General features: G+C 39.9%; 5 protein-coding genes across 13 annotated transcripts in view; all 5 read right to left on the minus strand.

Annotated features, from left to right (window-relative positions):
• Positions 1-5097: 5097 nt before the first annotated feature.
• LOC127138951 (fibrous sheath CABYR-binding protein) lies at positions 5098-11163 on the minus strand. The gene is made up of 7 exons (XM_051069765.1): positions 11155-11163; positions 10912-10962; positions 10630-10719; positions 8755-9439; positions 7946-7990; positions 7731-7778; positions 5098-6210 (listed from the first exon to the last, which is right to left on the minus strand). The coding sequence occupies exons 1-7, from the start codon at positions 11161-11163 to the stop codon at positions 6203-6205; spliced, it is 936 nt and encodes a 311-aa protein (XP_050925722.1). The 3' UTR covers positions 5098-6202.
• Positions 11164-13037: 1874 nt separating this feature from the next.
• On the minus strand, positions 13038-14781 carry LOC127142342 (uncharacterized; the record flags this gene model as incomplete). Its single annotated transcript, XM_051069766.1, has 1 exon — positions 13038-14781. A coding segment is annotated over one exon (519 nt), but the record flags the coding sequence as incomplete, so codon positions are not given.
• On the minus strand, positions 14764-33280 carry LOC108885345 (aspartyl/asparaginyl beta-hydroxylase). 5 transcript variants are annotated; one of them, XM_051070189.1, is made up of 5 exons: positions 27062-27359; positions 25172-25330; positions 24252-24296; positions 22733-22801; positions 14764-15339 (listed from the first exon to the last, which is right to left on the minus strand). In XM_051070189.1, the coding sequence occupies exons 1-5, from the start codon at positions 27144-27146 to the stop codon at positions 15302-15304; spliced, it is 396 nt and encodes a 131-aa protein (XP_050926146.1). In that variant the 5' UTR covers positions 27147-27359; the 3' UTR covers positions 14764-15301. The 5 variants fall into 5 exon arrangements, with proteins under 5 accessions (XP_050926146.1, XP_018535170.1, XP_018535173.1 ...); XM_018679654.2 differs by lacking the exons at positions 14764-15339; positions 27062-27359 and adding exons at positions 18624-19732; positions 33086-33280; XM_018679657.2 differs by lacking the exons at positions 14764-15339; positions 27062-27359 and adding exons at positions 18624-19732; positions 29153-29320.
• Positions 33281-46922: 13642 nt separating this feature from the next.
• On the minus strand, positions 46923-56828 carry LOC108885347 (alpha-tocopherol transfer protein). Its single transcript, XM_018679658.2, has 5 exons — positions 56471-56828; positions 53446-53599; positions 50449-50642; positions 50127-50237; positions 46923-50006 (listed from the first exon to the last, which is right to left on the minus strand). The coding sequence occupies exons 1-5, from the start codon at positions 56648-56650 to the stop codon at positions 49758-49760; spliced, it is 888 nt and encodes a 295-aa protein (XP_018535174.1). The 5' UTR covers positions 56651-56828; the 3' UTR covers positions 46923-49757.
• A 6565-nt stretch (positions 56829-63393) lies between these two features.
• LOC108885348 (xenotropic and polytropic retrovirus receptor 1 homolog) overlaps positions 63394-72089 on the minus strand; it is a 102530-nt gene continuing 93834 nt past the window's right edge. For 4 of the 5 annotated variants that reach the window (XM_051070193.1, XM_051070192.1, XM_051070191.1 and 1 more), the window contains exons 11-16: positions 71513-71678; positions 71211-71405; positions 70714-70880; positions 70428-70567; positions 69287-69508; positions 63394-68260 (exon numbers count right to left, since the gene is read on the minus strand). In XM_051070193.1, coding sequence (XP_050926150.1) covers positions 68206-68260; positions 69287-69508; positions 70428-70567; positions 70714-70880; positions 71211-71405; positions 71513-71678 — 945 coding nt within the window. In that variant the 3' untranslated portion in view covers positions 63394-68205. The other variant, XM_051070194.1, reaches the window with a different exon arrangement.

The raw sequence follows: 72089 nt of genomic DNA on the forward strand, positions 1-72089 counted from the left end.
TCTCCTCACCTCCTGTGCTCTTTTCTGCCAATTGTACAGTCCTCCACTGTATGAAATGTCAGTTGGTGAACAGATACATGAGCTCTGCTGCCTCAGTCATAGATGTATGAAGGTAAAAATGTTCTGTCTCTTTCAGACTTGATTCATCTGTACTAGGGTTGGACAAAATATACAATTAGCTGTAACTGTATCAAAAAGTAACACATCTAATTACCTGATATAATCAGTTCATAAAGTCCTTAATACTGATATAAATAAATTAACAAACATGTTACAGTGATTCAGCATATTTCTGACAGGTGTGATAAAAAGAAAACAGTAGACAGTGTATTAGAAATGTTTGACACATTATTGTTCATATTCTTTAACTTTACAGAGTGAAATAAAGCTGTCACTATTTCAAATAATACAAAGAAAAAACAGATAATAAAAGAAGAAAAAATTAAATATTTAAAATGAGGTGAACAGTCAGAGGATCAGGACATGATAAATTCTTGTGCTGCTCCGTTAAAAAGGAAGTGCAGCAAGTTTTCAAACTGGCCACATGCATTTACTTGCCAAATCTAAGAAAACAGTCTTAATATTTTAATCAGTAACAGCACTGTGTACAGACAAGACCATGAAGCGTTCCATTCTTTCTACTGACTTTCTTTTTACTTCTAACTTCTTTTTCTGGATCTACATTATTCATCTTAATCAAAGTACTTCAGAACTAACTAACTAAAAGTTACATAATGAAATGAAATGTAAAACAGAATATAAAATAAGGTCAGTCGTTCAGAGTATTACCACTCTATCAACATTAATGCAACTAGAGATCAAGTTTTGAAGAATCATAGGTGCTGGTATTAACAGAAGCTGTCAAGTCCCTTAAAATGACTGATTGATATATCAAATCAAAAAAAATATTTTGCAACTTTTTTGTCAAATGTCAGAACCTGAAGCTTTACAATGTGCTCAATAAAGTTTATTTTCACTCACAAAGTAACAGATGGTAGCTCTTACATTAACTGTATGATGTCACAGATAACAGGCCTGTAAACTGCAACATGACAGTTGTAGCATTTATGTATTGATTTCAATCACGGTTGCTCCTAAGCTTTCAACATGATGACACACCTGTGTGCGCTGGATATCACTGTATCAATATGTCAAATGATTAAAAACATGCTATGTTGAAAATCAAACAGCTTTAGAGACTTACACTTTTGTAAAATCATCTTTACAGAATAACACTGAGAACAGCAGCAGGTCAGACACGCTGACATCTCTCCAGGTTATCTAAATAAATGAATGTTTCCTTAAACTGATGTAGTTTGGTGGCAGAGTGGCCCTGCTGGCTCCTACATGTGGACACATAGCTGCTGCAGTGATGTGAAACTTTGATCATACTTTGTTGTTATAGCTTAGTTTCTATAGCAACAGAATGGGCCAGACAAGAGACATATAAGATCTACTTGGAAGAGCTAAACTGAAATCGAGCTCCTTAGCAGCTGGATCAGCGGTACTCAAATACAAGTTGTAGTGGTCCACTAACAAAATGTTCACAGCGTCATGAGTCCAGGAAATCTGGATTACATAGATCAATTTCTACAAAAGAAGAACTGTGTACACACAATATATGTTTGTATTACCAGTAGAAGTGACTCCTTTGTTGTGTAACCAGAGGCCTGTACTATGAAGGGAGTTTAACCTCTGGTTTAACTCAGGATTATCAGGGGAAGTCAGGGTTGACAAACCACAGTTCCCTCAACTGGTGTTAAACAGATGGTTGATGGTTGTTAAGATTTCGGTCAGTTTAGTCGGTGTTAACTTAATCAGAGTTCGTGCGTGTGCATACAACAGGCGTGCACCGTATCTCTCAGATGAAGAGCGCATGTTAATTCTGTCGGTTTACGAGGAATTTAAAGAGACTATTACAACACAATGTAAAACCGCGGCTGTCAACAAAGACAGGGAGACTTGTGTCATGGCAAATTTTTTCATCTTTATCTGTAACCACTTGTGACATCTAGACCATTTGCTGGTTTACATTCTCGGTATGTGGATTCTGTGGGATGCCCCAGGTGTGAAAGATCACCCCAGGGGTGGGGTGCCAAGGAACAACAAGATCAAGGATCCTTTGTTCCCCTTGAAGGGTGTTCCTCAGGTATAAAGGTCTAGATGTCCCTATGCTCGGGGTCTTTTGCCATCTCCTGACCGCTTGGGTGGTGACTGACCTTTTTCTTGCAAGGAAAATAAAACTTTGTCGGCTGGCAGAAGTCTCTGTTTCATTCTTCACCATGTAACACTTGTCACATGTTCTCTGGGTTCTTCATCTGTAGTATGAGATGTAAGGTCATGTAACATATGTGATGATAATTCGGATACTTATAGTCAACACGCAACACGTGGGTCACATTTCTGAGAACGACCTGTTTCTCACTGTTAATGATGTTCTGCCTGGAACACTCAGGCTGTATATGTATGAATGTAATGCTGTTGTGTTCAGTATGAACTTCATGTTAACAGTATTTCAGCCTCAGTGGAAACTGAACCTGGCAACAAGTCAGGATGAAATATAAGCATTGTATAAAGTGGTACACATTAATATTTCTCACCATTAATATTGCATATGGTATGTTGTCTACAATGACAACAGCCTGTTGCATTATATTGTGTCTCGCTTCATTGTACAGGCCTCAGGCATTTAAACTTCAAAAGGTGTGATGGCCAGGCAGACATTCCCACGGAGGTGTTACAGTGTTTGCATTATACTTTCTAATACCAACAGTGAAGCTGGAGAGGGTGAAGTATAGGTGAGGCTCCAAAAATGTTCAATTCTACATTTCCCATAATGTAACTTAATAGTATCTTTTAAACCTCGTGTTACAAACTGGAGTTTATGCTGTAACACACACTTACTGTAATAAATCTCTAAGCTCAAGATAAAATACACTGATCATCAGGGTTTTTCTCAGACTTGACTGATTTCCTCCTGAGAGTTTTCACAATACTCATCATGACTATTAAACTGATCTTCATGAGTAAATCATGGACTTCTTCCCAACAATGATCAACAAACTGTAAAAAGGCTGGAGTCACTGTTGTGTTGTCCCAAACCATTTATTGCAGCTCCCATCATTACAGAAAACGTCAACTTCAAATCTCCTTTAAACAATCCATCATCGTCAGCACTTCACAATAATTTAATCACCATCATCAGTGTCTACAGGACAGTATCACATCTGCAGACTGAAGGTTATGATTGACAGACAACACTGTGAGGCAAAGAGATGGGCAGCATTTTAACCAACAGCAATATTACCTCACAGCAACTTGGAGTTTAGTACACAACAGACAGCGTGTTGGTAAGTGCCACCCTCATTGCCTGGAAACAAAGCTGCCCATGTATCACAACCGTTTACAGCACAGACATGACTTCTGATCCAAGTTTATGATGAAAAACATTGAATTCAGTTTCACTGGGTTGCTGCAGTGTGGTCTCTCTGCTGTTTGAGTTTTATTGCTCTTCCTTGTATTCTTCGAGAATAAACATTTGTCCTGAAGTAGCACAGCCCCTTAAAACCTGCCTGTCACAAAGAGCTTATGGCTTTGTAAAAAAGCTTTTAAAGCATTTTCAGAAAATTAGGTTCTTTATTTCTCTCTTCTTTTTAAAAATGTTCCTTTTTAAAAATCTAGAAGCTCTCTCTTGGTAAAGATTGCAATCTTCAATGTTAAAAATGTTTTACAGTTCACATTGACTCAAGGTGTTAGGAAGTAGAAAAGACCAACTAGTGTTACACAGAAAAAAGACATCCTACATAAACAGCTACTGCACACCACTGGGATGTTTCATCCCTAAAAACAATCTGGTAGTTACAGTACGTGAGGACTAGAGACACAAACTGGAACTGTGACACCAAATGAAAGATTTTTTTAAAAAACAAGGAATGTTTTTCTAAAGTTTCTCTCCTCCCACTGTAATGTTGTTTTGTAATTTATTCCTACGGCATCAGACCTACATACACTTTAGTGTCAGTATCTCAACAGAAATGTGGGTGGTGCACCCACTGTTCCAAAACCACCACAGTCACAGTTATATCTTATCCAATAGGAGGTGATGTACAGTTGGAATAAGGAGAGAAAAAGGATGTTCCCCTGCAGATCAGGTCAGGTCATCATCTCCAAAATAAAATACAGACAGTTCTCATTTATCTTTCTTAATTCCACAAGTTCAGCTTTGTGATGGAATAATTCATAAAACGATGTTTTGTGCTCTGATCTTTTGGGCCTACTGGAGCCCTGCTACCAAAGATCAATGATTTAAAAACTCATCAAGACAAATTCTGTTGTTATAAAGGAAAAGGGTGAATAAGTGAATAAGAAACATGACACCAAGTTTCCTTTAAAGAAAAGGATATAAAACACACAACTATGAGTTTTTGAGCAGTGGGAATGAGGCAGTGAGGTTTTGCCACTGATGAGAAAAACAAAGATCTTAGTGTGTTTCACTGGCATCAGTCAGCAAGTGATGGCTGGACGTTCCACAGGAATATGGTGCCTGATCTATTTAACCCTCTATGAGCCAGAAATACAGTTATCTCACTCTGAACCTGGCATTAAAGAAAATGGGATCTGGGTCACACAGGGTTCAGTCTAACTCAGTCTAACGATCCCACCTGAATTAGCCTCCATGTATAGCTGGTGTGTTTGAAGAAAGAATCCTGACACCACAGTGTGACAGCTTTGTACTGTCAACAGTGTCTTAATTTACATCACAGTTCAAACTCAAAGAGCTGAAGTTAAAAGTTACAACTTCAGTTCAAACTTATTTGATAGTCTGGTTAATGATCTTCGTATTCATAGATGGAAATATGAAAAAAAAAAAGCAATACAGACCACAGACCCCACACACACACACACACACACACACACACACACACACACACACACACTCACTCTCACACGCACACACACACACACACACACCACCGCACTCGCACACCACACACACACACACGCACACGCACACACGCACACGCACACACACACGCACACACACACACACACGTACATGTAATTAGAAAACAAATGAGGAGAAAAAGTTAAACACAGTCTCCAAAACTACATCGTGACATTTACTGCTCACAGAAAGAAGTGATTAGCAAGAGATTTGTCAGAGCACAAGAACACATGCATCATAAGGAACACACACACACACACACTTTCTCTCCAAGTTCACATGCTAGCATATGGCTCATCCTGGAGTTGACACATACTGAGTGGTAAATAAACTGGCTGGGTGAGGAGGGGTGAGGAGAGGAGGAGGGTGACAGACTTCACGACAGCTTTGCATAGAATCTTCAACAGTGACCAGACAGAAACACAGCTGAACAGTGCTGCTTTTTCTAAAAGAGGGGCAGAATTTAGCTTTTTTTTATTTCGACAAGAACTTTGAAATGTTTTTGTTTCCTCCATTAAACCAATCAACAGGAGGGAAACATCCTGCAGTGTTCAGAGCAAGATTTCTGGTTTTGCTGCCCCAGCTTTGAATCTGTGAAGACTCTGAACCCACAAAGTCACAGGCTGACCTTGTATATAGAGCAGAGTCTTCTAACTCAGATTGTTTTGAAACACACAATACAGTGGTCTTTAGTTGTGGCCTAATTTTACCTTTGGCCTCATTTTGCTTGGCAACAGAATTTAGCTCCAGGAAGCCAAACCACGTCACTGAGGCTTCAAAATAAAAGTTCAAGACAGGATTACTGTTATAGTTGATACAAGACTCGGGTAGACTTGGTATACAAGTAGAGCACATAGACCTCACATGGCCACACACACACACACACACACACACACACACACACACACACACACACACAGAACTAAACCACCTTAAACAAAAATGGAAATGGGTGCTCTACTGGAGAAGAAAAAAAAATGAAGAGTGAACAAAAACTCAAAAAAACAAGAAGGGTAAGAACAGGAGTACCATATTAGTAAACAGTTTTCATCCATTATCTCAAAAGTTAAAGCAAGGTGTGAAAACAGAGGGAGGGGGAGAGAGATGGGTGGGTGGGTTGGGGGGGGGGGGTTGTCATAACGACTCAATCGTTTCTCTGGAGGTGGAGAGATGCATCATCGTTCTGAGCACGCTCAGATGGTGCTGATGCAACATCAATGGGTTCCTGCTCTGTCACCACGACAACCACAGCAGCCTCTACGTTTCTAAGGGAAGCACAAACAGGATGATGTTAAGCCTCACACCTGAAGGGTCAGAGATTATTAAACACTTACACCTATAAGTGTCACTATTATTATCACCATTATAACAATCAGTCTCACAGTGCTTGAATGCAGCTGTACATACAGCTGTTTCTGATCCTGCTGTTCATCACACCTTCCAGTGTTAGTTCTGTCACTCCTTACAATGACAAGTTGACCAAGTCTGGTGGTCTTCCTACCCCCCTGCTGAGTCTGTGGCCCTTCCTGGCTCCAGCTGAATCACCACTGTCTGTGTCACTGTAAGATCTGTGAATGTAAATACCCATTCCCTCTGTGATCCTACCCTGTACCATTGTTCACCTTGATCACTGTCCTGTACCCCCTGCCCTTCACTCTGGGTCAGTTTGCCGTCCCACACCTGCTCTATGTGTCAGCAGACTCACCGTATTCTGGAATACCAATAAATCACCACCACTACAGCAAACTATGAATTAAGGACTTGAGAGTTTTCTTCAACATATTCCAATATATACTTCCCCCCTTCACTGGTTGTATACATTTGAAGTTTGTACAGATAGGTTGTTACAGTCTGATCATCAATGTCATATCACAGTGGGTTTTGTTTAGTTTTTTTTATAGTACTGTGTGTAATGTTCTTCGTACTTAAAATACACACATTTGTGTGGAGTGGGTCCTTCTATGCTACTGGTGCAACTGTAGTAGAAAGTTTTTCTGTCTCAGTGGATTTCCCTCTCATGGAAAAAAACATATGTGAATTATCTTTTTCCAGGCTTTCTAGTAACACACAGAAAAGATAATGTGCTCCTCTGTAAAAGCAGCCAAAGTGCAGCTGACTATCAGCTCCACGTCGACAGCACACATGAGATAGCAGATATTCTCCTGCACACAGCTGGCCTGGCCTCATGTTATTACTTATATATTACACAATGTTTCAGAAGTTTCCACCGCTAAGCCAAGATAAGAGTAGGAACAGATCTTCCTACGTTAATACAAATTTACGTTCAACCTTAAAGTTCAGCTCAGCTGATTAAAGCTCTCCTTCTGTGCTGCTCCTGTAATCACCCTGTTGAATTCATTAAATTGTTCTTGTGTTTACTTTTTTCTGTTTCTGTTGTCAGACAAGTGTACAAGCAGAAAATAGAGGTTTCATCGTGGCTCATAGGAATCACTGCTTCCCCACATAAGTACACAGCCACTGTGTGATGATTGATAAAGATGTTACAGGTGACAGAGCCGACTTAATATTATTACAGCCACACGGCTCCCAAATGTGTTTTAATATTATATATAAATATTCTGCTTTTCCTCATTGATACTCCAACACAAGGCCAGGGTTTGTAGTTTTATCCGTTCATAAAGTATTTTAAGTGAAATGTCAAGATCCCAAATTAGATTCCTGTTTTAAGACTTTTTAAATGCTACAGCTGTGCAGGTGGTTGCTAAGGTCATATACAGAATAAACATTAATTATGAGCATGGTGTTGGCTGAAAATGATTTTTACCTGTGGGCTCATCCTGAATCTGTTCCTCAGTCTCAACAAACTCTGCTGCTGCAAAGGCAAACATACATGAACGAGTAAGACCCCCAAATCTTTAGAATATGCCAGTGCTGTTCCCTCATAAAGCTTTTCCCCACCAAATCTACAGTACATCCAACAACCTCAAGTTGGTTGTTTTTTTCTAAATCAAATGTGCATGTGTCTGTGTGGGTACCCACCTTCTTCAGCTGTCTCCTCTACCTCTTGTGCTACTTCTTCCATCTCTGTGACCATGGAAAAAAAACACGTCACCATGAAAAACTGTATGCTCCACAGAATAGAAGCAGTGAACACATTATGTCATCATTAGCTCAACACGGACACCGAATATCATCCTTGGACCACCAGCATCAGTACTTCCATACTAACAGCTCGGTAGACACTATGTTAAATAGTACTACATGTCAGCTTATTCTCTTAAAAGCAGGAGTGAAATGCGGTCATTCTTCTCTGAATAATGCTACTTGGTCTACTAGCACACACTAGTGTGTGGTTCAATCAAATGGGTTTATTGTCTCTCATAAAGAGAGTTTCCTGAACTTTAATCTGTCCTGATGGTTCAGTTATTGGTGCTGAGTTACAAAATGATGAAGGTATTTTATCCTGTGGGAGACAAGCTCTGTATCAAGGAGGAATGGAAGCTGCTGAGACACTAGTGGAAATTGATTTATTACCAAGGACCTCACTACTTGCACTTCACTGACACTACGTTCTGCTTTGATACTGATTAAGAGCTGAAGAAACAACAGCTCCGCTGAAGCTGATACAACAGATACGATATGTAAAACTCTGGTGTTCCCCTTTAATGGAGAGAGTGGTATCAATCTTGTCATCTTTCACTTCACCAGAGAGTGAATGAGCAAATTTCACAGAATGTCAAACTATTCCTTTCAGCTCAATGTTGGGATCAAGGTTAAAAATTCATGACAATACCAAATACCACTGGTATACCTGGTCTTTCACCTACAGTATATCCTTTCCTTCTTACCTGGGAGTGTTTGCTCCTCCACTTCTTCTGGAGTAGCCTCTGTGTCTGCTGCCTCTGCCTCTGCAGCCTCCTCGACTGCCTCCTCTGAAGGATCTGCATCCTCTTCAGCAGGCTCCTCAACAGCCTCTTCTGAAGGTGCTGCCTCCTCCTCTTCAGCCTCTTCTGAAGGTGCTGCCTCCTCCTCTACAGCAGCCTCTTCTGAAGGTTCTGCCTCCTCTTCCTCTGCTACCTCCTCAACAGCTTCTTCAGCAGCTGGCTCCTCTCCAGCAGGCTCCTCATCAGGTTCATCTGCAGGAGGTGCCTCCTCTTCTTCTACTGCTTCCTCGACAGCTTCATCTGAAGGTCCTGCCTCCTGTTCACTGAGCTCCTCAGCAAATTCCTCTGCAAGAGAAGCCTCCTCTTCTTGAGCTGGTTCCTCCGCGGCTACTTCTGTAGGAGCACTCTCCTCTTCCACAGTCTCGGCCACCTCCTCTACAGCCTCAGCCTCCTCCTGCTCCTCAGTTTCCTCTAACTCAGCCTCTACCTCTGCTGCAGGTTCCTCCACGGCCTCGTCAGCAGCCTCCTCCTCCACAGTTTCCTCCACCTCCTCCACAGCCTCTTCAGCTGCTGCCTCCTCTGCAGGTTCATCTGCCATCATCTCCTCTGCAACCTCTTCAGCTACTGGCTCCTCCTCAGCTGGAGCAGCCTGCATTAAGCAAAATCATCAGCCGAACGTTAGAAAATATATCATTTAAACAGTTAAAACAGACATGGGCAACATCTCAAGAGAGCATTTTTTAAATCTGAGTGAGATCAGAGGGGAACTTTGGAGCTTTAGAAGAAAAAACACGACGAGAGTCAGAAAGAAACATCCGTGGCTTTAGTTACTCCAAAGATGCAATAGGTTTTATCACGAAAATCCAAAAGTTCAAGATGTAATGAATCGTGGTGTGGTCCCTGTTTTCTACCCTTTGACGCAACAGGCCCTTTATGGTTTAGGCATCTTCTCTGCCAATGAGCTGTTACTCTGATTGGCAGCCAAACTGTCAGACAGTCAAAAGCTGATATCAGACAACTCTAGAGAGACTGGAGCAAAACAATAACAAAAACCAGCATGTTAAAACACAACATCTTTTGTAATTGGCTGACTCGGGGCAAGTGGGAGTATTGAATGTGAGTAATGTGAATTTACTTGTCACTGCCCGTATTTTACACCACTGTTTAAACCTCTAAGAACTAAAATCGACAGAAATACTGGACCTGCAGGTGCTGGCAGCATACTGGTGCCACCTCACACAGGTTAGACATGTTTGCTATCTACCAACAGTACACACAGGGTAGTTACTCCATCTGATCACAGCAAAAATGTACTCTTGCTGGAATTTGTTGAAGTTGTGACATGTTAATGTTGATCTGTGTGTCAGTAGAAGATATATTTCTATTTCACTGTTTGGGGGAAGAAAAACTAATGATGTTCCATCTTTATCAATAATTGACATTTCTTCTGTCATATTCATTCAAAATAAATTATTCATTATTTACCATATTTTATTCATTCATTAAGTTGAGCAGACCAAAACACTGTAAATCAATCAGTGTTTAGGCTTTGTCTTTTAACTTTTATATAAGCTGTATTACAAGTACCATGCAAATCCCCACAAACACAGAACAAACAGAAGCTATTAAAAAAAACTGGTTTAATGCTCATTACCAGCAGGAGGTGCAGGTTTTCCATTTGAGCGACTATTGTTTTCTTGGTAGGAGGTGGTATTGCCTGCTGCAGGTCTACATTCCTGCTGTGATCATTTTCCTTTCTTATGGGAAACACACCAAGAGAGCAAAGCATTTATGAAACCAGTGTGTAATTATGATGCAACAATAACAAAAACCACATACCTCCTCCTCAACAGGATCCTCCTCCACAGGGACATCCTCTTCTACAACAGGGGGCTCCTCCTCCAGCACCTCTGGATCCTCCTCAATCACCTGAAAAGGAATACATCACCCAAATGTCAGCAACAGGTTCACACTTGTATTTGTGTGAGTTTTAAACTGATTATCGTGAGGACTAAAGGATAAAGACAATGTCAACCTTCAGCATGAGCATTTAAACTGAAAGAACATTCAAGTGTCTGCATTTGGACTGATTTTATAAGACATAACCTGGCCTATACAGACCTCAGGAGTCTCCACAGGCTCTGGCTCTGGCTCTGGCTCTGGCTCTGGCCTCTGGCTCTCGGTTCAGCCTCAGCTGCTACTTCAGGTTCAGGCTCTATGGAAGAGAAGCAGAGTGTTGTATAGATTCTCCTTCTCTCTCACACTCTCACACTCTCTCTCTCTCTCTCACACACACACACACACACAATCACACATACCAGCAGTAGACCGGCAGTATTACTATAGTATTACTGTATGCTTTACAGAGACCATTCTACACAAGGCAGCTCATACCAAGCCTAGTGCTGTGGATGTCAGTTTATAACATCCTCGAAGCAAATATGCTCATATAATATGCACCCATCACAACTATACTTTCATCAGTAGGCCTTTAGTCACCTACATATACTGTGGAGTACCTCAACATTTGAATGTGACAAATGTAATTTCTTTGCATCTATGAATTGTCTGCCTGCACTAATGAAGCCTGACAATTCAACAGCGTTGTGACACCAAGTCATTCACACTCAGGTACCTGGTGGTGGAACAGAAGTGTCCTCTGCTACAGCAGCTTCAATCACCTCTTCCACAGGCACAGGGTCTGGCTCAACAACAGCTGAGGTGAAAGGACAATGATGGTGAAGGATGAAATAAATATGAGAACTTTAAAAAGCACTTTAGTTTTTTTCCTGACTCATCAGTTTGTTACTTGGTCCACTGATAAACATATGTTCCACTGGGCACAATGACCTCAGTAAAATGTATAAATCTCACATTTGTTCAACTGCAGTAACTACACATCTCACAGAATGCCTCTTCAATACAACTGCTTTGGGGAAATGCATCAATTTGCACCCTCTGGGAGACAGGTTCATTCTGTTTGTTTAAGGTTGTCAAGGTTTAGCACCTTCTAAACGGTCCTTATCCACACGCAGTGTCTACTTTTCCTGCAAAGGCTCAAGACCTCTGAGCTGCCAGGAACCCAAAATATAATATGACACACCAACCTATAAAAATACATCAATCTCTAATGAAAATCACTCAAAATATTATTACAGAGGCTTAATTTTAATATTAAATTATCATACTTAAAATGAACATATATAGCTTAAGTTTAATAATATTGTGTCACTATTTCTACACACCAACATAGCAGCAAAATGTGGGAAACATAACTGTTATCTATGTGTAAACGGATATTATCATTGAACATTTGCAGTGGTGAGAGTGTTTATCATTACACATAAGCAGTGGGAAATGGGATGTCACCTCTGAATTCGGGTGACATCCCATCCCCCATCCCAACAGAACACATTTCAATAATAATGTTAGCTTGCCCTCTTATTTGCTGGTCAAAAATAAAAACATTGAGGCCAGCTTGTTGTTGAGGTGCAGGCTACAGCTTCAATAGTCAACAGATAAATAGAAGCAGCACATATCTCTTCTTAAATCACATAGTGGTTCTTCTTTTATCAAATTACATGTTCAGTCAGGCTCTTCATGCTGTTATCAAAATAAACAGCATATTTGTCACTTAACAAGTTCTATTCCCCCCCGCAGAGGTTTGTTTACAGTGCACACAGAGCCTCTGACCTGAAGGCACAGTGAAAGAGCTCTGGTATCTTAATAATGCTGCCATATTGTTACTGATAACATACCACCAATCCATGAGGGCGTGTACTGTACTGATCTGTCACCAAACTACAACCGTGCTCCCTCTTCCCTAATTATCCTAAATATCCTAAATATCTACTATCACTCATGTTCCTATGATGACACAAGAGGGAAAGTGTGTGTTTGAGAATGTGTGTATAATGAACATGTGTTACCTTCTGGTGTAGGTTCAGGATTCAGGAATCTCCACTGGGGCAGCAGCTTCTTCACTCCGGGAAGTGACGGCAACAGCTTTCTCTTTCAGTCCTACATGAGACGATGCACATGTTGTTGACAAGAAAGTGGTATAGACACTAGATATGTACTGTGCATGCTGTGTGTGTGCGTGTATGATGTAGACAACTTGTACAGGTCCTAGAAAGTAGAAGTCTGTGTGATATGTTTTGTCTTATATAGAACATTGATCATCATCATTCAAAAACATAGAGGCATGGGTTTTCTTCTGCTGACTCTGAAGTGTTATATTCCCCCAAAAATAAAACTGGCATATTATGGCAACAGAGTTTTATGAGACAAATAATTTTGTTTTTGAGAGTATTATCATGATATCATTTGTGTTTTCCCGAGATGGGTAACTTGTTTAAAGATCAAGAAGATGATATTTTGTTGGAACCTAAGATGGTTTCACGTCACTTTGATTAAAAAGAAAGACACAATAATGGATCAAGAAACTTTATTGATAAAAGAGAAAACATTTATAATAGTGGAACTCAAAACTCGCTAAATTTGGTAAAACTCACATTTTGTCACTAACAGTGGAGACTGATTCCAGTCTAGTCAAAGCTTAACATTATCACAAACATTTAAGTATCTTTCACTTGATATCAATACTACTTTGCAGAGCGTTTTCAGCTATTTTAATCCTATCCTATCCTTCCCTCAACCTCATCAAAAAAAAAAAAAAAAAAAAAAAAAAAAATGGAGGCTGGCCACAACATCGATACCGGTGATTCCTAAGTGTTAAGTTCACAACCCAAAAGTGTAGTAACCTTCCAGCACAGCACTGTTTCTGCACATTGGCTAAGCTGGTGTCCCCTCACTGTGTCCTTGGTTTTGATAGTAGCACAGACCGTTAGCTACCTAGTTACCTCTCATTCTGAAACATGGTGAAAAGTAATACTGACACATAATATATTAAATTAACCAAAAGCTACAAGCCACTCTAGTTGGAGAATTACTTTTTAGCAGAGCATCTGATCTGCGGACCTGTTGTTTTTACTGGGAGACCTATTTATGTTTGAATTTTGTAATGATAATATTCAGCAGGTGACATATTCCCTGATATGTGCACCATGAACTGAAGACCAGACCAGATGGGAACCACTGATCGATTCTTAGGCCAAACAGGGTGAGGGACCAGTGTCAATAAGATACCAGGGTATTGGTAAAGATACCAAAACAAAGATGGTTTTTTTATCATTTCATAAATATAAAACATATTTTCCAGTAAATTCCTGTTTACCTTCATTTGACAAAAGAAGCCAAGCTTCTCAAATGTTGAATGTTGCCTAAACACAAGCAGATGTACAAGAACTTTGTTCATTAAGAAAAGGCTAAAATTGGCAAAATTTTGATTTAGCAGAATGATTAACAAAATTTTAATTCTATTCTAGTCAGTGTCAAAATGATGTTGCTGAAAATGACAAACACTGGCTTCTTATGGATCTATATATTCCTCTAAAACTGCCACCTCTGACTTCATTTCTTGCCTCCTCTATCAGATTTCTCAGCTTTGCTTTTCTTCCTTTTTTCTTTGGCAGACTCTTTCCCTCTCACCTTGTCCTCCTCCTGTGCTTTCTTTCCCTCACCCTCAGCCTTATTCTCCGATTTCTCCTCTTTCTCTCCTCCTTTCTTTGATTTCTTCTCTCCTTCCTTCTCTTCCTTGTGCTCTTCTTCCCTTTTCTCATCCAGTTGTTTTGCCTTTTCCTTACGAAGTTTCTCCAGAGCCTTCTCAGTCTCCTCTTTCTCTATCTTTTCCTCTTCCTCCTTTAGCCTGGCAGCCACTCTTTCCTTCACTCTGGCCGTTATTTCCTTCCTCCCAAGCTCCAGCTCCTTCTCCTCCTCTTCTTTGGCCAGGAGCTGTCTGACTTCAGCTAGAGCCAGCTTAGCAAGCTTCTTGGCTTCCACACGTTCATGGATAATGGCCAGTTGCTGCTTTAGAGCTTCACGAAGCTTCAAGCCCACGTCCTTTGTTGGAGAGGTTTCTGGGATGGATAATCAACAACAATGTTTGGGGTTTCACCACTCACTAAATGAGTTGTTATGGGATGAAAACCATGCCAAGACTCACTCTGTTATTGGACATCTCCACACACCAGGCAGGCATGTGCATGTCTGTGGATGAACTAGGCCCATATTTACCCACAGCAAGACCTCCTCCATGCCATACTGCTTTTACTTCCATGCAGACTTTGTACACCACACTGGTATGTTATACTCCATTTAACCCACTTTAAATCAGCACAGAACCGGATTAACACCAGATTCATAAAAATTAAAGTACTTAAAACATGGCTTTTACTGATAAAGCACAGGCAAAAAAAGGCCATGAATCTCTAAATCTCAGCAAATCAACCCTGTTAAATGGGTTAATCAAAGATCTGGAGGGTTTCACTTTGTCTATCAAATAAACATACTGGTTTGAGACAATGAAGTGTGAGTAGCTGAAACTTCATCCATTAGGCCACACTGCAACACAGCACAACTTCATGCATGTGGCTGCCTGACGGTACCTTTCTTAGCTCCTGCTCCTGGCTGTGTCTCCAGGGGTTTCATCTGATATTACACACGAACAAGACATGAGTTACAACACTGGGCTCTTTTACATGTTATACATGTGTCGTCATTACACACCTCAAAGCAATCAGTCCTTCTACACAAGTGTTCATCATTGCTACCATCTAATATCAGTTGCACAAGCCAGTTACGCAGCTCCATATACTATCAAGTCCACTAGAAATGTTGCATGAACCAAAACTCAGCTGCAGCTGAGGCAAACCAAACAGAAGCAAAATGTTGCCTTACAACTTAACTTGGCTAAGAACTGTGCTATACATCAAGAGGTGAAGCTCAAGTCCAGCTGTGAAGAATCTAACCTCAGCCTGGTAGAACTTTTTCACAGCCAACATTTTGATTTTGTAATAGCAGGAAATGCACAAGTGAAACAAATTTCACTTGATGGCTCAGATAAAGTGTCCCAGTAAGCTCATGACAGTCAACCAGCACACACAGTGCCAGGACCCTGGAACTAGCTTACCTAAATTGAATGGAATCACTTTGTAATGTTATTGGTAACATCTAGCTATGTCTGCTGTGAAAAAGGTCCATAGGACTTAGCACTGATAGCAGATTGAAAACCAGCCACATCTGCAACCCATTTGCAGTACAGCCTGGTGGAGACACTGTAGAGTTGAAGCCTGCAGACAAATGATGAATTGGTTCCATGGTCACAAAACCTACCAAGCAGGAAACCTACCATGCAGAATTATTTTTCAAGATGCAAAAAGGTACACTTAGGGATGTAGTAGAGAAAAACCCATTTCAACAAAAACTATAAAAGTTATCATCAAATGATGACTGAAGTTGCTGCATTGTCTGTTGTTTTTGTGGTGGAACAAAAAGATATATTATTTGTAGAAAATGAAAAATGTTTCTATGGCTTTATAATAATCACCAAACTGAGATCATGCCCTGCATTGAATTCACCACCACATCACATTGGTTCATCTCGACAGGCCAAAGCCTGCAGCCCACCTAGGCCTAGAGATGCTGCTCTCATTCCTGCCAGGAACTTAGTTCCTCTGGTTCCTGCTTTTTTTCTCTCTCTCCTCCTGAACCTAGGCACTGTGAGTTCTGGTTGGACTGGAACAGAGTTATAATACACAAAAGCATTATCCCTGATGCCAACCACTTGGAGTTAAGAAAGAAGTCCAAAAGATGCTTTCACTGAATTCACTGAATCCTCCACAGACTGATTTTCAACTGACTGCAAATAGCCTCAAAGGAGGCAACTTACTCAAGTTAAAGAAGCTATGGAGCTTGGTGTCAGTTTTTGTGCTTTACAGCATCAAGTAGATTCATTCTCTTTACAAGCCAAACTTGGAGTTACTCCACCCCAGAGCAGGACTAGCCTGTTTCCAAGTCAGGTGTAGTCCATGCATTCATAACGACCGTTAAGTTCACTGCAAACCTGTTGACACAGAAACACACACCCTCTGTCACATGCACAGGGAGATACACCTGGCAGTTGCTGTCTAAGCTTGCAGCTATTAGTAGATTCAAGCATGATGAATCAAACAAACCTCTCCTTTGCATCACTTGTCTCAGCCCTCTGTTACAAATTCATCACACCCTTCTACTGCAGCGCACGCCTCTCACTTCTGACCCACAATGCACATGAACCAGAACAACCACCATTCTATGCAGCCATAAACCTAAACCTTGGATTAGACAAAGGTTTTTTGTTTGATGGCTGCCAACAACTGTAGGTGTAAGAACTCAAGAACCTGAAGGATGTGAAGCGCCAACTTGGCTTGATGATTGTTCATGAAATAAAAAGGCTACAAAGTGCCAGTTAAGGTTGATTGAATCAAAACCCTATGTCATAAACACTGGTGCAGTAGCCATTCAAAATGTGCCTGTCAGTCGAGGCTGACTGCTGCCCCTGCCTTAATCCAGCTTGCAACTTTTTTGAGAGTATCATCCAAACAACTTTACAGAGTTCATTGCAAAAGCCTTTCAGGACAAGACAGCAAACAATGCAGCATGGTGGGACAATCCAGTATTTGCCACTTAATGAAGTTGGTCATGCAAATTTATCAGTTACAGAATCACACTGAATGTTGGAGGTGAGAGCCTCCTGCAGCCAGCAGGTGAGAAAAAAAGATCTATGTGTAAATGTGTAGGCCTGGTTGGAAAGCTGTGTCCGTGTGTTCCTAAGCTGTGCTCTCAGATTCATAGTCCATGCCCTCACATTTACAAATTGTGCTCTCATATCCATGCGCTCAAACAACTGGATTGGCAAATTGCAAGGCACAGTAAACACAGCATCAGACATTGAAAGGGACACGACATAATGTAGCATCAAATCTACCCTGAATTCTTGTGCTCAAACGACTTGGTTTGTGTGTGAAAAGCACAGTAAATACAGCATTACACAACAAAAGCATGGATCTTTTTTGTTCTCAGCTTAGCCCAGAGGGACTAAACCCTTGCTATGTGTGTGCTAAACATTGTCCTCAACAATACATGTGCCAAGTTTGAAGTCCATCAGATGAAAGGTTGTCAAGAAAATCAAAATACAGAGTGAGATTCCTCCATTTGTAGTTAGATGCAATCTGAATGCAGATGTGTATTAATATCAGCTGAAGACAGGGCTTTAATTTCATACCTCGTATTGTGATTAATATGTAAATTAGGTAGGCAGACTTGTTCAACATGCTGTGGCTTAGGTCAAAGGAGGCAAAGCAGTATACTCTAAGGACTACAAAGGTGTGCAAGGTGAGGGCCATGTCACATACAGAGACAGCTAAAGGCATCTGTGGGCTACTTTTTATGGTATGGGCAGATAATTAAATTAATGTGACACCAAAGGTATAATTTGCTTTCTGAGCATTATATCTATCTGCATAGCAATGAGGGTCCATTTACCGCAAACTTTGTCACATGCTTGTGTCAGTGAGACTGCACATGCCAGCAAGCAAGTAAACACATCCATGTACAGAGACACCCAACATTCTGTCAAACAAAACCATATGAGTGTCTGCTCTCTATGTTCACAGCCATTTGAGTACTGTTTTGCACAAAAAACAAATATAATGCTTATTAACAAAGCAAACAAGCAAAACGTTAAATTCTCCTTTAAGAGGATAAACAGGGCTGGTGGGGAGGCTTGTGAGCACTAGTGCCTCGCAGCAACCTCTGTCACAATGACAGTTGTTTTGCACATCATAGTAGTCCTAAGAGTTTCTCAAAGACATGCTTCTGTGTGCGTGTTTCTTATCTTTCCTTTGCTGAGGAAGAGGTCTTTAGTATTTTGACATGGAGCACAGACAGCAGGAGGAGGTTGACCAGATTTATTTTTCTTAGGAATGTGACTCAACTGTGTAGATGTACAGATGATCTGACTGAGATTCAAATAGGATTTTAACTGCAATGTGTTTTGGCTGCAGTTATACCTGCAATAACTTGTTTTTCCTCATCCAGATACTTATTGCATGTTAATACCTGGTAAAAATTGGATCCAACACAAAACTAGGGAGCCTTAAACTTGACAGAGGTTTTGAAAAAGTACAAATTCATGCTTATAGTCCAAGAGTTCAGACTGAATCTTTTTAGGATCAGTTTTATGGCATGCAGCAATAGGAAAAGGCTTAATGTCATAAAGGGACAACTGAGCAGCTGTCCAAGTGCAAATCATCTTTGTATTCTGTGTTGTTTTGTATGGCTGGCAGCTGCCAGCCTGTCTGTGCAGAAAATATTTTCTATTGAATGTATCAAGAGATTCTAAAAAAAAACTGTTTAAGGGCGGACTTATAAAAGTGTTCCTGAGTATCATGTCCATATCGCAGCAGAGCAATTGACATCGTAGAAAACCCAAAACCCCAAACAGGATTTCACTTTTTCAAGATTCTGCTGATACACGAATGAAGCTCGTTTGTCAAGTTTGACAATATTTGAGGATTACAGTAGGTGAAACCTGGGACAGGTCGGGCCCAGAGCATGAGGCAAGACTACTGGCTGGGTTAAGTTGCCAACACCTGCAAAAGCAAGGAGAAAAAATACTATAGAACAGTTTTCCCCGAAACTGTAGCTTGGGCTGCTGGATGCTGAGGCCTTTTGCATTAGAGGATAATTGGACTGCTGCAGTTGGCCTGAGGCTACTGATTATGGAGGCCGACTATGACGATCTTCTGCCCCTGATTCCCATCATCTCTTGCTCCTCTTCTTCTGACTCCTCTTTCATCCTCGTCTCCCTCATCCTCCTCCTGCGCTTCCACAACTTCTCCTGAGGCACTGAGCTCTTCCTCCTCCATGGGCTCCAGGGGATTTATCAGCCCATACAGGAAAGTGAAGAAACTGTTTAACCAATCAGAGCCGCCCTCCTCCACTTCTTCTAACCAATCCAGAATCTCGGATTCACCCTGACCATCGCCCTCACTGGTCAAGCCTACGCAAACAAGAACGGGGGGAGGGAATGGGTGGATGATGGGGAGGTTTGGGAGCACAGTGTGTGGGAAATGAAGGACGAGAACGTTGTGAAGAGAGGAGGTTGAAAAAAAAAAAACTAATAAAAAGGAGGGAGGAAACAAAAGTGGAATCAGATGGAGAAAAATATATATAAAGGCAAGAATGACATAGGATTAAAAAGCAGAGGAAAAAAGAGAGGGAGGGAAAGAAACAAGAGGAGAAGGTAAGAGAAGTTTTAAGCGAAGGTTAGGCAGCAAGGGATCTACTCAGGCTGTATCAAAAGCAGTTGGAGTTGGGCTGTCTACTCATGATCAACAAATTGCTTGTGCCAGCTTAAGCCAAAAGGAGACAGTGATGACCCTGAACCGTGTTGCAGAGCTGAATTAAGAGTTCTTGTTCGTAAATCATCAGTGTTGACTTGAACTCTGCACTGATGTGCAGATCATCAGTGCAGAGTTCACTGCTTATCATGTGTAGACAGCCTATAATCACAGAAATAGGAGTTAGACACAGAAAAAAGGATGCTGAGTTTCCATTAAATGTTTATGTTCCATTTTGTGTTTGCCTTGGAAAGTTGAAATGCGCACAAAGATGCTCTTGTTGTGAGTGTCTTCATTGAGCAGGCTTGGCAAGAGTATAGTTACATTTCATTGTGCTACAACTAAAGAGGCATTACACTTGAAGAAATGTTTACACAGATATCAGCAATGTTGTAAGTCTCTTATGTGGCTGATTTGCAATTTATTATTGAACATCTAAATTGGTGTATTGGAACATTACAGAGTTCCTTTTTTTAAAAAAAATCTACTTTGAGCTAAAAGCATGTGTTAAGAACAGATAAAACTATACTACAACAATAGTTTGTTGAAAAGGATTTATGAAAAGACATGGTCATTTCCTGATATATTTAGATTAAAATGTGATTGTGGGATGCCCAAAAGAGAATAGAGAAGGACTGAGGATGGAATGACTGAATATAAAGATAGAAAATGTAAAACATCCTAAGTTGCATGAACATGGAGGTTGGCATGGGACAATACTGAATGTACTTCTTGTTTCAATAGGCAAATGTTATAATTTTACATTACATAATTAAAGAACATGGGAGGGGTCCTTCCTACATATAGGGGACACAACAACAGGTGAAGAATGTAGCAGAAAACTAGCTGAGCTTGTTCAACTGTTGAGAGTATGCTGGTAACAGTGGTAAACTGTTTAGGGTGTGTTGAAATGTTTAAAGGACACATTATTTTGCATTATACAGCACAATTACAGAGCTTGTACTGTGTTTTAATACAAATAGGAGATTTATCTCTGCTTATCTTGCTGAGCTTCTATGGTTCTACACAATCAAAGATACGGAGTTGAAGAGAGGCAGGCTCAAACACACCCAATAAGAGTGAGAAACAGAGGAAGACACACAGGAAAATTCAAAAAGGATCAAATAAAAGACAAGTGGAGCATATGCATGGGAGCATGCACTATGTTAGGAATCAAACGTAAAGTTCAACTAACACCTTTTCCCTAAGCTAATTTGAGTAAATGAATGTTAAGGAAGTGATGTTTACAGAGACATGGATGATGGATTGCTGAGATGGAAAGGTGGAGGGTGGGCTGAACAAAAAATAGAAACACCTCTGAGGAATGATGAACTGTGGTGACAGATGAGGCTGCCTCAAGTTTCATCAAAATAACAGAGTGAAAAACTGTCAGAGTACTTCAGAGCAGAAAACACTGAGTCAAGTTTGCGGTGTAATGACATGTTCTTAGAATAAATGCTGCTATTATGAGTAAAATGATGAATAACACTGGAAGAAGCAGTTTTTCCTGTTGAGTGTGCCAACCAAAGATTCAGACAAGAACAAACAACGTCCTTTTGATCCGAACTGTCCTCAAAGTGTCAATAAAGGCAAACTTTAGCTTGGGACTGGCCTGTGTGATTTTGGGACCACAGAAAGACATTTTAATGATCCCCAAATATGTAATGCTACTAAAACAAATTCAGGGTGTATGGGGTGCCACACAGAGCACATCAGCAGGCCAAGTTCAAATTTTCAACCATTAGCACACAGCTGTCCAGTGTGTTAAAACTAGTGTGCACCATTCAGTATGTTTGGGAGTTACAGAAATTTGATGAGGAGAAAAAAAAACAACTGAAAGCTGGTCCTATATAAAACCATGCAACATGCAGCAGCCCTCACATGGAGAATGACAACTGGAAACTGGAACATTTCTCATTAGGATCCCAACTGGCTTGAATGCTTTGAGTTTTACATAGGAGAGATCCTACAACACAGATCTGGTGTCATACCAGTGTTACAGGGGGAAAAAAAAAGAACATTTCCATAGGAAATAGAGTGGTGCAAGTAAATCTCCACATGCCTTTACCTTAGGTTAAAGGTATATTAAACACCCTGTGATCCAAGTGAACCACATCTATCTATCTGTAATAGCAGATTGTTTCATGAACCTCACTGGTTAGTTATATCCCTAGTACAGAGCACATGCCTTTTAAGTTGGGACCTCGGCTTGAGGGAGTTTTAGGGTTCTTAGACTATTTTAAAAACTTTTAAACTCTTTTCATTTAGAGACATTCAAAGAGACGTATGGTTTATTTAGAATTACAGTTAACAAAGCACATTAAACCTCCTAGAGATACTACAATTGTAAGTTTGGGGAGCTCAGCTTTTTTGTTGTGTTCATTGATGAAACTGTCTCTATGGTAACAATCAGCTACATGATTGCCAGTCATGCAAAAGAAACCCAAATGCCATTTAATGTTATCAACAAACATAACACACATTATCAGTGGTCTGCAGAAATTATCACACTCCTGACTGTGGGAAGCTGTGCATCTTGTTACAATTTATGCAGAGAGAATTTTTCAGATGCTTGTCAGTGGGCACAAATTTCATTTGTTTTTCTTTCTGCAGAATACCAATAGTAACATTAGTTGTAAATGAGAGGTAAATCAACTTGCCTAGCAGGACTTTAGCATCCTCGACATCAAAATCTCCATCGCCATCTGTGTCGTATGCCACCAGTTTACCTACAGCAGTGACAAACATGCAATGGTCTTACTATTTTGTTCTCACAGGAATCATGAAGACATTTTGTTTATAGCTGTATACTGACATGCATCATTCAACACAAGCAGACACTAAAGGATGGGCATCACATTTAATACAATATTCACATGTCCATACGTACATTAAAAACATTTGTTCACTGTAATCATCCCTCCTGTTCATAACTGTCCACCGAGGAATCACTTTCAAATGCAATTCTAATGTAAGTGATGGGTACAAAAAATCCACAGTCCTTGTTCTGTATAAAAAAAAGACATGCATAGTTCTACTGAGGCCAATATGAGGCTTCAGTAGCCTAAATTACACTAATCAACTTACATTGTAATTGTGTCAGTATGAATGGGGGAATGACTACAGAGCCTAAAACCTGTTTCAGTGTACATGCGGGCATGTTTTAAGACAGACTTGAAAAAACTGTGAACCTATCCTTTTAAGAAATACACCAAGCTTGTAGGAGATTGACCACTCATCATCCATCACTCACACAGGGTGCTGCATACTTAACATGAGCCAGCACCTCTGATAGATTTTACTCAATTTAACTTTAAATTACTCTCCGCTAACTTGGTGAATTTCTTTAAATGTAGGGGAACATGGGAAATAATAACAAACAGCAGGAGTCAATAGTACGTAAAGTACAATACAACATAGTAATTTCATCATGCTGATTTTGTTTTAGTGACAATAAAAGTGTTATTGTAATGAAGTCTAATTTGTGTTTTAGGTCTAGAATGGCAGCATCAACCAGAGAGCATTCTTCAAATCAGTGTAGCCGATTATTCAAAACTTCCTTACCAGCTGAACAGGAATGATGATAGCCTAAAGGTCTCCCTCTATCTAATGTAAGGCAATATTCACTTTTCGTGATGACTTATGCATCTGTATTACAACTTAAAATTTGAAATAATAATAGAATAGAATAAAAGGCCATTGTTTAACATGCATTCTATTTCCAAACAAACAGGAATATTTTTAAGGCTGTCTCGCATGTGTGTACATTCTGTTTTTTTTCCTCTCCCTACTTGGGTTTGTTTTGAAATGTTCCTCTGTAGTGAGCCAAAACATCAGCTGATATTCAGGATTACATAAAGGCTAGATTTATGCTTTGTACAAAAGAAAAAATGCCATTCTCTAAGTAGTCCGCAATGTGCATCCAATTACTTGGTCTTTGGAGACAGGCCTGGTTTAAGAATACGCTGACCTTGTGTAGCATATTACTGGCTAATAAACTACTGACAAACTACTTACTGGCAGCCTGTGGAAAATTTATTTCCTTAACTATTTTAGATAGATCAGGGCTCAGAGAGTGTGTAAGGGAGTGGGGGAAACATCTTGACAGCACAACAATAATGACATGACAACATTAATGTGAATACAGGGTATAAGAGAAATATGCCTTGTGATTTTTACCTTGCAAGGCCTCAGACAGGTTAATTTGTAAGCCCTTAGCCTTGTCTGCATGCAAAACACAAAACATACATATTGGAATAACAGCAAGAGTAAGAAATAAAACAAAACAGATCCATAATTCATACATTAATAACAGATACATAATACACAGACAGGAATGTTCAACATTAATCATTAGGGATGCAGATTAGTGACAGACAGTATAATGTGATCAAGGATAACACAGGCATGCAACAGGACATCCCAAAAAAGCAGATCAATTGTTAACGGGTAGTTGCAGGTTATGTGGTCAACATGCCACAGACTAATGAGACAGCAGTGATTGCATGAGTCTACGTAGTTGTTTGCTGAGTTAAACCATCTTACTGTTCAACAAAAAGCATAAATGCTGAAAGTAACAGCATGCAAGCTAAAATGTTTGCATGCCCAAGTTTATCAAAAGTCTGACTACATAATCAGGATGCTTAGCAGCTCAGCACTGCATTATTTAAATTAATGTGATGTTCTTGGGACATTTTCACTTTGACTTGATTTGACTGACTCATCTGCAGCCATTTTCTGGTAGCTGATCTGCATCCTATTTCCCTAAGTATTTGGTTTAAAGCACGTGTTGATCAGAACATTTAATAAGCAAACAAGGACAGAGGATTGAAGTAGACTCATGTCAGGTTAGTAATGACTGCTGATCTGTCTCTTGTGTTCAATTATCATGGTTAGACTGGTTCTTATGCAGAGTTGAAGCTCACTTTAGGGACAGATGACAGGTTTTTTGTTTGTGAACAGGTGATATATTAGGTATGATGAAGATGAAATCCAAACTGGTTGCTACCACACCTTTCCAACAAGGTGCATACTATAGAAAGGAAGAACAAGTTCAACTGCTATTTATGTTAAAAGCATGTGTGTCATAGTGTACTCACCAAGGACTCCCTGATAGTCAACCAGATCAAAGTAGACCACAGCTACAGATGTCCAGACTCCCAGCAGAGCCAGGACGATGAACCAGGTAAAGAAGCTGCTGCTGGACCCAGAGTCTGCCTTCTTCCCATTCTTATTGGCTGATTGGGTTTTAGTACCATCTGCAACATGACAACAGTACATGGCATCAGGTTCACAGGTGGATTTAACAGATTACACTGAAGGCATTCCTAATGTCCTAAACACTAATGTCATGCCAAACTCATGCTATACTTACAAATGATGTCAAGCCGAAGAAAAAGAAAACAGCAACAACCAGTCTCTGCAATTGCACCAGTGCGCAAAGACTTTTATATATTATGTTACATAACCAGCAATACTGCCAGTTGTTGGACTTTGAGAAGCTGGCACATTTTATTACCAATTACGTATTACGTACCCAGAACTTAAGAGGAAAGAGTATTTCCTCTTTTTCCTTTTCACTGTCACCAAGTGCTGCTCATTGTGGGAACTGCTCGGTCTCCCTCTATAGAATTGTAAGATCTCGACCTTCCTCTGTATAGTGCCTTGAGATAATGTATGGAGTGATTTGGCCCTATACAAATAAAACTGATTTGAATAGAGTTGAACACAGAAATACCTATCATCCAATCCACATACAGACCCATCCTTACCTCCCAAACAGGACTCTGTGCAAGAACCAGCTACAAGTAAGGGGGGGCAGACCTGATACAAATGACACTGGAATATTAAGATACTCTGAATGTTACATTTTACTCTTGAAACTGTGTTAGGAATCATGCGCCATCTGTTGTTGTATCATCACTAATCCCTCAGAACTGGCTCTGGGAAAAAGAGCAGAGGCGATAAAAACAGAAAAATAAGCTAAATCCAAGAAGCTATTCCGAGGGTGCCGATGACATCCCACAATGCATGATGGGAGAAAATAGTGGCAGGGAGAATGAACAGGTGGTTAAGTCTGCTACATGGTGCTAGGTCAAATCTCACACACTCACACATTCAAAGTACTCACATAGACTGACAGACTGATATTTCAATATACCTTGCAAACACTCTGTTTACACTGATAAAAAATAGCAGATTTGATGTGTGAAATGGTAAATGCTCATGTTCATTGATACCTAAGCTTGATAAATACTAAAGTCAGAGTATGAGCAAATTGTTTGATGTGTCTGGTTCAATTATACCATTAAACTAACATACACTAAAGTATCTTAAATTCTGTAGCCTTTTGGGGAAAGATCTTGTTTGTCATCTGATCCAGAGTCAGCTAAGAATATCAATATCAGCTTTACTTCTGTGTTTCTACCACAGATCTCTCTGTTCAGCATTTGCTCTAGTTCAGCACACATCCTGAAGCTGGGGGAAAACATTTTGCACTAACATTATCCAGAATAAATCTAAAAGTGACCATGAATGTGGGTCAAAGATGCTTTGAACTGCTAGAAGCACAAGTAATAGTAAACAGGCACTGATCCAAGTCCAAATACTTAGTTGACCTGTTTCACCTAAATGATACAAAGTTCTATGAATCTCATTTTGTTACGTAGTATCAACAAAAACAGTTCCATACAATATTATGTGGTTATAACTTAAGATGTGTTTATGCACTACTGACAGAACACCCACTGTGCTAACAAGGCAGAAAACTTAATACACACGCAGAAAGTTGAGATCATGGCTCCAGCATAAAATAACCTAGAGCTTCAGGAAACTAACTCTTCTGAAACTCACAAGAATTCAACTTTTAGCTTAATTCAACACTCGGCCCTTCACCCTGCAACAAAACGATTCCCACACGATGACCTCCCATGCTGCTTTGTCCTTCTCAGCTCTCTGGTCAATAGCCCTTGAACAGACACTTTCCTCACCTTGAATTTCCCCAGCAATGACCGTGGGCATGGCTGTGACGACAGGAGAGGCGGCAGACTCCACCAGAGTCGCTGGATCACCCATCCCTGCCAACTTACGGCCTGGCTTAAGTAAATAATAAGTTAAACTGGCCACAAAGACAACATGCAGTCCCAGCTCAGGGAAAAGAACAGCTCTGTCTTCCAGTCTCGCCTCCTCGTTGTCTCTCTGTCTGTCCCTCCCCTCTCTTTCTAATGACTGGTTTTCTTTCTCTTGCTCATCTGTCAGCCAACCATGCTCTGTCACTTTTTTCTATGAGCCTGGTATGACTCTGGAGGTCAAAGACAACTATTTATAGGGCTGTTAGACCAGCTGGCCATGACAGAGACAGAGAGAGACAGAGAGAGAGAGAGAGAGAGAGAGAGAGAGAGAGCTCTGTACTATTATAATGTCATGTTTTGCTATATTTAATGTCCTCTGTAGCACTGTGTAACCAACAGAGGTAACATAGTTCACTCTTAAACTTGTGCCTACTGTTCTTGACACCTGGATTGATTTCTATTTCAGGTGCTCTGTGTAGAGGCTTGCCTCTTCCTGGTGTTTAATCATTCCTATTTATCAAAGCAGGAAGGCTGTACTGTGGCCGAGGGATACAGTGACAGGGGAAAATAAACTAACATTGGTATGTATTTTTTTTTTTTTTAAAAAAGAAAAACAAAGAAAAAAGAAAAATTGCTTAAAGGTGAGCCAGAAATTGGTAAGTAGCAGTAAGTAAGTACTCTGAAGTTTGAATTTTAAAAAAAAAATTCAGATTGGCATATTTACCAATGTTATACACATACGGTCCCTGATATAAATACATTTCATAAAACCAATGTATATTTAGCAACTTCACATTTTCACGTGTTTCTGATAAAATAAAAAAATATCTCTCATCAAGCTATACTCCATAACCCATGATGAAAGCAAAAACATCATTTTTGCAAATTCATTCAAAAGGAAAAACTGAAATATGACATTAACATAAGTATTCAGAACCTTTGCTATGACTCCTGAAGTTTAGCTCAGGTTCCTCCAGTTTCTCTTGATCATCTCTGAAAAGTTTCTACACCTTGACTAGACTAGTAAAATCAAGCTGAGCTGGCTATTGCCTACACTCTGCCATCATTACCGAGGGCAGTATCAATGTAATTGTATGGGGTAATTGAGTTACTGTTTCTCACACTTCTAATTGTGCAGTTAGCATGCACATCAATCACTACCATGCCTTAACAACAATGCTGAACTCATCAAGAAAAATATCAATGAAAGAAACTATGCTGAATGTTTGGAACTTTCATCTCCTTACGTGTGGGAATTTGTTGGGGGGTTTTCAGTTTCAGCAGTTATTTAGTGTGTGAATTCAGAAATATGTTTTGTGAGGTATAGTTTGAATCAATTTGGAAAAAATAACTCTCAGGAGAATTAATTTAAAAAGATTATTTTAAAAAGTCTAATGCCATACTTTTGTTTGTCTTTGGTAAACACGCTGGAGAACATCATGAAACTGTGTGGTCCTGACCAAAAAAAAAAATTGGATTGCTTCTCTGCCACGTGTTACAGCAGTGTTGCTGCAAACTAAGCCACAGGGCTGATACTGCAGCTATAGACAGTACCTGTGTGGTGGCATGTTTGACAGCAAGAAATTCAGGTTTACACATTCATGTCATTGCAACACTTTAATCAATGAATAGGAGAGTGAATAAGATGAGGGTTGAGCACTGTTCTTATTCTTCTCCTCCCAACACTTACAAGTATACTGCAGTCAATCCAACAGCAAAGAATACATAGATACATAAAACTGTATGAATTCAGAGTCAACTATTACTGCTTGTTTTTAAAAGAGCCACTGACTACCATCCAGCCTCATGAAAAACCAGTGACGGGTTTTTGTAGCTGATCGGTGTGAGCCTGCTCCCCTAAAAAGGACCACTTACTCATCAGTGATTAAAACTGCTCAGTGAACCCTGCACATGGATATGTCAGACACAAGCTAACACAAAAAAATGCCATCCAACATCTCCACATAAAAGAAATGAATTCTCAAACATAAAAACCATGCAATAACATACCACTTTGTTCTTCTGTAAACTCCATTCTCATATAATCACAGCAGCTAATTCACACACAGTGGTACGCAGGTCATACAGCGTCTTTTCCAAACTAATGGAAAACTCTCTGCTCAGTTTCCTCTCTGTGACACTCTGTACACATTGCTCAGTCTGAGTAGCTCCTCTTAAGTCTTATGTAAGGGCTGCAAAGCACGCCTTCAAACACACTCTTCCCTAAAGCTGTTAACATGAGTGCCTGCTCATGCGTGTACACACACATGCAGGTTTGTATACTTTTGAGGACATTCTAGTTACACACATTCTCTAACCCTTGACGCTGCTCACTAAAAACAGTAAAAACAGCTGCTTTTGAGAGGTAAAAAGCAGCAGAATCACTAACTGTGAAGTGTTCAGCAAAATTCATCATCCAAACATGTGGGTGACAAACATCCACTCCTTTGATGCAGCACTTTACTGACAGCGGACCTTCCTGACCCAGTTTAATGGCGCCAGGGTCTGTGATGGTGCACAGTGCATTCCAGTGATGGAGGCTGTGACTAGACACGACAAAAAGGGCAGGAAACAAATCCCATGCCTGGCTTTGTTGTGAGCAATCCCCCAAAAGTCACTTGTATTAGCTAGAGCTGTTGTTTGTTGAGCTAGTGTCAAGCTAATTAGACTTTACCAGAGGCTCACTGCAAACGAACTGGCCAAACACAGCACAGTAGTCTGAGCTCAAGTTCACAACTTCAAATCTGTTTCCAATGACAGAGATGACACATTTCAAACAAAAACATTTTGGTAGAAGACCAGAATGAAAATACAGTATCACATGCCATTTCTTAACTTCAATTATACTGTAACATGGCAACAGAAAATACTGGTTTCTGATTTCCTGGCAGGTGTCCACTAAAATTAATCTCATTAATCTCAGTGGATCTGCCCATGTTTTCTTAAGGATTTCATATTCTGCTGCATCACTAAATGACTAAATGAGACACTGAGGCAATTCCATACTTTGGTCCAAATGACCACAAGAAATTATTACAGTGATACCAAGTTTTCACTTATCAAAATGAATTAAAATCTGAATTCTTGCTATCATCGCACATAGTATATAGATCTTGCAACTAATTGGTCATGTTGCAACACCAAGCCAAAACTTTCATGCAAGGTTATGTGGTAATGTTTCCATTTACAGGGTTTAGTTTGCTGAGAGAACACACTGCAAATACAAACAACACATAACACATCAGTCCCACTAGAACAGGCAAGGTTGTTACCCTTCTACCTCTGCATACCTCAGCAACTCCCAGCCCTCTGGAGGGGGGAGGAGGAGAAGGCCTGAGGGATTGAAATAATATATAAGGTAGGGAAACACATGACACACAATAGAAAAAACAAAAATGGTAAAATGGTGAAATACAAAGCTAAAATTGAAGTAAAAGTACAAATACACTAACGTGGACAAAATGATAAACCCTTCTCGTGTATTGCCAGAAATAATCAGTACATCTTGAGATATTTCAGACTGAATGCCTCTAAACTGTTGAGAGACATGTTCAAAACACCTGACATACAATCAGCTGTTGAGACTCTATTCGGGTTTGACTGTTAGGGCCAAAGTCAATATTTGATAAGCCATCATGAGTGTTTGTTCATATGATGTAACTCAAATAAATACAGACAAAGTGCAGAAGCCCACTATGCTTTTCACCTGTGCAAATGGCAAGAAATCATAAGCTGATGTTTCCTTGAGAGAGACAAGTTCCTGTCCAGGGATGGAAGTTAAAATGACATTTTCCTATAGGTTTTAGGAGCTAAAGATCCATACTGGGAAGGCCGCTTACGTGAATACTTATGTTAAACATCCTCTTATTACAATGCGTGTAATATGTAACACAATCCACTCATTCGAAAAGCTGCACTTTGTTATGACCTAAGTTGCTGCACTTTTCAACTATCAAGGATACAATATGCAGCAACCTTTCTTGCTGTATCTGTAAAAAAAAAAATGCAGTACTGGCATTATTTTCTTTAAATTAATACAGTGGCATATGTTTAATCTAACAAGTGTTATCATCTGTTAGAAAATGATTGTTCACTCTAAAGCCAGTCTTTCTTCATCTGTACTGGCTGTGTTCCATTATTATCACCAGCACAGACCGTTGAACCATACATCCATGCATAAGGACTGCGGTGGGCGGGGTCGGGAAAAGACCCGAAAAAACTGAACATTTTGTTCCCTGGACTTTTCTAACCGTCAAATTGGCTTTTGATCTACTACAACGTGAAACATAATGCACACGGTGTGGATCAAGCTCAAATCACTAGCATTTAGATAAACGGTGAATATTTTAAAGCTGCATTTAATTTTTCTACGTGCCGCCCCCTCAGCTCTCCATTCATTCATCTGGAAATGTGGGTGTACCATGCTGCACTTTAGCATCGCCAAAACAGAAAAACATAAATTCAGTAGTTTTGCTTCCTGTGGGAACTCTACGGTCCTAGTTTGGCCGTGGTATCCAAGTAACATGCTAGTCACAGTTGCTATTGGGGGACCTGAAAGTCCCGTGCTGACGGTAGAGGACAAAGTGTACTCAAAGTTGCAGGACACGTAACCATGTCTAGAGTATGGTCTAGACATGGTCTATATGAAGAGTATCTGGAGATGACTTTTGTTGTGATTCGGCGATATATAAATATAATTTAACTGAATTATAGTTTGTATCAACATACACATTACAGGCTCACTCATCTCCCCACAGCCATATGTCAGCATGGGGTTAAAGTTACCACTGCCGTATTCATCATCAGTAAAGCGCAGTGAAAAATATAGGTATACCTGGCACTGACTTGATCTAAACAATATTTCTTTTCTAAATGTATGTCGTAGTCGGCTGTATTTAAGCAGTATGTCGTGTTGAGAGGGTGAAGTGCTTCGTTTGTTTATCAGCGTCGAACACTGGCTGCGTGCCGTGCAATTAAACATTCAGCTAAAAAACTGCTTCACACTTGAACGCATCTGCGCGCGACGCTCTCTGCAAAGGATGCGCTACAACAGGAGTATCGACATCAACTCCTATATTGGGTCCGGGTACTAACAGAGACCCCTGGGTCCACGTATAACCCCACCCACGGCTTCTCATATTGACACGTGAGCATTTAGAAAAGTGACTGGGCTAAACTGGGGGCGGGGAGTTTTGCGCCTAGGGGTGCACACTTACTAGCAACGCTGGTACAACGTCTCTAGTTCAGACGGCTACGGCGACTAGGGCCCAAATTTCTGCCAAAGTTGTGGAGCCAATAGACAAGACTGCAAAAAGCTATAGCCCTACTGCCTGTTATAGGGCTTACGCTATTTCTCGCGTGCGAACCAGCGTTCCACTGTAATCCTAAGAGCTGGAGTCGCCATGGTCAGCCAGGCCGGACACCGGATAAACAGCTGGCGTATCCCATAACGACAATAGTACTACAACCGTACCGATTATCGATTAAAATATCCTATAGTGTTATAAGCAACAAGGTATACCGTTGCGAGCTCGTGTCGTGTCTTGTTAATATAGCATTATATTGCACAGATATGGGCAGAGCTAAGTAGTTACTCGTGGCGATGTTGGGAACCTTGTGCGTTAAAGGCTGGCAGAAATATATTGTGTTGGCGTGTTAACGCAGTAATAGGTGCAAGGCTGTGCTAAATGAAGAGAGTGCATATGGTCCATAAACCCAGCTTAAGTGCGGCTAAACCAACTCGCTTGCACGAAGAAACCAACACGTCGACACCATTTGCTAAAGCTAAATTAAGCTAACTGGCCAGGACTAGGGCCTTAAATAAAATAAGAGATATTCACTCGATTAACTTTGAAAGGCCTGGCAGTGAAAGCTGAAGGCTGCAACGCATTATCTCCTCCACTGCAACCCATGATAGACCGAGAAAGAGAAGCAACAACGCACCTTTGGGCTTTGGCACCTTGGCGTTTTTCTTTGAAGCCATGGTGAATCTCTCTCAGCTGAGCTGGTAGACCTCTGGAAGAAGAGTAGAAGAGGGACTGGACCGACCGGAGGCTGTGTTTGTAAGGTTAAAAAGAAATCAAAATTTTTCCTCCTGCCTCATAAAACTCAGAACCATGGAAACCACGTCCCCCTTTTGACTGACAGTTTTTTAAGCCAATAACAGGCTTGTTATACAAAAATGGGCGGAGCAGGTTAATTTTGAGACCAATGAAATTGGGGAGGCGTTCGGCTTATTCAACCGTGTGGACAGTCTTCTCCCTGATCCCCGCCCTCCGCGTTCCCCTGGAACGTGGCAAGATGGTAGATCCCATGGCATCGCGTTGTTTCCATTTTTTTCTTTCAACGTTACTAATCTCAATTTATCATCACAGAAATATGTCGCAACCACATTGTACTGATTTATGGATTGAAAGAATTTACAGCTACGTTAAAAATAATTATTTAAAAAAAATCAGCAGTATTGAAGACATAAAATACGCGTTTAATTAATTTTATTTGATTTGTTAATTTTCTTTTGGCATGTTGTGAGAATTGAAAGAAAATTCTCCCTGTTTTACTGGCCATGTTAACCCTGGGCAGAGACAGGCAGGGGTAGAGACAACCTGTTTTAACAAGTAAAAATATCTCATTGTCACATTTAATCACTTTCTGTGGGGATGTTAATGTTTACTCGTTCTGATGTTAAATGGGAATCACATTTGATTTCTCTTGACCACAACTGCAAACAACTGATGCCTAAACATACCCACCCAAGCTGACCCAAGCTTGTCTATTACCCAAACTTAATGCTAACAGTCTGTAATGGTGGTGTGTCCCTAGTCTGGGCCACTGCTCCATATGAACTAACACTATGCTGTCTGAGTTGACTGGTAAAATTAGGATATTTAGCCTGGTGAGGTTCCCAGTAGAACTGTTTTAAAGATATTTGACAGTTAAATAGAAGATAAAAACAGCACACAAGCACAATTGTTGTCACATACTATATATGCTGATACAATCAGTGTGTAGAGTGGTGATGGGTGTGGGCAGTGATCTAATCACTTGAATGGAATTTGCATGATGGATGTGTGTGTTTGTGGGTGGGGGCACACATGCTTAAAAATTTAGTGTTGCCCACAAACTCACAAGTAAACTGTTACATAAAAAACTCCTACAAGTTTGATTTCAGGGGGTAACAGATGGCATCATTTTAACAATAATGCCTCCTATGATTTTTTTATACAACTACATTTCCTAATATGTGTTAGAGGAGACAAACCTCAGCTGTTCTCCACTTCCATTTTCTGCTCCATAACATTACAATCCACAATCTGTTTGCACCTTACTGTACCATTTGCACAACTGTCAAACAAGCTGCTACCATATTGCACTACTGCTTCTGTTGTATATAGGTTTGATTTACATATTTTGAATACTTTATTATATATATATATATAATTTTTATTTGTATTTTTATTCTATTTTATATATGTTATATACATATTTATATAGAGAGATTTCTTATTCTTTTTTCTTCTTTTACTAAGAGAGAGAAAAACTTTTTTTTTTTTTCGATTTTTCTGTATGTCCTGCACATGAGATAACTGAAAATAAAAAATCTTGAATCTTGAATCTTGAAAAGGTCACCATAGATTATATTCACTGGCAACATCTTTTCCCAGTACAAGAAGTATTATAATGTTCTTACACTGCAATAGAAAGTTGTAGGATGGATTTGAGCATGTTCCAGTGTACATACAAAGGGTCCTGTTAGTGGATTAATCTGTCTCTCTGCCTCAACTATACCATACCATTCTGTCCTCATCATGACCGCAGTCTTTACCTAACTATATCCAAGTGCTTTAAGTGGCCTGAATATAAAACATAAAAGTCATTGAAGGCCATGACAGCAATTTTTTTCAATCAGTTTCTTACTATGAGTAATAGGATCCTGTAAGAACAAGATTTTATGCCATAGTTGGAACAGTTTTAATTAGTCTTTTCTATGTTTTTCTCACTTCTGTGTGCCAATAAGCACTATTTTCCTTGTATTGTACCTTGCAAAGAAATACAAAGTTATTCTGAGTGATTACCTTTGTGTGGTGGTTTTGAAACAGTATTATCTGTCAACAAAACTCCAGATGAAGGATTATCTTTTGGAAAACTGCTGTTTCTCCCTTTAATAGAGTTCAGGGAGGAGGTTCATGGTGAAACAGCACCTCATTGAGACACTTCATAGTGGTCAGCCCTTTCATCTGTATGTATTTCTGGTTTACCAACTTTGACTGAACTGGATCCAGCTGGTTCTCACACTCACTTTGAATTTCAACCTTTTTGTGGTGGGGCTGTTGATGCACCTCAGTCTCCCTGGGCAAAGTGGGCTACAGGGACCCCATGAATGACGATGTGATACGTAAAGAAACCACACTCTCACTATTGTTGGTACCTGTTGTGTTGTGACCCCCTAGATGAGAAAGTCAGCTTGAAGCAGCACAATGCCTATCAGCTTCTGGCTCACTATCTGCTAGATTATAGATAGGGGCAGGGTGCAGTGTCTGGAGGGCAAAGGGCAGAGTAAACACTTTGTATAGTGAAATGAGGGGTGTTGTGGAAAGGAGAATAGTGACTACAAAAGAGATGTGATGGCACGACGAAAGACTAGTCTTTATGGAGACAATTAAATGCTCTCATTTACAATGACAAAGGCATATATTGAGAGGAGTAGCCTCCCCTGTTTGTATCGTATTGGTGTGTCAGTGGGCTAGATGGCTTTTATTGTTTAAAGTAATGATCAACAATTTCAGAGGCAGGTCCTGCAGACTATTATTAAATAGCGTTCCACAGCTTCATGTCTGCTTTGAGAGGAAGTGGATTAGCCTCTCCTCTGGCTCTCTGTGTTGCCTTCCTGACAAAGGAATACATCTACAGACAAGGCAGCAATGAAGGGAAGCACAGTTTAAAAGACATATTCCTGCCTGGTAGTAAATGCACTGCTACTGTGCTGTTTTTATGTTTTTCTTTCAGGTACACATACTGTTTAAAAATGGTTAGTAGATGTTTATACCCTTCTCACCACAGAGAGGGATCACATGTCTGCTCAGCAGGTTGTTTACTGACAGAATTATGGGTTTTCCTACTTTTTTCCATTTCTGTTGCCATGCACTGCATCACTCCAGCTGTTGCACTGATTTTATTACTACATTAACAAATAAACAAAGGAACTGAAGTGAGGAATATGAAATTTACTTAATTCAAGTTGTGAGAGACCTATTTTCATTATGTGCATGTATGAGTGTGTGCTGGGTTTGATTTCTACCACCGTGGCTGAGTCACGTCTTTCACTTTGCTCAGCAGCTCTCTTATGCCCTCTACTGACAGAGCCATGACTGTATTTCTCTGACCCACTTTATCCATACACAGTATAGCTGCACTACAAGGAACACAGTCTCAAGTGTAATGGAAGCCTATGGCTTTTCTCCAGCCACCAGAAGGTGTGTGTGCTCTCTCTATATCTCCACACAGATTTCTTACTCAGTTTTGGAGGAGAGGTTAAGGGAACTTTGCTGCTGAGGTAGTACAGAGGGTCAGAGTCACACCAAAGAGTTACCCCCAGTTATTTCATGGTAAATCTGCTTAATGAGAGTTTTATAAGGGTCCTGGGTTCAAGACCCGGTTCGCCTGATGATGGATTAATGATCTGTCCAAGGTGTACCTTGCCTCTCGCCCAGTGTCAGCTCAGATAGACTCCAGCCCAGACCCCCAATCAGCACAATGCCTCTAACTCAAGTACTTAACAGGAGAAGGGTAAAGGAAGTGTGTGAATTACAGACCTGTCTTCATGGTACATATATACTTACTAATACATACTTTTGACCAGAGATCTGACCATCGGACTCCTCTGAGACACAGCCTCTGTCATGGAACTTTTTATGTGAATAAGCTATCAATATCTCTAAATAATGTGAATTGATTAGTTAAGTAATCAAGTTCAGAGAGTTATTAGTTCAGTTATTAGTTCATAAAATGATAATTAACCATTTAAATTTGAATCTGAACAACACGTTAGCACAACTTTATCTGTTTGTTATGAATGACAGCTTAAGATTCTAAATGATCAGGACAGTGAAATAAGAGAAGAGCTTCAGTTGTCAGATGATTTCCATTTTTACTGTAAATGCTGATAATTGAGGTTTCTGTGGCCTAACAACCTCTACTGTTTTTTGTTGCATTATAATGGAATTCAATTTTTCTGGGACACAAAAGATTCTGCTGTACTCTCAGTCTCTGACAGGTGGTGTTAAGGTGCAAATGTAACACTCAAATGTTCCATCTGCAGTGAGGATCTAGTGGACTAGTTAGGGTTTTGTTGTTTTTTTTTTTTGATTAACAGCTCAAAAAACAACATATTGACATCCTCCCACAATCCAAGTCAGAACTCCACTGTGATTGAATCAAGTGTATGTGTATTTTATAGAGATGGTGATTTATTTCAAAGGCATCTGTGGTGGTAAACATGGTAAACCTACTTCTGGCCTTGCTAATGCTAATCCTTTCATTGTAAGAATACATGTGTTCATGTTAAAAGTCCATTTAAGAACCTGCTATCAATCTTTCATATGATGAGTAACACTGTAGGTGTATTGCTTTGAAACAATATATTAAATATTTTGTTAGCACCATCTTGTAATACACTGAAGGAGTGTGTCGCTCCTGTGTGTCTTTGAGAGAAACAGTGTGGAAAGGACACAGGAAACTGTTGATTAACTTGTAGATTTCATCAAGTCAGTTTGCCTCACTTCAACCGTCAAATACTGACAAATCAAATGTCCTCTAGTTCAGAAAAACACTCACATCTCTGCTGATATGAAAGACCTCATACATACACAACGTTGGAAATGAATGTTGAAATGAGCAGGTTATGAACAATTCATGTTTTCATAAGTGAAATATACAGAAAACACCAGACTCTGTGATGTCATCATAGTCACAGGGAATGCTGTGTAACATGTCTTGTTTAATGTGCACATGTAAAATATCTGAAATACACATGAGCTTACATCATGTGAATTGATCACTTCTAAGAAGTCCAAACATTGTATCTGAATCTTTTGTGTGATTGTGAAAATTGAGTCTCTCTGTAAACATGGCATGTGTGTGTGTGTGTGTGTGTGTGTGTGATGCATTGTAGAAGCCAAATGATCCATGTCTCCCACTATAATAATGCCATGTAAACATGGTAATGTAATGTAATTTTGTTGTTATGATTAGACACTTTTAAATGAAATATTTCTATACAGGTGAGATCAAGGTCTGTACACAAAAAAACATAAAACAATGAAATGAAAAAATAAATCATCTTTTCAGTGTTTCTAACTGCTTCTTATTATTAATTGTTCTCCTCTGACTGTGTACTTGGTCACCATGCTGTTCAAACACAAAAGTTACCTATTTTAGGGAGTTGTGTACATATGGATGGTGGTATAATTTTGCAGTGTCATTTTACGGGGAAGTTAGTGGTTGGACAGATGATGGAAGATGTATTTCTACAGTTGACACCTGATGGGGACACATGGTTTTCTGTCTGTTAACAGCACATAGGTTCCAAAGTATAAATCACAGTGTTTGTGAATTACACATAAGTTAATATGAGCAGTCAGTACAACAAAAAGACACACGCACACACACACACACACACACTTGATCTTAGTGCAGCCTTTGATACTATAGACCACCGTATACTCATGGACCGACTGGAAAATAGATTTGGAATCTCTGGCCTGGCTCTCAGCTGGTTAAAATCTTACTTATCTGACAGAACTCAGTGTGTCTCTTGTAATAACACCATATCAGCCTTTTGTGATGTGAAATATGGAGTACCCCAGGGTTCTGTTCTTGGCCCCCTGCTTTTCTCTCTATATATTTCTCCTCTTGGCCAAATTATTCGGAGTCATGGAATTAATTTTCACTGTTATGCTGATGATACCCAGCTATATGTGCCTATAAAGGCTGATAATGCCTCTCAAATTAGGGAATTAGAGATCTGCTTGTCATCTGTTAAAAGCTGGATGTCTCAAAACTTCCTGCTTCTTAACTCAGACAAAACTGAAATGCTGGTTATTGGCCCAGCACGATATAGACACCAGTTTGATCATGTAACTATATCCCTTGACAGCTGTGTTATCTCTCAAAGTACAACAGCCAAAAATCTGGGTGTCACACTTGATCGTACTCTTTCCTTTGATCAGCATATTAAAGACATTACAAAGACCGCCTTTTTTCACCTACGCAATATAGCTAGGATTCGGTCTTTTCTCTCCATGGCAGACGCTGAAATTCTATTTCATGCCTTTGTTTCCTCTAGACTGGATTATTGTAATGTTTTGCTTTCAGGACTACCGCGTGCTAGCACTAAAAGTCTGCAAATGGTCCAGAATGCTGCAGCTAGAATGCTAACCAAATCGAGAAGGTTTGACCATATTACCCCAGTTCTAGCCTCCCTTCACTGGCTCCCTATTCATGTTAGATCAGACTTCTTAATGTTCTCTTAATGACTTATAAAATTCTAATTGGGCTAGCCCCCTCATACCTGTCTGATCTTCTTAACCCTTATATTCCCTCCTGTGCTCTGCGCTCTCAGAGTGCAGGGCTGCTGTCTGTCCCCAGAGTTAAAAGAAGTCAGCAGGCTGCAGGGCCTTCTCCTATCGGGCCCCCTTCCTCTGGAACAACCTCCCTAGTGATATTAGACAGGCTGACTCAGTTGAGGCCTTTAAATCCAAACTAAAAACTCATCTTTATGCCTTAACTTTTAACTAGCACATTATTCTGGTTCCTATTTCATGTTACTATTTTTCCTTTGGCGGGTTGGGTCAGTCTCAATGCATCAGTTAAGCTTAGTAGTTCTTAAATGTTGTCCATGATGTCCTGCCGATGAGATTACTATAAACCGTCTTAATATCACTGCATCACTCTAACTGTGTGTTTCTTCCCTCAAGCACATTACTGCCCAGGCTGTGCTTCTCTCTCTCTCTGCTACTGTCTCTTACTGCAGGGTTCTGCCTCCAGAGCTGTAGAGTCTCCTGCTGCTCCCATGATCCAGCTCAACCCATGATGCAACAATAATTAAACATTTATTAGTGTTATTGATAGTGTTAGTGCTATTAATGTACCATCGTTTGTCATTATTATTCCTTTAGCTGTAATAATAATTATTACTATTATTATTATTATTACTATTATTACTACTACTATTTACACTTTGACTTAGTCTGTGTATGTGCAATGTTGTCTTTCTCTTACCCCATCCCTCCACCCCCCTCTCTTTCTGTCTAAACCCAACCGGTCGAGGCAGATGGCCGCCCACCTTGAGTCTGGTTCTGCTCGAGGTTTCTGCCTCTTAAAAGGAAGTTTTTCCTTGCCACAGTTGCCTAGTGCTGCTCATGGTGGATCTGTTGGGTTTTTCTCTGTAAATCTTATAAGATAAAGAGTACGGTCTAGACCTGCTCTATATGTACAGTGCCTCAAGATAACTTCTGTTGTGAATTGGCACTATATAAATAAAATTTGACTTGACTTGACACACACACACACACAAATTATTAGGTCCTCAGCAATACACCTGCCAAGTTTAAAGTTGATTGGATGAGTCGTTGAGAAAACTGAAGATAGAGACAGTATACACACACACACACACACACACACACACTAATTTCACATGTTAGGAAGTTCAGACATTCCATATTTCATCGTCCAGCTTTGGCTGTGTATTATTTGCCTTTAAGCTGATTCTACAACATGTTTGTGCTCTCTGCTTTTCTAGCTAATGCACTTGAGCTTCCATTCCCTGTTCAAGTTGTAACTACTCCTGCATACTTTCTGCTACAGAAACCTTTCAACTATCAAAAGGTATAAACCTTTTTGCATTTATGCTAATTCAACTTTCTTCAACTCTTTATGCTTTTTAAAACGTTCAACTTTGTCTGAAAATTTGCTATTCAAATGAGTGCTTAAGCTGTTGGTTTTAACTTTAAGCTTCTGCATCTACTCTTTCTCTCTGCTAATTTCAGCCATTTTAAACTTCAATTACTTTTGCCTTATAACTTTAAGTTTTTCTTCTACATTTCAACAATAATTTCAGCCATTTTAAGCATTGTGTCAGCGATCCATTCAGCTCTCAGCATTCACATGCATTTTCTGCAGGAAATGCATTTTCTAGTTCATCCTCAAGTCTCACCAGCAGATATGGAGCTTATCAAAATTGTTCTGCAGACTGACTTTGAGTCAGTGGATATATCTACTCTCTGTATTAGTGTGCTTACAGTGTGTGTATTCTCTGTATTAGTGTGTTTATATCTACTCTCTGTATTAGTGTGCTTATTAATGACAACTGTCTTGAACATCTTACCTACGATTTGATTTCTTATCTTCTTTAAATTTTACCACCCAGTTTTCCTAATTGTCTTTCATCCCTCCACACTTTTGACTCACATGATGGTGAGTGATGTGACCCTGCACCCATATTACCTAGCATCCTCAACCGTCCAATCTTGTCCATGAGCAGCGCAGAGACAATGTTGCCTGGCAACACAGCCAAGGTGCCCAGGAAACTGACAAAGTAGACCGTGTAGGCATTGTTCTCATCATTGATGTCACTGAGCAGGCAGCCCTCTTTATTGTGCAGGAAAGTGCTGTTGATGAGCTTGCAGTTGATCAACCTGAACTTGAAGAGATCTGGAGAGAAACTAGGGGGAGGAAGGGGGGCCAGAGGATGACGAGAGAGGTGACAGAAAGGGATTGACTGGTAAACTTGTTGCCAGGATGGAAAAGATACTGATCGCAGTGACTGATCTGCTATTAATGTAAAACAAGTCAAATTTGGACATTAATAAATCAATCAATGCCTGGTAACTAAAAGATCTTATCCCAGACTCCTGTAATATATCAGTGGATTTTCAAAGAACTCTTGTGGAATTTTTTATTCCGTTTATTAATTTCCTTTTTTATTTGGTAAGATTTTATAGCACCCTTACTCCATACATTCCAGGACTGTACCTGCCATTTTTTAGAAAGTGAGGTTTTATTCAATAAAATCCTTCCAACAGTTCAGGGGGAATAATCCCTTACAGAGAAGGCTTTAAATATGAAACACCTGCAGGAAGAGTTAAGTTTAATTAACAACAGCTTACCTCACCAAACTATTACTTCTACCAAGGCAACATAACACAATGAATTCTCCTTTTCTTCAGCACTTAGCAACTCTGGGCTCTTATTTCACTACAATGCTTTTCCTACAGATGAGTGCTTTTTCAAAACCTAAACCTAACTCTGAAAAACAAAACAATTTATTCAAAATTGAATACATTAATACATTAAAGAATACATATATATACAGTATATAAGTATATATTTGAATCATTACTTGAATTTTTTCAGGTGAATTTATTTTATTTTATTTTATTATTGGCTGTTTAGAAGTGTGGGAGGAAACCGGAATACCCGAAATAAACCCACCCATGCTACCTTTTTTTTTTTTTTTTTTTTTTTTGGTTAGTGCCACTGCTTGCGCAAACATCATCTGGGGAAAACTCTTGATTCAGAGGTTGTTGGTTGGTTTCTAGCTTCTAACAGTGGCGGGCCTGTTAACAGCTATTGTCCAGAAAATGCACAAGCTTCTTCTGAGCCTGGAAAAAGCAGCTGCAACATACATGTATAGTGTGTGAGGAGCCTTAATGATACAACTACCGATATATTCAAGCAGACTTTGCCGTGGCTGTTTCCCTCTAGTCTGCGGAAAATATTAGGCCTCAGTTTATCAGGTCTTATATTAAGATTCTTAACCATGGTCAAACGAAAAGCAAAAACTCTACAATTAGGTGTTGGCTCGTGATAGGCAGCCTCAACGAAGACCAATTCTGATGAAGTCAGTACTTTAATGTTTGCTAGGGCTATGGCAAGTAAAATTACGGCGATCCTGTAACAACCAGCTATTATTATTGATCTAACCATGGTAAAAAAAGATGCTGTCATTGTTTGAGCTTGGATAAACACACATGCAGTTTCTTCAATGATCGTGGACCAAAAATTCACAATTTCTGCTCTAGCCATGTTGAAATAAGATGCAACTGTTCCTCGGGCCATGGACAAAAAAGCTGCGAGTCTTGCTCGAGCAATGACAAAATAATTAATAGTTATTTCTCTGAGCTGTGTTAAAATTGATGCGTGGCCCTCGGTCTGTGGTGTCTCTGGGTTAGGTGAAGACATAGTTTCTCTGGGTCCCTCATTCTCAGGGGAGGTACTGCAGAAAGATAGAGTCACGTAGAGAACAAGAAGAGGACCCTTAAGCCTCTCACTTCCAGAATCACTTCTGGGAGTCACAGCAGGGCTGCAGACAGAGACGCCATCTTTTTTGAGTTTCATTACTCAGACAGTCCAAGCCTGTGGAACGCCTAACTTGATGTAGTTCCGTGACCTCACTGAAGTTTCTGGCCTTTAAGTCTTTTGGGGTTGGAAGTACAGGTTTTGTGGGGTTATCGTTGGATGAACTGTGACTATTAAATCCCAGACCAGATCTGATGAGGCGACTAGCAGTTATGGCTACCAAAGGCACCAGTGCAGCACCCAGTATTAAGGCTCGCATGTTGGCGGAAGTTAGAGGAAGTTGAACAAAATTGACGTTTTTTTTCTGCTCTCCAAAATTATTGTTTGTCAAGTTTTACAAGACTCAAAAAAGGTGGAAAAGAAAGTGACTGGTTCTTCTCTGGATTCTCTCTCTCTCTGAATTCCTCTGTGTAGTTCTTTATGATATCTCAGTCCTGTTTACACCTACTTTTTTCACCTTGACAACCATTCAACAAATTTCATAGTCGACACTTCCTCAGGTCCTCAGCAATACACCTGCCAAGTTTAAAGTTGATTGGGTGAGTTGTTGAGAAAACTGAGATACAGACAGTATATATATATATATATATATATATATATATACACACACACACACACACACACAGACCTTTACACACAGAGTTAAAGGTGAACTATGGTTGTACTTAGATGGATTGCTCCAGGGATTTGGGTTTTGCAGTGTTGTAGAGGAGTAATATAGAGCAGGTAATATTTGCTAGACTAAGTGGGGCTGATAGACATGTTTACTGACCTGCTAACCCTGATCAAAGGTCTGTGACAGTGACAGTGCACAAAGACAGAAACACAGAGAGGGAAGAACAGTTAGACTGACAGAAAACATGAAGGGTCATCAAAGTAAACTGAAAGGCCTTTTAAACCTGCATTTCCACATTTTTTTAAAGATACTTAATGCTGGTGGTGGAAAAAGATCCTTTACTTAACCTATATAACAGCAGCAATATCATAGTTTAAAATGATCTGTTATATGTAAAGGTTTACATTCAAAATCTTACTTAAGTGAAAGTATGTAAGTGTTACTATAGAAAATGTACTTGTACATTACCCAAACATCAAACAAACATCACCCAATATGGCAGAAAACTGAGACAACGCAACCGAACACAGCCGAAGATGTGAAAATAATCAGACCTTCATTTTAATTTGTATAGCAGCCGCCGCAGCCTCAGTCGCAGCTTTATTGTGGTTCCGTAGCCTTCAGTTTAGACTTTGGTCAAGGCTGTGGCAAAATGGGTTTTCTCCAGGTGCTCCAGTGTCTCCCACATTTATCTGAATTTGTTTCAATAAAATATTCAATTTTAATTTCTGTTTTTAAATTTCTGCTTATTCATATTTAACTCTGAAAAACTGCTGGTTAAATTTGGACACATAAACGGCAAAAATGAAAACACTGAAATTTCAGGATCAAACATTTCCAAGTTGATTTTCACTCTAAGTGTTATTTTAATACATTCTGAATTAAATGGTGCCCAGTGTTGGGAGTTATTTGGCTTTGCAGAGGTGTACTTGAGCTCTGCCCTTGCATTTCACTTCTTCTGTTTGTGGCAAAGAAACGAGTTGGCCGCCATCTTGTCCTTCTTTAAATTTTATACACACACACACACACACACACACACACACACACACACACATATATGTATATATATATATATATATATATATATATATACACACACACACACACACACACACACACACAGACCTTTACACACAGAGTTAAAGGTGAACTATGGTTGTACTTAGATGGATTGCTCCAGGGATTTGGGTTTTGCAGTGTTGTAGAGGAGTAATATAGAGCAGGTAATATTTGCTAGACTAAGTGGGGCTGATAGACATGTTTACTGACCTGCTAACCCTGATCAAAGGTCTGTGACAGTGACAGTGCACAAAGACAGAAACACAGAGAGGGAAGAACAGTTAGACTGACAGAAAACATGAAGGGTCATCAAAGTAAACTGAAAGGCCTTTTAAACCTGCATTTCCACATTTTTTTAAAGATACTTAATGCTGGTGGTGGAAAAGATCCTTTACTTAACCTATATAACAGCAGCAATATCATAGTTTAAAATGATCTGTTATATGTAAAGGTTTACATTCAAAATCTTACTTAAGTGAAAGTATGTAAGTGTTACTATAGAAAATGTACTTGTAACAGCAGAAGTTCTATGTAGCCAAACTGAACTGTGTCCATGTTACATTATTATATACTAGTGGATCATTATTGCTGCAGTAACATGTAGGCTGCATTCTGATGTTGTAGCTAGCTGCTGTAAAGCAGGTTCTACCTATTTTATATTGTTGGATTTTCATAATTTACTGTATAATATGCATTGTATATTATAAACATATCATAAATGTATATATTTACTGACTTTCCACACTGTGGGGTGGCCTGGCCCGCCTCATACAGCACCACATAGCCAGTTATAGTTTCCTCTGGAGAGGTCTGTAAACAGTGAAGCTAAAACTTTCAGATGAAAGAAAGAACTGGAATGAAGGAACCAAACTTAAAAATAGCAGAGATTCAGGTACAAACTACAAAAGTACAGAAAAGAGCCAATAATATCATTAATAGAAATGACAATAACAATGATAGAAAACAAATAAAATGGCTCAGTTTCTCTCTTACTGCCTGCACATCTATACCAGGGGCTTATTTTAGATACACACTGTCTGATCATAAGTAACCATCACAATAAACCTCTGTACAGTGCCATACCATGCAGAAAAAAAATCCTGTGCCACCCCGAAATGTGTACTGGCCTCGACCTGGCCACCTCTATGAAAATTGTCTCACTCTGCCACTGCTGCCTAATGTAAAGTGAAATGTGTCCTTCATAGTGACAAACCCACAGAGAACATTGTCCAACTCTCTTCCCTTATTTATCTGATTGTTTTGGTCATATGGCACAGCAGGAGGCAGCTAGAAACCTGCCACACATGGGAAGAAGATGATTTTTTTTAACGTGAAATATGTCATAGAAGAGGAGTGCAGTTTTAAAAGCCTCTGTATGAAGCTATGTTTGTTTTGACCTCACAGGCTGGATTTAGTAGTGAACTGAACTTCATCACTTTTCATTGTCAGTTGCTGTATTGACACAATGATCAACACTTGAATAGAATATACTGGTACCTTAACTCATCTGAATGGTTTGACAAGTGGATATCTATGATGCATATTTACATTCAAATCTATATTGACCAATGATAATTCTCGACTGAGGCACAGTGGAAAAAATGCCCATTTGATTCTGAATGAGTCACTCATATGCTGCTGCATTCACAGTGCTGTTAAGCTGAAATGCAAGGGCCTCATATAGTATGCTCCAGGTACCAGGTACTGAGTTTGAAACACATATGTATAAAAAGAACCTGTACATACACATACATGTTCCAACACACAATTTATTAACAGCACATTTATTTCACTGACCCATTAATGTGCACAAATCCTGCCTGTCCACCTATTAGCTTCAAATATTAATCCAACCAAAAAACTAACAAGTCAGTATACAGCATCATATGGGCTGTTACAAGTTAAAAATGTCATCATATAAGAATATCATAACTTTGACTTGTGTGTTTGCTTTACCTTTATGTAACTTTGAAGTCAATATCATTTAAAGAAATACCATTAAATCATATTCTGTTATTATAGTTTTACAGTTAAAAAAATAATGAGTACAGCAAATTAACATTGTCATAATACCTGGGTATATGGCATATGTGCATTATAATAATCCAATCCTGGCCAAACGTGCAAGGAATCACCATCTACTCTTAATACACATTACATTACTCAATTACTCTTCAATTAAAGTATTCATTTTGTCATTAAAAACATCACCATTTCATGGAATAAATGATATAAATTATTTTTAGATATGGTATTCTTCTGAACAGGTAAAATTTAAATGATCAACCATGAACAAAAAGAAGACAGGATGGATTAATTTGGCTGGATGATAAAATGAAAGTCTGGTTGGAGTGGTGATTTGGAGGGGAGGCAGTGTTCATTGTTTGCAGCGCAAATGTCGATGATGACATGAAAACAAACTGCTGGAGGAACTGTTTGGACTCCAGTTTTTTTTTCTTTTTTTCTTTTTTTTAAAAGCATCAAACTCTCACAGTAGTTATTAGATTGAGTTCACTGGACTTAGCAGCAAGTTAGTCATTTGTTTCAAGCAGGGCAAACTTCAGAGCTGGTAAGGCCCAGGTGTCTTAACTGTTCTCAGCCATGCATATCCCTTTTCCACCAAATGCTGGTTCTTGGCTGGTTCTTAGTGCTATCCAGCGAACCAGAGAGACCACTGTAATCAGTGATGTGTCATTAAATAAGGATGTTGTATGATGGACATGTTGATTACTTCTGAGGGGTTGTAGCCTAATTACAGATATTTGTCAGCAAATCACAACACACTCTTTTTTTCCTACAGTTTCTCGTATGACTTCTCCACCCTCTCTTTCCAACCTGTAGAATAGGAATATAATAGAATAACCTGATATTTTTTTGTTCCACCTGGGAATGATCAGAATGGTTCGAATGTGCACAAACCACAATGAGACCTGTTCTAGGTTGGTGGAAAAGGGAAGCTGAGGACTGAAGCCACTCTCTTGGTTAAAGGCTGTTGTCCTGCAGCTGCGACACAAATCTCCTTTTAACAATCCTGAGGTCCGTTGGAGAATAGGCTGTTAACTATTTATGTCTAACTATAAAACAACTAGAGAGATCCCTGAAAAAACGTGTCTTGATATGACATCCACACATTAACAGGTTAACAGCAACATTCATGAAAAAGTAAAAGACCTAAAATAATGAAGGTTTGTTTCCATGTGGAGGTGACACAGTAAACTGTTCTGTCTTTAGAGCAAGTCTCTACTCCAAAACAAGAGTTGCTAACACTACATCTAGCAGATTAGTAAAATTTAAAAGTGTGTTAATTACATTAAAAACCTGTTCAACATTACTTAACAATACACTTATTTGCTTTCTATTTTAGAGTAAGATGAGCAGATCGACTAGCTTAGCATAAAAGGGAACTAATTCCTTAAGTAAAACGGCACCCATTCAGTGTGCAGTGTCTATAGTTATAGCATGGGGCTGCTAGATACAAAATATATGTTTTTATGTACAGGTCAAACAAAGGAGATACAACATATTAATCAATAAACTTTAGAAGTGTTGGTCGTTTTTTTTAACTCACGAAGTCAAGCTAGCTGTTTCCTCTGATTTTCTTATGCAATGCTAGGCTAACCACATCCTGATTCAAACTCAGTACCTAACACCCAGACATGAACCTGATGTTAACCTCCTCATTTCACTCTTGAAGAAAGAGTAAAGGGAGAGAAAGAGAGGTGACACCAGAAGTTCTGGGTTGAGTTTCAGGTGTAAGAAAACCTCTTTTAAAATCAACACTACTAACAACACTAATAACTACAAATCCAGCCTTTGAACAGAGCCTTTCTCAACATGTGTTATGTGGCTCCTCTCATATGTTTAGATAAAGAAAAACTACTGCTGTTTATATCCCATATTTCCTATATGTTTGCAGGATAAACATCATGACTCCACAGAGGAGGACTTGGAAGTAGACAAGAGAAAAAGTGCTGCACCCACTGTCTGTTTTCAGAGCTCACCATCTTTTTGTGTGGCTAGTTCAAAGTCTCTAATGTTTCAGAAAAGCATAGATGTTGTCACTGTAGCTAACTAATCAGATGTGGCAGACATAGTCGATGATATTCAGCATACTGTTGTCCCCTACTGTTGTCAGATTGAACAACTCATCCATACAAAATATGAGGGCAAGCATCCTCTAGTTGGTCCGACTGGTGAAAAAACCATGTCAGACAAATTATTATAACAAGCAAAGGAGCGGTGCTAGTGGTGATATTTTGTCAAGATATTATCAGTTATCAGACTTGATGAAGCACTAGCATGTAGCACTCCCCAGCACCCTGCCAGCACTTTTCTGCCCTAAAAAAGTGCTATATGTTCCCTGATGCAAGTACCTGCACTGTGGACAATCTATAATAGCAACTACAGGAACGTGCTTCATTTTTGAGATACAGATAGTAGTGGTACAGAGGTAAACTCGGATGTCGCCCTTTGGTCAGATTTCAACGAGCAATGTAACTAGGACAGTCAGCTTATGAGCAAACATTATGTAAACTCAAAGTCCATCCCATGGACATGTCTTTCAAGAGGCCAAAATTCATAACATCATCCCTGTGAGAATTGTTCAGTCTGTGCTTCCTCTGAAATCAAGGAGCTGTCAGGAGTACTGGCAACGTCAGCAGTTGGGTGGGCAGCAATCTGCTGCAGGAGCTTCTCTGACTGAAGCAGCTGATTGGTCCAGTCTTGACACACCTCCTCTATTCCAGGCCCCTCTCCTCCATATTCTGGAGGAAGAATGTCTGGTGAGAAGAAGTCACTTAAAGTGTCGTGGAAATCAGCACCATGCATGTGGATCTGCAGAGGAGGGAAGGAATTAGTTTTTTATAAGTTTCCACTCTGTATTTGTGTGTAAAAGACCAGAGTCTGAGAAAAGAGATGGGTGTTTGTGTGGTGGAGTATAATCACAGCACTGACCCTCTGCTTGATCTTATCTGGCAGGAAGGGACGAATCATGGCAAAGACCGGCCGGAAGAACATTGGCTCGTTGACCAGATGAATTCCTCTAACTTTCAGTGGAAAAGAGTCCTGACAAACAAAGACACACACACATCTGTAAAATGGAACAACTAATAATGGTCATATCACATCCATCAAACAGTACTCAGTGGTTGGGGAAAAGTAATGACTCCTCACAAATGTCATCTTCATAGAAATAAAAATGTTATTGTGAATGATGACCCATGTGAAGTGGAGGATCGTAGCATGTGAAGAGTTAGAACCATGATCTGAGGCCTACCGAAAGAACAGAGGATATCTTTCTGGCGAGGGAAGGGTTAATTTGCCAGGCGTGGCCTAAACTCCACCCCTGCAGGTCAAATATGGCCTTCAGACCCCGTCTCTGGGTCTGTGTCTCCATGGAGATAATCTCTGATGTCATCAGGCTGATCCTGAACACCTGAAAGGCTGACCAGTCTTTTGGGTTCCATTGTCCTGCAGACAGACAGACAGACAGATGTTACTGTACTCACATGGACTGCAGTCCCAACTGATGGACAAATCATCAGTCTACCACAGTTCTGACATAGAGACAAACAACCATTCACACTCACATTCACACCTACAGACAGTTTAGAGTCACCAGTTAACCTGCATGTTGGACTGTGGGAGGAAGCTGGAGAACCTGGAGAGAACCCACACAGACACAGGGAGAACATGCAAACTCCACACAGAGAAGCCCCAGGTGAACCAGGGTTCAAACCCAGAACCTTCTTGCTGTGATGCGACTATGCGACTATGATCCATTGAAAATATATAAAAAGTTACTCTAGCAGATTTAAGGCTACACTAATTGCATTTTGGTGGGAAACCTGAATGAAAACAAAACTGTGTGAGATGAACATCTGGTATTTGGTTTCCACGTTAAAACTGACTGAACAGGCTTGGTAAAGTAAAGCACTAGAAGGAAGTGACAGTAGCCACAAACATGTTAACACATTCAGTGGCACAATCATGTGGGTTCCTTCACATGCAGGGATTCTGAGTAATGGTACATTCAAAGACAGAGAGAAAATATTTAAAATAAAAAGTAGGGAAAGCGAAAAAAGAGCATAATAATAACCCAACTGAGTAAAGCAATCTGACTTGCATATTTAATTTAATTATACGGAAGCATCTGACTGGCTTATGTGAATGTCATGAATCTGAAACTTAATCTTAAATGTGTGCTCAGAACACATAAGAAATACGCAGCAGCTTTCCCGATAGACAATTAAAAGTGTACTTAAGTGGTTTGATTAACTAATCTAGTCACCTGACAAAGCCTCCATATGTCAGATAAATAACCCCAGGTTAAACCACAAAGAAGAGGAAGAAGACATTATTCCACCAAAATGACATCACTGTGACAACACCAAAAGAACTGAGGTGGGTGGAGTTCTTTTTGGTTTTGGAAGTGAATGTTCTGTTCATTGTCTGCATGAAAAATTGGAGGACTTGGATCGACGTCAAAGTCTCTGACTCTTTAGTTTAAGAAGTCAAAGGTACATGTGTGCATAAAAACCTGAGAGCACTCTGTGTGTAATTACACAAACACATCTGTGTGTATTATGTCCCACAACTCACACAGCATGTCAGGACAAAAACAAAGCCTGTATTGATGCTGTGTACACATCAGTCACAACACAGCCTCACTGCTCAGACACCGAGTGTACATGAAATTTATTTGGATGTATTTTATTATATTGATTATTGATTATTATTATTATTGATTGTGTCAAAATTCATCGAGATTCTGATGTAAATATACTAGGGATTATCAGCGCTGATATTCGGCATTTTGACGCATATCAGTATCAGCCTTTTTTTCAATTTAAAACTGGGTTATTTTGGCTCTGATGCAGCCGCGCCTCTCCGTCTGCAATCACTACTCTGTCTCCAGCATTGTCCAGAGGTTTTCAATGGGGTTCAGGTCTGGAGATTGTGCTGGCCATGACAGGGTCTTGATCTGGTGGTCCTTCATCCACACCTTGACTGACCAAGCTGTGTGGCATGAAGCATTGTCCTGCTGGAAAAACCAGTCCTCAGAGTTGGGGAACATTGTCAGAGCAGAAGGAAGCAAGTTTTCTTGTACGTGGCTTGATTCATGTGTCCTCCACAAAGACAAATCTGACCAATTCCAGCCTTGTTGAAGCACCCCCAGATCATCACCAATACTCCACCAAATTTCACAGTGGGTGCGAAACACTGTGGCTTGTAGGCCTCTGCAGGTCTCTATCTAACCATCAGACAACCGGGTGTTGGGCAAGCCTGCACTTTTTGTTAGAATTTGAAAACAAAGATGTCTATTGTCTAAGATAAAAAAAAACTTTAACAGGTTGCAAATTCAAGGATTTCAAGGATTCAAGGAGCTTTATTGTCATTGCAACACATGTGAACATGAGGTGAAATGAAATAGGATACTGGTCCCAGTGCAAGCCAATTACAGAATAAATAACTAACTAAGTATAAAATAGAATATGCAAATATAAGCTAACAAGTAATATAAATATAGAAAATCTGAAAAGCTGTTTAATAAACATATGCTTAAAGGCATTTAAACAAAGTGTTGGAGTTTGTATTTTTCAAATTTTTGAAGCCAATATTTTCACTTTTACTGCAAATGAATATCGGCTCCAAATATCGGTTATCGGCCTCCTTGACTACTAATAGTCCATATTGGCCCTGAAAAAACCATATCGGTCTATCACTAAAATATACCATGTAATAATCCAGGCTGTGAATGTCTCAAGTTTGTAGAAAATGATTACTTAACCAAAATGATTCAGGGAAAGTGGAAATTGAGAAAATATGAATACATTTTACATCAGAGGTGAAGTTGCTGTACATGTTGTATCAGGGTATTAAGTTATTGCTCATGAAAACAAAACATCCAACTGCTGCTGCTTCACATCAGAAGCAGGAGTTGGAGTTGCACTTATTGTGAAGCAGCCACAGTAAATGCAATGTGTTTGTTAGAGAGCAGCTGTAATTATTATTAACAGCCAGAACTGACATCTTAAAGATCATAACTTTAAGTGATTGTGTCTAGTGGTACAGATATGTTTAATTTAAGCCATTATCAATGGCTCTGTGATGTTTACATCTGGAAAAGCTTACCAACAGTACAAAAACAGACAGAAATTGCAACATCTGTCTGATGCAGTATTACATCAGTACTTTTTTTTAGAAGAGTTCTATCAAATGATTTCACTTGTTTGCACATTTCCAATAACCATCCACACACACAGATACTGACCAATCCTGTAGACAAGCACCCTGCTGCCAGAGTGGTCCCGCTGTGGGAGGACGGCGTGATACGAAGTGCTGAGGAGGCCGAGCACAGAGGAGGGAGACAGACAGCCGCTGATCTCAGGACTCTCCCTCCGCCACCGCTGATAGTTTAATAAGAGCTGCACAGGAAGGACACATGCAATATCCAGAGATGTCAGGGAATTGATGGGCGTCACCTGTACTTACCATTACCTGTGCATGTAGCTGAAACATCAGTGCATTAAGATATGTACTGTAGGAGTCGACACAGATCAAAAGTTCATACCCTTTAACTCTGTTATCTGAGCCAAACCCTCAAAGTAAATCTCCCTGCAGCTGGAGATCAAACAGGAAATAATATTGTGTGGTAAATGTCAGAGTCAGTTAGTGTATGTGTATCAGAACTGCAGAGCTTAGACCCACTTGGCTGAGCTCCTACTGCTTTCAAATGAAAATAAACAACTCGACCTTTCTGCTGAACTCTGGCTCCAAAATGACAATTCTATATGTTAGTCACTCATTTAATACGCTCATGAGACCTGATTACAACCCTCACTGACAGACATAACAATCCCAGATACACTACTACTGTGATTTTACAATTGTTACAGTAACAATAGTCTGGAGTATGATAACATATCTGCACATTCAATCCTGAATACAACAGACACCGACACAACAGACCCTTATTGGAATGTTGTCATACTATAAACACACCCCTGGCCGACTAAGACAACTCAATCAACCACTGGCCAACGAGGACAAAAGTACTGAAGCAACTGCTCTGTTTTTCTGTTTTATATGACTGAACACAGTCAGTCGAAGTGAAATTAGATGAAAGTGCAAGGAGGCAGCAAACAACATTCAGTCTTACAAACAGTCTTACATGTTTGAGTGCATGTCATTTCATGATTTCAGTACATTAGTTCAATTTGTGCAGCATTCTCTTTTTTTGTTCACAAATAATCAATACCAATCCAAAGTATCCAGATCCTCTACTTAAAAGTAGGGTTAGCCGTTTACAATCTAATGCATGTTTATTCAGATTCAGGGACTATCTCCTCATAGTAGCAGCTGCGGCTCAGGAGGTAGAGCAGTCGCCCACCAATCGGTGGTTCAATTCCCGGCTCCTCCAGTCCACATGCCGAAGTATCCTTGGGCAAGATACTGAACCCCAATTTGCCTCCGATGTGTCATCGGTGTGTGAATGTGTGTGTATGTGCTAAAAAGCACTTATGTATAAAACAAGTGCTGTATGAATGTGTGTGTGAATGAGGTGAATGTGATCTGTAGTGTGAAGCGCTTTGAGTGGATCGGTGTGATCCATTCCAGCCAATCATGGCGCTCATGATAGTGCACAGGATGTTTGAGCGTGGGAGCAGTGGGAGCGAGAAAGATGCTAACTAACTGGTGTATGTTAATGCTAAAGAGCAGAGATGAACAGCCTAAGAGGAAATGGACAAGGTATAATGGACAGAGACAGTAGGTCAGTATTGTTTTGTCCTGTTTGTTGTTGGTGTAATGTTTGTTAGACTAGGAGCTGAGTTGTGAGTATCGCTGTCTACAGCTGCTAGCTCTGAGAAACGCCTCATCTGCTCTGCATGTTAGCTTCACTGCAGCTAATGACACACAACTGAAGTGCTGTGTCAGTGCCCTGTATTGTGATATTTGTTCTTAAAGGTTTACAAACGAAGCCCTGCCCAGTGGGACTGATGTATAATTTGAAATGCTATGCCAGGAGAAGTTACCACCCTTATTAGCTACAAGGGATACAAATCTACACACCTGTCTTTGCTCACTGTAGTTCTGTCAAAACAATGTAAACTCTTGCTAGTTTTTACTCTGTTGTGTTGCAGGTGCTGTGTTTTTGTGTACGTTGTTCTTTTGAAGACGTTTTATATTACATATGTTTTGCTTTAGCTATGAAAAAGCAGACACACTCGCTTCTGCCATCCGCCCCCCCCCTCAGCTGGTTGTTGGTATTGTTGGTGTCGGTTTCCATGGCGATGCACGTTTGGGGGAGGCTTCTGAGGGAGCTCTGAGGGGAGGGGTGTATGTTTCGCCGCTGAGTCCAGATATCAAGTCTTTGTCTAGGATGAGTTACTCTGCCTTTAAGTAAAGTGTCGATACACAGCAGCATGAAAATACTCCATTAGTTGACTATTGCACTGATTACTGATACTGATACTGACGGATCAGGTCACAGGGCAGCAGTTTCTTCCAGAGAGCAATCAAAATGTGGTGTGTTCATGCACCTACAGTATGAAATTGTATTTAGCTTTTGATTAGTTTTAACTGAAATTTTAAATAGTTCTGTGCATGTGTGAATGTGTAATTGTGTGTATGGGTGTTCATGTATGCTATGTTATGTATGTTATTACCTTATATAGTGTCATACATATACACTTTAACTTGAGCTGTAATGTGGCTTTAAATGGAAAAACTAAGCAAGGTAAATGTAATTCAAATCTGTACAGTACTTGATGTGCTTAGTTACAGTCCACCACCTGATCAGTCCACCAGTCCACCACCTGATCAGACTTTGGGACTGAGGTGAAACTGAGACCTGGCCTTACTTTCTGAGCTCTGACATAATCATTCTAATAACTAAATAACAATACTTCATTTTGATCAAGGAAATTGGAAAATATTGTGGATTTAGGTTTATAAGTATAAATACATCAGAGCCATTTAGCGTACGTATTACACTTGTAACAAATGTGTGAAATAGGCTACTGTATATAAAGCTTCAATGCTGTAACAGCTTTACCATACACGTTGCTAAAGTTAGGTCAGTAACTGCACCCTAACTGCTGTTTGCTGCTCTGTGAAAACAGAGTAATAGAACTGTGCGACAATCTTTCAACAGGGATTTCTGAACACTTCCTCTGTGCAGTCACCTAAAACACTCACATACATAAAGTTACGGTTTGAATATCTCACTCACTATTAGCTTGACTCTGTATTCGTGTACTCTTCAGCTTGTTGGAAGGAAGTTCGGGGTGTTCTACCTTCAGAGAGAGCTCCACGTCGAAGTCCCTGGCCCGCAGAAACTTGATGAGAAAGCCGTCGGAGAAGGTGCGGACGCCGGACAGCTCGCTGGCCTGCAGCGCCCTCCGCCTCAGGCTGCTCACAAACGGCTCGAGCTGCTCCGAGTCGTCCGGGAGTTCACTAAGCTGAGGCCCGTTCATGTCGTCCTCTGGTCCGGTCGCATTTCACTGCTGCCTGCGGGCAGCTGCGGAGAGAGGGGTGGGTGTGTGTGTGTGTGTGTGTGTGAGCGAGTGAATCAGTGACTGAGAGAGAGTTACTTGGCAATTACATACAATAGTTGGAGCAGTTGAAGTTCCCCTGCAGCCTATAGGTGGGGTACCATCTTATACTGTGAATGTAACAAAGTGAATTTACTAGTAGTACTGTAATATACAAATTTGAGGTACTTGTACTTTATTTGAATATTTAATATTATTCAACGTGTCTGCTTCACTACATTTACTTGGACATTTTACCCCACTACATTATTTTGACAGTTAAAGTAAAGGATCTGACTACTTCAGCAGCTGCAACTAATTCTTGTTTTCCTCCAAGTCTCTAACAGCAGGTCAAGAGCTCTGACCTTTTAAACTTCTGCTCACAGGTTCTCTGACCAAGAACAGCTTTGAAAGAAAAATGAAAAAATATGAAAAACCAGCAGCTCATTATCTTTAACAAACAACTCTCTGTCATACAAAGTGAGTGGGAACAACAAAATAAACAAATGAATGTTTTTTCTTTTTAAAATATTTGAATGAGTTAAGAGTTCTATATTTAATTCATGGTAAATGACGAATTAATGGGATTGGAGGATGGGATAATGATAAAAAGGAGGGAATGTGAAAGGAAGTTGATGAATACTATGAAAACATTCCTACATCCTCACATAATTGTTCTTTACATATGATATATGAACATGACATAGTTCTTATATAATACTCACGTTCCATGTGAGTATTATATAATGTTATGTTATCATGAGTTATCTTTTTTAATTCAAGCCAGGAACTCATCCTATAGAATATGGAGGAATGTTATTTTTTAGGTTTTTGTGCCCAAGGCATCCTTAATGGATACGCAGTATATGGATGGATGGAATATTCTGCTATCTCTGAAGCCACTTCCAGAAAGTGTTCAAATCACTCCCCCTGCTGGTCATGAGCAGCTACTACAAGCTTGAGGCCCCGGCCTGTGCCCCGGTAACATTTGACTACAGCAGTACATTGTAGGGATGCTCCAATACCACTTTTTTCCAAACCGATACAATACCGATACTTGGATCTGAGTACTTGCCGATACCGAGTACCAATACGAGTACTTATTAATGCCATTACACTTCGTACATTTACTTGAAAACGTGTTTTATTTTCATCAGATATTGTTTCATTCTCTGGCTGTAAGAAATTGCTGTGACTGACATTTGAACATTCCATTATATATGGCACTGCCACACATTTTACTCAAACAGAAGTACTGTTAAAGTACTGTTATTGACATTTTAGCATTCAACTGCATCTTTCTTTAACAAACAGAATGTCTTCAAGGCAGGAGTAGGCTAAGGCAGAATGTTTAAAATGTCCAACTATTTTCCGTCTGACTGCCACAGCATCAGCCACGCTCCTCTGTGCTAAAAGCCCCTCATTAACAGCCAGCTGGAGGGTGTGTGCAACACACAGCAGGCTCAGGAGTCCAGCATCACTCATGGCTTTGATCATGTTTTTCACATTATCACGTACAACATGAACAGAACTTTTAGGGACCCCCCCATGTCTGAAGCATGTCATCAAACACACCTGCCATGGCTTGGCTGGTATGTGAACCCCTAAATTGTTTTGCATGCAGGACGACTCTTAAAATCCTCGTCAATCTGCTGTGCAGTTAAACTGATGAGGGACACCGGGCTAACGCTGCTCGTCCAAATATCAGTGGTGAAGCTGAGGCTGAAATGTCCTGCAACAGGCTGCGGATGTGCCTCTTCACAAAGTCATGTAGCTTTAGCAACACTGTGTCAGTGATGTGGTGTCGGGTAGAGATCTCATACCTCAGCTCCAGTACACTGAGAAGACGTCTAAATCCCATATTAACAACAACTGACAATGGCTGGTCATCAAGAGCAATGTACTGGGTCAGAGCCTCTGTTATTTTCACTGCGTGCGGGTTGTCTCTTAACATCTTCTCCCTCTTCTCCAGAGTTTGCTGCAAAGTTGGTTGTTGCTGTTTGCCATTATTAGCAAACACTTTGAACTCGGCGTCATGTTGGTTTTTTAGATGTTTTATCAGAGCATAATTTGTAGTCTACTTTACTTTAGTCACCATCATCCACTTTGAAATACCTTCACACTGCCGACATTGCTCCTCTTAGCTCTCATTTAGCACCTGACCGCCCAACTGAACGTCACGCTGCTGTAAAGTGGTATCGGGCTGTGGTATCAGAACACTTTTACGAGTACAAGTACGAGTACAGGAACAGGGTATCGGACAGGGTATCGGACTCAATACCCGATACTGGTATCGGTGCATCCCTAGTACACTGTATAAGTGTGTGTTTGTGTTTACATGTGGACACTGTTAACCTGTCTAACAACCAGTCCGTAGTGGTCAGAATGTATTTTGAATATATGTGCAAGTGACTTGTTAGGAATGGAAGCAAGTCGTCACAGAGACACTTTGCCTGCATCAAGAACAAAGGAAACTAGTGAGCTTCCAAAACTGGGGTGAGACAAGAGAAGACAGGATTTAGGGAGTCTTCCATGCAGACTGTTTTAAAGGCCAGATCACATGTCAGAGACTAAACAAAGTTCACAAATGGTCATTTGTTGAACTATGTCTACTGTAAAAACCATATGTGTTGGTACACATTCAGGCCTGTTTACTGTGTGTGTGTGAAGGTTAACAGCTGTGTACACCACATCTTCTCAGTGCTCAGAGTTTGGTGTTTTCAGTGCAGGGAAACACCAGTGCTACACTGGATCGATCTCTGGGGAGAATATTAATGATAAAGTTACTGGGTACACAGTCATTGTAGACAGTTCATCGTGACCCGGCACTAATTAGCAGAAAACCAAAGCTTGTATGTACATGTTGCTCTCCAGAAGTCATGATTGCCACCACCCAGATGAAGGCTACAGAGTTCTGTGACACCTCTTTGTTCTTCAGATGATCTCCAGACAGCTCCCTTTGCTTCCTCTAACTGTTGGTGGAAATAAACCTGTGTGAACTGAATGACACTCTGTCGTCCATCTGTCCGACTTTATAACAGCTGTCATCACAGGTAAGGGTTGTGGTACGTCTCATTTACTTCTGTTCACATTTAAATATATATATCCATAAATGTGTTCACACTCAGTTACCTCTTGATAAAGCAGTCTGTGTTATCAGTGGTGGAGACTGCCATTCACAGGCTGGATTCAAATGGCTGCACGTGCACAAGGGATTCACAGGAAACTATGAATATAGCTGCTGACGGTGCGTTGTCTCCTGCCACTGATTAATAACAAACAGGTCATTTCTAATGGACCTCTGGGTCTTATTAAAACTTCAATCCAATCAACTTTAAAGTGGATTCATTCAATTTTTACCATTAATCTAAACACAAAAGAGCCCACCTTGAAAACAAATTATCTGTAGAATCTGTTACAAAACATCTATATAATAAGCATGACAAACAAATACCTTACATATCATTTACATGATACCTCATCACAGACTTCTTCTTCATCATCAAATCATTTTCCCTCTTTGGGTCAGTTATTTAAATGAAATCATGTGAGAAGCAGTGACCAAAATCTCAGCTCATCTGAAATGTGACCGGGGAAATAACTGAACAACATTTATATAGTTCAGTGCAAAAACTTAATCTTAAATTTAATCTGAAAGTAAAGAGTAATCACACCTGTCAAATTGATGTCATACAGTGAAAAGGTCTGTATTTTGAACCCAACTGAAATGTAATGGAGCAGAGGCATGAAGTAACATAAACGCAAGTAATCTCACAAGTGTACTTAAGTACAGTAGTTTAATAAATGTAGTTAGTTACTTCCCACCACTGCTTTACATGCATCCTAATATAGTCAAGTGCAGGCAAAATGAAACTAAAGGTTTGAATCTGTTGCAGGTATCACGTAAAAAGAGAATGTTTACCTGGATGGTGGAGTTGAAGGTTTGTAGTAAACAGACATAAACAGAAGTGTGAGTTAAAGGACATAAATAAGGCTCGCAGTCACAAACATTTTTGAGCTTAAGTTGTTTTTACTGAAAAACTGTAACAGGGGTTGGTGAACCAGGCACCTCTGTAGCATCACGCTGCTACTGTAAATACAAGACAACACCCACAGCACAGTCACCGATTATACAATGCTTCTAATCAATATATTCATCAATATATAATGTATTGTATAATCAACAGCTCTGGGTCATGCTGTCGTGGGGTCAGAACATGGATCAAAATGCTCTCTGTGGATATCAGAGAATTCTGATCCAGGTCCATGTTGTGTTTGTTCCACACTGAGCGAGCTTTGGGCCAGTGAGCATGAAGTGTCTCACATGATCAGGAGTCTATTCTGAGTCTATCAGAGCAAATTACTTTAAAAACACAAGAAGAAATGAGCATGTGATGTACAAAGAGAATAAAAGTGTCAACAGCATGGCTTTACGTCTAAAATAAATCATGTCTTGTCCTCTGAGAGGCTCCATGCTCCAGGCTCAGCGCTCCAGTGAGGAGCGGAGGATGATGACTGATTGTGTGGCCACAGGTGTTCCAAACAGATCTGAGAACACACCGTGTCCTTACAAGGCAGGGATCAGCACACACTCACCACCCTTCACATGGGGGGAAAAAAAGCCTTCAAGAGGTTTGCAACAACCTGGTAAATGGGACGTCCTGGACCTGCAGAGTGGACAGCGTTGCCTTGGGAAACTGAGCTCAGCTCACGCTTCAGCAACAACCCTGTTTTCCTACAGATGTGCGCAGATCTGAGGACAGACAAGCCTGCAGCTTGTGTCACTTCCTCTGTGGAGCAGAACAAGATACTCAGATTCTTCAGCACAACTCCTGTCTGTTTTCAATGTTAGGACTTTATGTTCAATCACATCACCTGATTCTGATCAAAATCTTAAAGACTGCTTCACTTCAACAGAACTGGTTCTGTCGCAACTCCAACAGACATTTGAAAAACCAGCCTGTTAATGCCAAACTCAGTCTCTGGTTTCTACTGCATCCAATGAACGAGTAAAAGAGGAATGTAAAACATTGGGCCTCACACAGTAACTGCCCATACAAACAGATTTGAACTGGCACATACAAGCAATTTGATAGAATGAATGGCTTTTACCGATTTTCTCATATTTGGGGTTTTCTGTCACGTAGGAATTAAACTCACAGGTGGTCGATACCTGTCCTACAGGTCATGTACAGATCTCCACAGGGGAAAAAAAAACTCTCATTGACTTAATGATGATGTGTTGGTGGCTGTATTAAAATTTTCCAACAGTGTCAGGTGCCCTAATACCACTACACTGATGCTGCTAAATTAGTTATCTCTTTGGCAACATTTGTGTAAATCAAACTCTCCCTAGTCAGCCTTATATGGAGTTTTTACACTGCAAATCATTTTAAGGTGGTTCAACTTAAAAACACAAGTTGCTGCCTTAAAGAAGCCAACTGAATCTGCAGATTGAATAATTAGTTCAAAGTCATTTTATGAGTTTTGAAAATGTAAAAACAAGTTCACTGAACTGTTTAATCAACCAACCACCAACAGACTGCTGTAAGAGCTGCTTCCATTTCCATTCTCTCAGTTGTAACAGGTTAGTTCTTCATTTGATGTGAAAACTGTACAGCTGCATCTGTGTCTGTCAGAACCACTTTGCCCCAGAGTCGGTACAAAGATGTCACGTGAGGCTGCTCACAGTCACTTTGTGTCTGGAGGACTGATTTTAATACTAACCTTCATCATGGTTAGCACAGTGTTGCAACTGCTTTCAATTAAGTTTGTTCTGTCTCTCTGAGCAGAAGAGTTAAAACTTATAACTGCTGGGAAGTCTGTTAATACAATGATCACGTTTCTTCAGAAATTTCATTTGATGTGTTGAGTGAACTCTGGCATAGTGCATTCAGTTAACTCATGATTTCAAGTCAAAGACTTGAAGTCATGTTTATAGGTTCTGAAGTGGCCTGAAAACAAAAACCAGAAAGTCAAATTAACTTGAACTTAATAAAACACATTACATATTTACATTAAGTTAATGAGAAAAGATAAGTTGATTCCACTGAATTCCTGTATGATGTTTTACAGTGTAGAGGTGCTGATTAAACTAACAATGAAATCTCACAAATGCACAACTTCACATGAACAGGTAACATCCAGTGGGCCAAAACGAGCAATTTACTACAAGTTTGTCCAATTGAGAGAGTTTAGAGAGTCTGACTTGGAGCACTTGTACAAAAAACTCTAAAGTTGAGGATGAGAATACAAAAAATATTGTTGCATGAGGTCTAATCTGTAGCTTAGTTGTGAAGCAACTGATGCGATCTTGGTCACAAACACTGTGAAATGTTGGGAATAAACTTGTTGACGACAGACAGAGTTACATGTAAAATCCTTAAGACATTCTGAGAGAGCTTCTGTTTGGTCCGGCAGATTCTACCACTCTCGACTAGCGCTGGGTATCAGTAGTTTTGCTCTCTTACTTGGCAAATATACATCATTCACAAGCCATTTTTCATTAGAAAAAAGCCAAACTAAAAATGAACTACATTTTGAATCAGGAAATCAGGAACTATTTACCAAAGAGAAGGAAATAATGATCAGAAAATTGAGCAGACATTCACTGTCAGCATCCAGTACTCTGTGATACCAAAAACATTTCTGTCAGTACCACAAAATCCTGAGGTTAGATACCCAGCCATAATCTCTACTGGTACATTTTATTTACATCTGGAAAAGGGGGGATTGGTTTCACCTGTCAGTCTCAAACATCTTCACATACAAAGGTGGTGTTGATGTGTACTAGGAGTGTGAGGCATCATACGGAATGTAGAGACAGAACTGACATGGTACATTTTATTATTATCTCTAACCCCAGTGTGAAATCAGTCAGAGCACAGTCAGCCTGCCTGCAGCTGAAATGTCAGAATTAGACATGTAACATGTAACACCACTAGGCCTGGCTGTGGTACTGAAGGAACAGTTTGTTTTTTTTTTAGCAATCACCCTATTTGTTATCTCCTGTTACTCTCCTCTTAAGTTAAAGCTGATCTCTGGGTGTATTCACATGAGAAATATACATTCATGGTGTAAGGTTTTGAATAGTACATTCATTAAGCTCCGTCCTGCTTGTGAATGATCAGGTCAAGTCTTATCACATCTAATCTGTCACTATGGAATATGTTTATAACACAGGAATGACTTTATGATGATCACATTTCTTCTAAAAGAATGTGTCTCAACATGAAAACCAGAGGAAGTAAAAAATGAAAGGTGTGAAGAAATGCACTGCATTTAGACACACAAATCTAAACTGTTCTCTTTGCATGGAATGATTGTGTCTGCTGCATAGAAAGTTTAGAAGACAAAATGCAATGAGAGCAACACACTCAGTCTGATTAAAACATATACACATAAACAAGAGGGAAACTTTGTTGCTCCCGTTTTTTAGAGAGAGAAGAGAGACGAGCCCTGAGCTCCAGTGGTGCAACAAAAGACAAAACTCTGAGCTTCTTTCTGTTACTGTCCAACAGCAGACAAACTGAAACCAGTCAGGGAGCTGCAGAGAACTGTCTGCTCATCACATCTTCTTCTGACTAATGACTTTTAAAGTCATACTCACTATTTACATGTTCTTACTGAAACAAAACTAACAGCAGCTTTCAAGAAACCTGTGAAGTTGTATCAAGAAATGACAAGAGGGATCCAGGAAAAGCTGCAACCACTGATGAATCTGACTCTACTTTTCCACACTGAAGATTCCACATATGAACCTAAAGACTACGTTAAAATGTATTCTGTTGTCAATTTAACATTCTTTTTAACATACATTTAGAATTTCTTATGAATCACGACGTACTTCCTGTGCTGCCATAAGACTGATTGTCACCTTACAATATCAGCTCACTCCATGGTGGTGCCTTAAAGGCCTGGTCACACCACAGAGTGGTAGAACACAGTTATGATGCACATATTCGCAGAATCATTCAATTACAGGGCTAGCTGGTGAACTGCTGTAGCTGGTGAGCTAATCATAGCTGGTGCTAAAGTAACTCCCGGAGATTCTTCCAACTGTTTTCTTTACTCTCCCCTGGTATGTTGTTCACTATTGTGCACCATTTTGTTCAATTAAAAGTTTAACAAAAAATAAATAAAGCTCTCCAAGCAAGTGAGCTTGTTAATGGTCTTCAGAAAACTCGTATCTTATTAACTTAGCTTGGTTACTATCGGAAGAATAAGATCACTCAGTTCATTCATTTGTATGCCACTAACTTTAGTCTCTTCACCGTGTGCAAACCATTCCTCTTTGGTCGAGCAGTTTTTACTCCAACAGAGGAGGTTCAATTAAAGTGAACAATGCAACACAACTAATAAGCTACGATGGCTATTACCTTTGTAGAGTGTGGCTCTCCATCTCCTCAAAAGTTAACACTGTTTAATGTTAGTCAGCAAGGTAAATGTTAAAAAAAAAAAAAGTTGGACTCCATGGTCTGATTCCATGAATCTGAAATGGCTATATTCAGTATTTTACTTTTAATGTTGTAAATGGGTTGCTGATTGCCATGTCTGAATTTTTGTGGCCATCTGCAACCAGCACAGATGATCTAGCTAAGATTTCACTATTGTTTAGTGTTGTAGGATTTACTTGCACACCAGAGGAACTTGGAACACTTGGGTGTTAACTGGGATATATGATTATTTCTAATTTCTAATGTTGTTCTAATGTACCTGCCACCATACTGCCAGTCAGACACTCTATTTATGACATCAGTGTTACCACTGAGCAAAAAGCTACTGCTTAAAAACACCACAATTGTGCCCCTTTAAAAAGTTGTCTGCTAACCACTTTGGGAATGTGAAAAGAAAAAAAAAAAAACTATCATCTTCACTCTATTAAAAACATTAAGAAAACCATTTTCTGCAGTGTAATCACAGCTACCTGTCTTTACCAAACCACAGAGGATGATTTAATTTTGTGGCTCTGATTATTTGGCAGCACACGCTGATATTAGTGCCTGTCATGTTGACACAAGGACAAAGAGTTTCTGAAATAAGTTGCCAATATGTTGATGATGTGATGGTAAATGTGTGTAACCATGCTGCTGACTGAGACACTGGCAAACTATGGAGGCAAAGCCAGACCATAACACTTGGCTATGGTTTGGTCTGGTGTGAACAGCTGGGTGCCATTAACATAAATTCTGGTGCTCAAATAATGGCAGAATAATGGCTGCACAGCCAACATGAACAAATTAAGCCTGGGTAAACAAACAGGCTGAGGGAGATGGAATTACCTGAAGCCAACAACAATAGTAAATTAAGCATGTATCATCCACACATTAATTTCAGTTGTTCCACTTTTCCATTTTTCCTGACTGTTGTTAAGCTGCTGTTGGAAAGATGAAAAAGTGAAAGAACTGAAGTTAACTGGGTAAAAATGGCACTTCAGTTAGAGAATGGAAAGTGAGAGCAGCAACCCTGCTGATCTATGGAATTAGTGCTGTGAAAATGTACAAAGACATGAGATAAACATGGAGGACGTTTTGAGCTGGCATTCACTGGAAAGTAGGTGAAACTTGAGGAATAAGATTGTCTCTAATATAAAGTTCTGCTTCTGTGGTAAATAAAGATCTACTGTTAAAGACTTTGTGGAAGACTCACAAAATGCAGTGAATGGTACAATGGCATATATACATATACAAATATATTATACAAATGTATCTTGACCATTAAAGTATGAAGCATGTATATCATGAGTGTAAACACAGCCAATCAGATTCAAGTCCACATGGATCCTTCACCACCAAACCAGCTGGGAGTCACTTGATTCAGATTCAAGTTAAACTACACCATCCTTCAGACTGTGACGCTTTGAACCTGTATGAGACAGACAGGTGATGTCCCCCCTTTTCATCATCACCACATTTCCATGAACCAGTTTCACAGATGATAATTACTGTTTCATCAACCAGCAGTTTTCAATCAAACAGTCTTCAGTTTTTCTATCAAGACTTCAGGGGTCAAAATAAAAATTCCTTGGGATTTATCTGAACTCTGTTTCTTTAAGTTTTTAAGAACCGATGAGCCTTAATGAGTTGACAGGTGGCATTTAGGCGTCTCTCCCACTCATACATACATAAATAAGTTGGCATACATTCAGCAAAACTTTTCCAATGGGGGATATTTTTTCACGCAAGGTAGGAGTTACTGCAGGACAATTAAGATGATCTTTTTCCAGAAACAAAAGTAAAATTCCTTCTCAGCTCCGCAGCTGAACAGTCATTCCAGCTGCTGTTCTATATAGTCGTTTTATGCAATATTTAATATTTTCTGAATATTTTCACACTGCCCCCGGCTTTGGTCCATTTCATATTTACAACCAATGTTAGGAATAATCTATAGTCTGTGCATGTGTGTGTGTGTGTGTGTGTGTGTGTGTGTGTGTACGTGTGTGTGTGTTGTCTACCCAGGGTCTCAAAAAGAATAATAGTCGAGAGCTGCATGTCCACAAGCAATAAAACATATTAAAAATCACTGTGTGTGTGAACACACGATAGGCATTCCCAAGTCACTCTTCCTACAAAGTGCATGTTTCTGTGTGTGTGTGTGTGTGTGTCTCTAAAGCATGTAAGGTGCAGGTAGGCAGCTCCGTGATGATGGGACAAGCTGAAGAGCAAAGGCAGTCAAGCTAGTGACTGACTGGCGCTACCAAAAATTCATCGGCACAGTCTTTTGGCCAGCGTAAACGCCAAGCGTCAGAGAGGGAGTGGGATGACTTTGTAACCCTTTTTATTCTCTTAGAGGAAAAAAGAGGCTTCAGGTTCATTCTGAGGTCCAAATTGCAGGTTGACATGAGATCTCTTGAGGTGCAAATGGTACATCATTTATTCAAGGCCTTTTTCTAAGCGTTACCTGGATGCTGGGAGTGTAGGAGGAGACTAATAGCTAAAGGTGGGCAGAAAACCTTGTGGCCCTCAACAGCACTCGGTTTGAAGTTGTCAGCGTCTCCCTGTGTGGGAGTTGTGTGGCACCGAGAGGGAGCAGGGACACTTCCTGTCAGGGTGATCAGCTTGTGTTCCATTTAGCTGCGTTGTTCATGCTAAGCTGAGGCTTTGAGGAGAACCAAAGCAATGGCTAAGAAGTGAGTGTAGCTCTAGAGTCCACCTCTGGGTGGCTGTGGATGTCAGGGTGAGAAGTTTTTCACTCACTGCTTGGGTAAGGTAAAGTTTACATGTTACGCCCACCCTTGGTTAATATTGAAGGTAGCAGGAGGAGTCTGATGGCCTTCCTGCTGCGTTGTTTGTTCAAGTTTGTTAAAGTTCCTTCCTTGAAATAGTTCTGAACTCAAGCAGAGGCTCATGCATTGAAAAAAAGATTATTGAGGCATGAGAGCTTAAAACTTGTCCTTGGTTGAGAGTTCAACGCCCAACTCGCTGGGTAATTCCTCGGTTAGGAGGTGGAGGTCCCCCTTTGAATAAATTCTGGACCCAGGCGAGGGGCGTGGCCTGATGTCAGGAGTCATCATCAGTGTCCTCTATCAAAACCTTGGTGTCACGGGTCTTGGACCTGGAGGGGACAAGAGACAATGTGATTTCCCACTGTAAGCAGTCTGCAGAGGCCAAACTGCTGCCTCCATATTCTCACTGCAAGACAAAAGACTTTAGAAAAGCCACTGAGCCTTGACTCAGTTTAGAAACTTCAGAAAAAACAATCACTACAATGACCTGATATTCTACAGTATATTTAACTAGTAAGTAAGTTCACTAGTAGGTATTTATCAAATACAACCAAAAAGCACAGGTTTGGTTTCCAAGCATGACAAACACTGAACACAGTGTAAGTAAACAAATTGAACTCACTTTTGTTTATGTGTAATGTATTACAAAGTATGGATTAGTTGGTATATTATATCAATTAGAACTGAAAAATAAAAAGCTGTGTCTGTATGATATCTGAACAGCAGTTAACAGTTAACCTTCTTCAGAGACATTTGTGTTCATCTTAAATCCCACATTATCTCCACTAACAACAGATTTTTACTGTCCCATAGAAATGTACACAGTTCTTCATTCACAGTCATTTCAGTCAAATGAATCAGTCACAATATAATAACTACAATACTGTGTGACTACATACATACTACATCAGTATCATCACCATGGTTTAAGGATAACACCATCATCTAAAGACAGATTTTCTGTGGAGTCATCTAAATAATAATAACCATGACATCCTGCCTCTTAGTTTAGCAAGCTTCCTAGCTAGACTGTAATAGTAAATTTTATCTAGATATTTTAATATCAAGCTGGTTAAGCTAACTAGGCTTTGCAAAAACATAAGCTAATCACTAGCTAAAAGCCACTAACTTCTCCCTGATTCCTATGACAAACCAACTGGGAAACGAACAGACGTTTGCACAGGATGTTACCTGTTACCTGCTTCTTATATATCACACTATGTATCATGGATATCATGCTAAAAGACCTTGAGATTTATGTAATCAATTTGTTAGTAATTAACCAGCAGCATTTTTTGATGACATTATCTCCAGCTTCACATGGTCTGTTTGCAGCTGTTGTTGTAAAGACTCACTGTGAGGCGAGACGAGGCCTGCGTAGACTCATGCTGTAGCTCCTCTTCCAGCTCTTCTTGCCCTGCCGGTTCCTGACTCCGTCCTCCTGGTCCATCATCTGCTCCAGCAGCGTCTGGTCATCAGCGTTGAGCGGAGCCACGCTGATGTCTCGGACAGCCCTGAACTCACCACAGTTATTCAGGTGTTCGTTCTCAAGTCGGAAGAAGTTCCAAACAAAACGCCTGGGAAGGACAAACACTGACTGTCAGTGGCCAGTTTACTCACTCATTCATTTTCATGCTTTGATTTCAGCTACAGTCCACATCCTCATGTGCATCAGCTGATCAGATCACATACTGACATTCACAAATGTTCCCTTCCAAGTCAGTGGGCTGTAGGTGATGAACTGCATAATACTGTAGATGTCAAACAACAGACAAAAGATTTAAAATACAAAATGCCTGATCTTGTAATCAATATAATATTCCAAGTAATAATCCAAGCACAGTAGAGCATTATCTCTCAGAGGCAGCAGCACCACAAAAATAAGAGTATCTTAAAAATACTCTTAGTAGTCTTTTATTAAGGTAAAATGTCAACATTTGCTGTTTCAAGTTTTTCAAACATGAGGACTTACTGCTTTTTGCTGCCCATTTTGGAACTGATATAAAAATTGAGTATCTTTTGTATGTTAATAGGACAAAGGAGCAATTTAAAGACGTCACCTTAGTTCTAGAAGACTTTTGTGACATTTTACAGAATAATCTCTATTGGAAAAAAATAACTGGCAGATTAACTCCTTATATCCTAGACTGTTCTTTCTCATTTGAGAATCTTTTCTAACCTACATTTTATTTATTTTACTTGTTGAAATCTAGCATTGCACCTGTCAGGTGTTCTGGAGTTTAAGAAAAAAAAAAATGCTTATTTACTTCCTGTTTCCTCTTTGCTACTTTCTATTATTCTCTGTAGTGATCTTTTTGTTGTGCAAGTTCAGAAAAGAGAACTCTCCTCTTTAGTGATTATTTGTACTGAGTAAAATCTGTACAGGAGCAGGAGTAGAGTATTAAGACTGGAGATAAAGAACAGGAAGAAAAATTACAGCAGGAAGAGACGATGTGAAAAGAGAGAGGAGTCCGAAAACACAGAGATCACTGATACCTAAAGACCTCCATTGGGGCGAGTACAGTAGCCAGTATGTCAGAGATGCCATGAAACCCAGACACTGTGCTGAGGGTCACAGTTAAAGTCCACGAAAAACGCAACAGCACATCTTCCACTATAGCACTGTAGTAATAGGCCTGGAGGGCGAGAGAAAACAGGGAGAGCACAACACTTAGCAACACATCATACACAACACTTTTTATTCTCGTATCGAAAGGGTCAAACTACTGTATCAGCTTATCCCCATCAGAACACGGAGGCTCCTCTCTTTGTGGAGAAATACCTTATGTGGGTAGACTATCTCCTCTCTAAGAAAGGTATTCTCCCCTGCATTGCGATCAAACAAGCCCCAGTCCATCTTCAGATCCCAGACCAGTGTGTAACATGAGCTGATCACCAAACAGCTGATGTACAAATAGAAGAAGATGTGGGAATCAGCGTGACGTTCAGCTGAGGAAAAGAGAGAGATGAGAGACATTATAGCTGGTACAGCATCAGATTTATATGTTACAAAATGGTAACATCAACCCGTGTTTTCTAATAACCCAGACACCATTTTTCACTTTAAGAACAAGCAAAGCATGTGCAAGACCGACTTCAATTACAGGCACCAAATCTGAGATCACTGGCACTGATATTCAAACAATGACCAGCATCAGCAAACTGGTCTAGCACCTGACCTTGGAAAAAACACCCTGAGCTGGAGGGTCTTATATTGCCACATATAATATATATAACAGCTAAATGAAGATGTATAGTGTGAATGAGTCACTGCTCTACCTTTGTGTGTGCTGTAGAGGGCAGCAAAGGTGACGACAAAGAAAGACGTTGAGTATTTCCCTGCATTAACCAAGTGAGGGAAAGCCCGTTTGGTGTCACGGTAACGTCGCAGACACTGGACAAATCGGAACCATGCAGGAAGACACTGGATCACCGCACGGACACCATAGGAGTAGGAATTACATACATCTTTGCCTGCAAAAAAATGACATGAAATGGAGTGTGGTCATGATAAGGTGTGGATCCATTATCACTGAGTAAGTCTTCACAGCCTGGAGGTGCATTCTGTCTTACAGTCTCACCTTCACTGCTTATGAGTCCATCATGTTTTCTCCAGTCCAGTTCAAAACTGTAGAAACAGATCATGTACTCTAGATCCATCAGAACCACCACCAGAGAGTTCAATTGGTCAGCCAGCCAGAAGTCTGCAAAGCCAACACGATGAAACGGAGCTGTCACCACTCGAAACTGTGGAAGAAGAAGACAAAACAGGGAAAATAAGTTTCTCTTCAACAAAATCTTAAACTGAAGCATTCGTTTTTTATGCTCTGTGAAAAGTATCAAATAACATAACTGTTCCCTCCATTCACTCATGAAATGTTATATAATGGGAACGCCTAAAGGCTCCAGTCCTGCTTTCCCACCAAATGTGCCATTGCAACAATACACAAGACATTATTTTCAATGGACAGAGCACTGAACAACTTATAAATACTTTTCAAATGGCATGCTGGTAGTGACAGTAGATAAAGTGTCATTCAACTACATCTGAAGGTAAAAGTGTTTATAGCTCCTCTGAATAGCTACTTCTGAAAGTGGGGCTGAAAACCAGGCATAATAGTACAGCAAAAGGTGAAATGAATTGTTCAAACTTGGTAT

This window comes from Lates calcarifer, linkage group LG4 (genome assembly GCF_001640805.2).
Source record: "Lates calcarifer isolate ASB-BC8 linkage group LG4, TLL_Latcal_v3, whole genome shotgun sequence".
In the NCBI taxonomy this organism is placed as follows: Eukaryota; Metazoa; Chordata; class Actinopteri; family Centropomidae; genus Lates; species Lates calcarifer.

Coding starts and splice junctions, on each gene's coding strand:
- LOC108885347 (XM_018679658.2), bottom strand. CDS start 56,650: ATGAACGGGCCTCAGCTTAGTGAACTCCCGGACGACTCGGAGCAGCTC. Junction 53,600..56,470: donor ACGTGGAGCTCTCTCTGAAG/GTAGAACACCCC, acceptor CTTCCTGTGCAG/CTCTTATTAAACTATCAGCG. Junction 50,238..50,448: donor AGATATCCTCTGTTCTTTCG/GTAGGCCTCAGA, acceptor TTTGTTTGTCAG/GACTCTTTTCCACTGAAAGT.
- LOC108885345 (XM_018679653.2), bottom strand. CDS start 27,146: ATGGGTGATCCAGCGACTCTGGTGGAGTCTGCCGCCTCTCCTGTCGTC. Junction 24,297..25,171: donor TGACTATCAGGGAGTCCTTG/GTGAGTACACTA, acceptor TTTTGCATGCAG/ACAAGGCTAAGGGCTTACAA. Junction 22,802..24,251: donor CCTGTCTGAGGCCTTGCAAG/GTAAAAATCACA, acceptor TCACTGCTGTAG/GTAAACTGGTGGCATACGAC.
- LOC127138951 (XM_051069765.1), bottom strand. Junction 10,720..10,911: donor AGCCTGTGGAGACTCCTGAG/GTCTGTATAGGC, acceptor ATTCCTTTTCAG/GTGATTGAGGAGGATCCAGA. Junction 7,779..7,945: donor AGAGGAGACAGCTGAAGAAG/GTGGGTACCCAC, acceptor TTGCCTTTGCAG/CAGCAGAGTTTGTTGAGACT.